Raw genomic sequence first — 60,948 nt, forward strand, 5'->3', positions numbered from 1 at the left:
GAACACGAAGGTAGAAAAAGTTCTCTTTCCAATGTTTGTTGGAAGAGGGCAACTTATCAAAAAATACTAAGCCGGGTCGAGCTTGGAACAGATAAGTGTCCGGCTCGGACTGCTTGGGATAATAAAAATAATAGAAAATCTCCAGGCGGAGGGGAATGTTGTGTATCTTAAATAAGACCACAACTCCGCACAGGAGGCGAAAAGTGTTGGGAACCAATTGGGCGAGCGGAATGTCAAAAAAGTTACAAACTTCAACAATGAAGGGGTGGAGAGGAAACCGCAGACCGGCTACGAATTGGTCTCAGAAAAGACAAAAGACGTCGCTCGGTGGTTTGTGCGGCCGAGTGGAAGGTGAAGGTAAAATCAGTTCAAAATCGGAAGGGATATCAAAAGCGTTAAACAGGCTCTCGACATCGCGCCGATCGAACCGCGACTCCATAGTGGTATACCATGGGCCAAGAGTCGGGTCCGCAGGCTGAGAGGAACTTGCCATCGCCAGAGCAACGGAGGAAGCAGATATCGAAAGGGAAAGCAAATGCGCAAGCGAGAAGAGGAGCAAAGCAGTAACCAAAAAATACAACGCGGCCAAGAGCGCAAAGAAAACACAGGAATCAAAGGAAGAAAGGCGGAAGAACCTTACAAAGAAGCTGAGGATCGAAGGAATGAGGCGGGGAATCGTCGGAGAACGGAAAATCGGAGTCGCCGGAACGCTGAAGCACCGAAGAAGGCTGCGGGACACGCGAAGGCAAGGGTGCGGCGGAGGAAGAAGGTGAAGGCTTTATAAGGTCGGGCCCGATCAGCCTCGACCGTCGGATGCAGGTCACAGAAATCGAGGCCCACATCGGGCCGTTCATTTCAAACCGCCGATGTCCCCTCGAACACATCACCGAGCCGTACGATGACGCCAGCGGAGGCGCCACGTGGCACCATGCCATAGGGGCGCATTTAATGAGCGTCATTACGGCGCGCAGCGCGCGTGCTCGGTCTTAATGAAGAGGATTTACACGAATTCCGAGGAGATCCGAAGGGCGTCAGCGTTGACCGTCGACACGGTAGCAAAGCCAGCAGCAGTAAGAAGCCGAGCGGCCGTGCGGAGGAACATTCCAGAAAGCGGCAGTGCGGTGTCACTCCGGCCGACCGGCAGTCCAGTTAGTCGGACTTAGCGCCTCCTTCGACTAGACTTGGGGGGGAGGCATGTGATTCGGTGGTAAGGACAAGGGACCCTCGTGGGCGGAAGGTCAACGACACGTGGAGGTCAAAGGTCAAGAGATTCAACGCTGAGACCCGACCGATCGGACTCGGAGGGCCGACCGGCCGTGAATCCCCCGAGCCGAATGAAAGACAACCCGACTAGAGGTCGGGTTTCCGATGCTCAAGGTAAAAAGATTTCAGGGTCGAGCGGGCTGTTCGTTCGGCCGGGGCACAAGGCAACAAAGGCAGGCAGGAGCGATCTCATCCGAGCATACGACCGGGAGTCCTCCCAGTCGAACCGATACCTACAACCGGGGCAGAAGTGATATGCCTGTCGAGCGGCCGAACCGCTCGGCCCTGGAACAGACAGGAGGCGCAAGAGGACAAAAGGAGACAGGGGATAACATCATCCTCGAGACGTCTGCCGCCGACAGGCAGGCCGAGCTGTACACAAGATCATACGGTGGAAGCTTCCACCGTCACATCCGGGATATGCTCGGACGATTGCGGAATTGCGTCAGGGGTACTTTTCTGACATGGGCTCGTTAAGGTATGTTTGGGAAAGCGTGCACGCATCGAGAAGCGTGCTCGCGCCTCCCCGGGGTCCTATATAAGGACCCCCAGACGTCGACGAAGGTATGCGCAATTCTCACTGTAGCCACAGTTACGCTGCCTCTCTCATTTCTCGTTGCCTGACTTGAGCGTCGGAGGGTCGTCGCCCGGAAACTCCTCCCGGCTCGGCTTCTTTGCAGGTTCGCCGGAGGTCCACCTCGACACCAAAGGACAGCGGAGAGCGCCACATCCCCAGCCTCCGTCGACTCAGCGCTCGGACAGGATCAGTTCTGATACTAGATTTGTTGGAATTTTGGTGGAACTAGGATGAAGAAACAAGAATGTAGGAGAGATTTTGTAACAAAGTATGAGGATGAGAGAAGAACTCTATACAGAGAAATGTTTACTACTTTCTATTCTTCATCATACAAGGTCATATTTATACACTTGGATTGATGCTTCCACATCCTTCTACAATTAATACATTATATCATTAAACATAAGACAATTAGTTTTTATTCTTTTCTATATTAATGACTCTTGTCATAAAGAGTTTTATTGAACTTAGTAGGCTAATTGAACTTTGCTTAGTTGATGAAGAGTCACATGAAGTCAAACTGATTTTGACAATTTTCTTGCTGGGTTAATATAGTTAAGTTGTTCTTTGCATTGTTCTTGCATAGTTGAAGAAGTCAATTTGTCTTTGGAATAAGTTTACATGCCAACAACCTCATCTCCTCCCAAACAGTGCGTTACACCAGTGTTTTTTCCCTGGCCCAGTGCTCCCTCAAAAGTCTTGTGGCATGTGTGTGAACTTTGCTCTGCATCAATTGTGCTATGAGCAGGTGGAAGAATACCATCCTGATCCGAAGAACTTCCATTTGCATCATGTTAATAAACATTTAGTATTGCTCAGGTAAAAATTTTCACAATATGCATTTTTAAACTACAAAATTATTACAAAAATTGGCATGATAGAATTAATAACTTTGTATTGTTTATTTACAGTCAAATTTGAAGAATGTGAATCGTGGAGATATCTGTGCTAATCTAAATGCAAGTTACTTCATTGGTGTGTTGATGGATTATTTGTTGCAGAAGGTCGAATTGCGCCCATAAATCCAAACACAAAAGTGCATCATGTTGTTCTTGGTGGATCTTGTTGGAAAGTTTGGGTTGACAAGATTTTGGTGGAGAAGGTAGATCTAATTCAACCAAATGAGGAAATGCAGTTTCTCGATGATGCAATAGGAAGCACAGTCTCATGGTTATATAAATTTATAATCTTGTGTGATTGATATAGATTCTACTGATTTGTGGATTGAAAGTTTAATCGTTGTTATGTTTAGTTAGTTCGTGAGAGATTACGCATCTTGTTTTTGTATTGAATCTTTCTATTTGGATGATAAAAACTAGTGACTTTTATTCTGTTTTATGTTTAGCCATTTATTTCTATTTAGTTTTGTTTTTTAATTTCACATTTTGGGTTTGGGTTTATTTTGTTGAAGTATTTGTTAAATTGGAATTCAAGATTGTTTGAGAATTGTGGAGCTGTAATTGAATGTTTCAACAGCGTGCAACGCATGCTGTTGATGATTGTTTCACGGCGTGCATTGCACACTGTGGATAATTGTTTCAACAGCGTGCATTGCATGCTGTGGATAGTTGTTTTTGATAGTTTTCGCAGCGTGCATTGCATGCTGTGGATAGTTGTTTTTGATAATTTTCGTGGCGTGCATTGCACGTCGTCGATAGGTGTTTCCGCAGCGTGCATTGCTCGCTGCCAATGATATTTCTACGGTGTGCAATGCACGCTGTCAATACTAATGACTTTCAACCGCTTTAAACTATGCAGTGTGCAATGCGCGCCGTGGAAGGTGATTTTGCACCCTGCGAAAAGTCATTTTTGTTGTAGTGAATCTTCATGGATACAAACAAGTTTAAAACTGTATCAGCCAAATTCAATGGCAGAAATTTTGCATTATTGGAATTCCATTTTCGAGTTTTTGTTGGAGGCAAGGAATTATCTACAATTTTTGATGGATCGGAGAAAGGAGGTGTTGAAAAGGATTGGAAAATAAAGAATGCACAGGTCATTACTTGGATACTCAACTCAGTTGAATATGATATTGCCCTAATCTACAAAATTTTAGCACTGTTGCTGATATATGGAATCATCTTAGGAAAATTTATTCTCAAGTGAACCAATTAAGGTAAATCGAACTTGAATATGAAAAAGCCAACATCAACCAAGAGGTTTGAGATATTCGTAGTTTTTATACAAAAATGTTGAAGTTGTGAACTGAATAAGATATTATTTCTTCTTCCATGATTATTTCTCTTATCACATATTTTAAAGCTAAGAAAGAAAGAGATCACAGACAAGTGATGCAATTTCTCATGAAGCTTCGACATGAATTTGAGACAGCAAGGGAAACATTAATTAATTGTTGTGATTTGAATATGGAATTTGTATTAGGAGAACTTATTCATGATGAAACACGCTTGAAGATACAAGCACAGCTAGACACAAAAATTACTTCAGTAGATCCAGTATTTCTTGCTTCAATTCACATGGAAAATAACAGTCAAGGAAAAAGATCCAGTATTTCTTGCTTCACATGGAAAATAACAGTCAAGGAAAAAGACATGGGAATTGCATATATTCCTGCTTGTTTAGTAGCTCGAAACTACAAGCAAGAATATGAGATTCATTATGATGAAACCTTTGCCCATGTTGCCAAGATGACCTCAGTTCAAACTCATCTTGCTATTGCATTGTGTGAACAATGGTCATTGTATCAATTAGATGTCAAGAATACTTTCTTTCATGGACATTTGTAGGAAACAATTTATATGGAGTGTCCTCCTGATTATTCTCTTGATGATTCTAATGTGGTCTGCAAACTTAATAGATCTCTTATGTTCTTAAACAAGCACTGTGAGCATGATTTGAAAATTTTCACTCAACTATTTGTTCAGTCGGTTTCCAACAAAGTTCAAATGATTTACTCTCTATTTACCTGTCCACCTCTTACGATATTATAATTCTACTTCTTTACGTAGATGATATGGTCATCACAAGTAGTGATCCACAAGGAATTCTTGAGTTTAAATGGTTTCTTCTTGATTCTTTTCATATGAAAAATCTTGACACTCTTACTTATTTTCTAGGTTTGGAAGTGTCTTATTCCTCTAGTCTTTTTCTTGCACAACACAAGTATAGTATATTGAGGATTTGATAAAGTGCACAAGTATACTGAGGATTTGATCAAACTAGCCAATTTAACTGATAATAAAATTTGTTCAACTCCTATGGAACTCAATTTGAAATTAAAACATGATAATGATGCACCTATTTCTTATCCTACTTTGTATTGACAATTAGTGGGAGATCTTGTTATTTGATAATCACACATCTTGATATTTTGACTGATATAGTGATATATCTTTTGTTGTTTAGGTTGTCAATCTCAATTTGTTTCTCAGCCGCGACATCATCACCTTTCAACATTTCATGGATCATTCGCGATCTCAAAGAAATTCAAGATCATGGACTCTTTTTTCCTTCCAACACACCTCTCACTCTACAAGCATTTTTTGATGTTGACTATGCAAGATGCGTTGATACTCGTCGCTCTACGATAGATTGGTGTGTTTTTCTAGTGACTCACCCATTTCATGGAAATATAAAAAACAAGAAAGGGTATCTAAATCTTCCATTGAGACTGAGTATCGATCTTTGTCTTCTGTTAGTTCTGAAATTGTATGGCTTCAACGACTTCTTCTTGATCTTGATGTCACTTGTGTTGATTCTATTCCTCTTTTTCGGAGATAATACAAGTGTCATTAGCATTTCCAGTAATCCTGTCCATCACGAGCAAACCAAACATATAGGTTGATTATCATTACATTCAAGAATTAGTTCATGATAAAGTTCTTCATCTGGTTCATGTTTTGGATCACTATCAAGTTGCTGACATGTTCACTAAGCCCATGTCCTTTCACGCCATGAATACCTTGTATGCAAATTGATATTAGTTGACAACCACCATCAATTTGAGGGGGATGTCTAACATAGAAAGTCTTCTCAACAATCACGGAAGACGATGTCAAATGGAGAAGATCTTGTCAACATTGAAGGAAAACGGTGTCAAACGGAGAAGATCTTGCTAGCAATTAACGAAGACAATGTCACGTAATATTTTGGAATTCTAATTGTATATTATGCTGTATATTTCCTTTTGTTTATTAATCCTTGATTTGTTGGGTTTACCATGTATAGTGATCCTGTCCGAACTATGAGTTGATGGAAGCTGGGGACGTGGCGCTCTATGCTGGCTTCGTGTAGACGTCGGGATGAGGTGGACCTCCGGCGAACTTGCAACAAAGTCGGGCCGGGAAGGGGTTCCCGACGACGACCCTCCAACGCTCAAGTCAGGCAAGAAGAAAGCTGGAGTAAGATAATGAGAACTGTAGCTACAGTGTGGATGATTGCATACCTCCGTCGAAGTCTGGGGGTCCGTATATAGGCCCCCAGGGAGGCGCATGCACGCTCCTCGACGCGTGAGCGCTTCCCCAAATATATCTCAAAATAGATGTTTCAGAAAAGCACGTCTGACGCCATACCGCAACTGCCCGAGCATATCTCTGACATGACAGTGGAAACTTCCACCGTACGATTTTCTGTCTGGTCCAGCCGCCGACCATGCTGTTTGTCGGCGGCACATATCTCGAAAAGGATATCTCTGGCTGTCCCCTTTGTACTCTTTTGCACCTTCTGTCTTTTATCGGGCTGAGCGGGAGAGACGCTCGGCCATACTGGTCGGGCCGAGCGAGACCGCGCCTCGGCCATACTGGTCGTCCGGGGGGGGGGACGTCGGAGGGGCCGAGCGAGTGGGCCGCTCGGTCATATGCTCGGATGAATAGCGCCTATGTTGCCCTACGACCCAGCTGAGTGGCCGCTCGGCCCAATCAACTGTCGTATGTGAATTCCTGAGCGTCGGAAATTCGAACCTTTGCCGAGTTATCTCCTTGCCGACCTGGCCTTCTGCCGCGATCGATCGGCAAGGTGACCTCCCGCTCGGCTCACCTTTTACGTCGATCGTCTCGACCTTGACCTCCACGTGTCCTTAACCTCTGTCCGTACGGAACCCCTCCTTTGCTACCGGATCACGTGCCTCCCCCTCAAGTCTAGTCGAAGGAGGTTGCAAGTCCGACTGACTGGACTATCGGCCTGGCGACATGACGGCCGTTCTGTATCTGATGAGAATGTCGCTCGGCATGGAACCCACTGACACTTGGAGAGTTCGACATGCCGGTGGATGTCTTGCCGACCCAACGTCGGTCAACGTTGATGTCCTCCGAATTTTCTCGGAATTCGTGCAAATCCCCGCCATTAAGGCCGAGCACGCGCCCTCGCCTGCGTAATGGCGATCATTAAATGCGCCCAATGGGGTGATGCCACGTGGCCAGGCGGCCGTCATCGCCTGCTAGAGCTGACAGGCTCGATGTGACCCCTGGCGCTTTGAATTCAACGGGCGGATGCACTCCTTGGATCTCGTGCCCTAGATCGGGTGGTCCCTGCAGCTCGAGCCCAACCTTTATAAAGCCACTTCCGTTTATCGCATCCGTGCTTTTGAAGGTTCCTGCTTCGTTCTCCGGCGAGCCCATTCTCGACATTCCGGCCATTCGCTCTCTTCTCCAACCATCCTCTTTTCTGTAAGAACTCTTTGCTCATTCCTTTTTTGTTTTCTTCACACTTTTTCTTCGCATTCCGGTGGCGTCTGCGCATCGCAAGCACTATTCCGTTCATCTCCTCCGTTGCCTTTGCTGTTTTCCCTTTGCTTCGCATCCCGGCGGCAATGGCTAGTTCTTCTGCCCCCTCTCCCGGTCTTTGGTATCAAACCATGGAGAGTAGGTTTGATTCGGGAGATGCCTTCAAATTACTTAATACCTACGAAATCCCTGATGACCATAAATTGATTCTGGACGAGTCATCCGACCGGCCCCATGACCCGCCGACTGGCACTGTTACCTTCTTCCGTGACCAGTTCGTAGGCGGCCTTAGGTTTCCGATCCACCCATTTATCTTAGAAGTTTGCAACTATTTTCGTATTCCGCTTGGCCAGCTCGTTCAAAATTCTTTTAGGCTGCTGTGCGGCGTAATTGTGCTCTTCCAGGTGCACAATATTCCCCTTAGGCCCCAATTCTTCCATTATTTTTATTACCCCAAGCAGTCCGAGCTGGGCACCTTCTTGTTTCAAGCTCGGATCGGTCTAGTTTTCTTTGACAAAATGTCTACCTCCAATAAGCATTGGAAAGAGCATTTTTTCTTCCTGCGTTTTCCCGAGCCACCATCCTTCCGGACTAAATGGCAAGCGTCGTTGTCGACTCCTCCCGAACTGAAAAGGTATCGGACTGAGCCCGTTTTTCTGCATGCGACGAACTTGCTGGCCGGTCTGAAGCTAGACATACACAAGCTGTTGCCCGAAGGGATGATGTACCTATTCGGATTAAGCCCGATCCGAACGCGGCTTTTGAACGGCCCGGGTAAGGAATAACCTTCTCTCCTTTTCTTGGCGTCTAACTGATTTCTTTTCTTTTTCTTACAGCCGAGACTATGATGAAATCGGTGGTGTTCGGCATGCTGAAGCGCAAGACCGACGAGATAGAGGCGGCTGCCGCGCAAGAGGCGGAGACACTGGGCCTCGCTCCGATCGGCTTTCACGAGGGTGAGAGTGAAGAAGTACGGACGGGGGGCGAGGCGTCTACCGCGCGAACGGTCACCATCGATGCGGCTGGGGAGAATGCTCCACCGAGTGCGCCACCGGCCACTCGGCCCGAGGAAGCCGACTCTGATGATGATGAAGTTCCGTTGGTTGGGCGTAAACGCCGCCGAACGGGCACCCCCACCCGCTCTGCAACCTCTGCCATTCACGTGTCCGAACAGACGGACGATCCCCCAGCTCCTGCATCTGTGGAAGCGCTGTCTGTTAGGATCCTTTGTACTCGTACGGCTAGAGAGGGGGGGTGTGAATAGCCGACCCCAAATCTTTGCTCGTTTCTTTCTACAAATTAGGTTAGCAGCGGAAATAATAAAAGGAAACGAAAACAAAACAAACCAAACCTCAACTCGTCGATGTAACGAGGTTCGGAGATGAAACTCCTACTCCTCGGCGTGTCCGTAAGGTGGACGAAGCCTATCAATCCGTCGGTGGATGAGTCCCCGGAAAACCGGCTAATACAATATACTCCTTGTGGGTGGAGAAACCTCGCCACAATATTCTTGCAACAGCAAGAAAGGAATACAACAAGAAATACAAGAAGACAAGAACAATAAATGTAAAAACACAGGTTTTCTTGCCTCCTCGCCGACTGGATTCGTTGAAGCAGCAGCTCCTCAAAACACCTACAACAGCAGGATATCCCAGTCGAGAAGCTCACGCGAAGCTTGTGAAGAAGAGCTCAACAAAGCTCAAGCACCAGAACAGCAGCTCTGTAGAAGAAGAGAAAGGAAAAGACCTGCTTTGCTGATCTACATATGCGAAGAAGGGGAAACTGAACCTCGCAACTGAGCTACAGACCTCCGATCGGTCCGCAGATCGATCGAAGCTATGGGGCATTCGTTGTCACCTGGATCGGTCCCGGACCGATCAGGTGTCGCGATCGAAGCCCCGATCGGTCCGTGGACCGATCAGGAACCTCTGATCGGTCCATAGACCGATCAGCTCGCCCTCACGCCATCGATCTATGCCCGATCGGTCCGCGATCGATCAATGGGTGGATCGGCCAGACCGATTCACGGCTTTCTTCGCAGTTGCGTTGCCTCTGATCGGCCCGCACCGATCGATTATATCCGATGAGCCATCGATTCGATTCCGATCGGTCACCGCACCGATCAGGCAACGACATCACCGGATCGGTCACCGTCCGATCCAACTCCTAGGTTTAGAGTGCCCTCTAACCTAGTTCGGAGAACGAGCCACCGAGCCCTCTCCGACTCCATATGCCAAGCTTCACTCACTTGGACTTCTCAACACCGATGTCCGATCACCCTTGATCCATCTGGATTTTCCCTTGCCCGGCTTTACTCACCGGACTTTCCACCGGCTTCACTCACCAGATTTCCACCGCCTAACATCCCGCTTAGGACTTTCCCACCGCCTCGGCTTCACTCACGGGACTTTCCAACCGCCTAACATCCCATTAGGACTTTCCCACCGCCTGCTTCACTCACCGGACTTTCCCGTGCCAAGTCTCCATACTTGGACTTTTCCACAAGTCTCCATACTTGGACTTTTCCAGGCCAAGTCTCCATACTTGGACTTTTCGCGTGCCATGCTTGGACTTTTCCGTGCAAGTCTCCATACTTGGACTTTTCCAGTGCCAAGCTCCCTACTTGGACTTTTCCGTGCCAAGTCTCCATACTTGGACTTTTCCCGAATCAGGTCAACCAGGTCAACCCTGACCTACTTGGACTTTTCCAGTGCCAAGCTCCCTACTTGGACTTTTCCGTGCCAAGTCTCCATACTTGGACTTTTCCCGAATCAGGTCAACCAGGTCAACCCTGACCTACGGTTGCACCAATAATCTCCCAAACATCTATTCTTGTCCCACATCAAGAATAGAACTCTCTCACGAGTGTCAAACATCAACATGCAACACAACTAGGTCAACCTTGACCTAAGGTTGCACCGACAATCTTCCCAAGTCAAACATCAAAATACAACTCGAGTCACGTCAACTCGAGTCGGGTCAACCAGGTCAACCTTGACCTAAGGTTGCACCAACAATCTCCCCCTTTTTGATGTTTGACAAAACCATAATCAAGTTAGGTTAAACCGATAACCTTAACTCAGGAAGAACATTCTTTCCAAACTCCAATATTCTCCCTTGAACGTTTCTCCCCCAAACTTAGGTTAACCCGATAACCTAACTTGGGTTCCCCAATAATTCTCCCCTTTTTTGACACACATCAAAAAGAATTCCAATATTCTTCCTTGAACATTCCTTGACATTCTTCCCCTAGCTTAGGTTAACCCGATAACCTAACTTGGGTTCCCCAATAATTCTCCAATGACTACTCTCCCCTTTTTGACACACATCAAAAAGAAAAAGGAGGGTATCAAGGTCAAGAGTTTCTTCCTAATGAAAGTCCCATACCTTTCATTTGAAACTCTTAATTTCCCCCTTGATACTAAACTCAACAATCAACTTAGTGATAATCTCATATCACTAATCCTTAAAAGTCTTTTGGAGTAAAAACTCCCCCTAAAAGTCAACTCCCCCTTGACAATTAGGTAAAACTTCCCCTAAAGGTCAACTCCCCCTTGACCATTGCACCAACAATGTCTTGGCGAGTTTCAAACCTTTAGAAATCCACAAAACCCAACTTCCGGCGGAAATTTAACACCAACAACTGAAAATCGAAACGGCGCGATCAGTATCGGTCCCGCGTCCAGACTACCTGATCGGTCCCCGACCGATCCACCCTTCACCGATCGCATCGATCGTCACCGATCGGTCACCGCACCGATCGAACTTCCTGGATCGGTCCGTGACCGATCCATACTCGAATCGAGATTTGATTTCCCTTCCGAAATTCAGAAACTCCTAATAAATTCCAGAAAATTCCAAAAATCGTAAAATTTTGAGGATACATTCCTCATATCATATATTATCATGGAAAATAGTTTTCTATGAAAATAACTTCCATTTTCAATCTTGATACAAAGTTCAAAAACTTTGAAATATTTCAAGTTTAACTCAACTTTGTATCACAATGTTCAATGATGAATGCTATCACTAAGATGGCTTCATCAAGGTTTTACAAATCAATTTCAAAATAATTTTAAACCTTTTAATTTAGGACCATAATCTTAGGGCTAAATGTACATGACTTGTACACAAGCTTTCCTATGATCCTCCATTTCTTGAATTAGGCTCATCTAGGTACAAGAACTATGCACCTTGATCCTAACTCATGATCCTAATATCTCACACACATCTAAAGTGTATCAAACACATCCATGTCAATTTTGATGTGAGATATGGGTTTAGGTATCTTAGACTAAGGTCTCATGCATTTTCTAAACACAAATTTGATCTCAATATCAAAATGTGTTTTTCATCCTTAAATCAATTCAATTGATTATTAATGCAAGAGATGATGACATGACATAAAATGATATCATAAATGGAAAACATGTGTCAATGTCATGATGTCATGGCATAAAGTATGAAACTTAACTAGAGCATGACATATAATAACCTAAGCATTATCATGACATTTCAAATGATCATAAATTAAATATGATATCATGACATGGCATATGGCAAACAACCATGGTAAGTTAACACAAATAAAATACCTAGATTACCTATCTAAGTATCCTTAATCACTTAGCTAACTTAAATTCTAATCCTAGATTGCCAAAAGTGCTCCAAGAAAATATCAAAACCCAAATTGGCATTTCTTGATCTCTTGTTTGATTTATACCATTTAAAATTCTACAAGAGTAGCATTTCTAAATTAAGGCCCGGATTGCCTTGATTACCTAAGAGAATATCAAAATCCCAATTTGATATTTCTCTAGGTTTTTCCAAATTGTGTCAATTTAAAGTAAGATTAATATATTCTCACTTTGGCACACTTTACTCTTCCAAGGAGTGAATGATAAAGATTATTCCATTTTATTTTCAAAGGTTCCCAAAAACCTTGAAAATGCTCCTTGAGTGTCAATTTCCTCAAAGTTGGGTTAACTACCCTTCTTATTGGAGTTGACACTCTCTAACCCATCTATGGGGTAGAGAAGATGCTCCTAGGAACCCAATACCTACTTGAGCTCATTGGGTTCACTAAATATTCACTAGGGATGACTTCCCTAGCAACCCTCCTAATGACCCTCTTAGGCTTTGAAGCCTTGGTCATTTGGGTCTCATCAAGGTCAACTATAGGGGTGACTCCCCTTGTAACCTTGGTAATGGTCTTCCTAGCCCTAGGTTTTATTCCATAATCGAATGGAACATTGTGGTAAGTGGGCTTGACCACTTGGGACTTAGGTTTGTGACCCAAACCTTTCTTGTCCTTGGGCTTTGGTTTTTGACCCTTAAACCCTAGAGATGACTTCTCCAAGTTCTTAAGAGCTTTTTCCAAAGTATCAAGTCTTGACCTCAAGACTTGATTCTCCTTCTCTAATACCTCAATTTTTGATTTGTCATTTTTCTTTGAGGTATTCCTAGGCATGTGTCTAGTTGTTTTGGGGTTTCTACCTAGGTTCTCCTTAGCCTTAGATGAGTTAATTCTAGGGTTAGCATTTCTAGAATTGTTCTTATCTAGGCTAACATGCTTGGCTCCTAAGCACAACGATTGATTCCTAAGGTTATCATGCTTGTTATTATCGACAAGTGCAATAAAATTCCTAGCATGCATTTTATTAGAGTTGCAAAAATGAACCTTAGAGGTTACCTTAGGGTTTGCCTTAGCTCCCCCTATCGATGTGCTCGGTCTCTTGCCCTTGTGAGGTTGCCTCCCCCTCGGACAATGACTCCGATAATGTCCCCTTCGCTTGCATTGGAAGCACACCACGTGCTCCTTGCCCTTGCGTGTCGGGACTCCGGCTACCTTGACCTTTGGCGCCGGTGGAGTCTTCCTAACTCTCTTTGGACATTTGCTCTTGTAATGTCCATACTCCCTACACTCAAAGCATAAAATATGTAATTTATTTGAAACTAAAATGCTTGAGTTACCTAGGGATGAGGGTGGATGCGAGCTCTCTTCTTCATCCCTTCCGGAGGTAGAAGCTTCTTCTTCTTGCTCCGAACTTGAAGAAGAACTCTCCTCCTCTTCTTCCTTAGATGTTGAGTAACCCTCAACTCCTAATTCTCTATCTCCATGAAGTGAGCTACTTGATGACTCACTTGTCTCCTCTTCATGACTTGAAGTGGAGTTCTTCTCATGAAGTTTGGCCAAGTTGTTCCACAACTCCTTGGCACTATTGTATCCTTCTACCCTACACAAAACATCATTAGGTAAAGAAAATTCAATGATTTTCGTTACCTCGTCATTGATTTCGGATTGTCGGATTTGCTCTTTCGTCCACTCTTTCTTCTTGATAGGTTTTCTTTCCTCATCCATCGGAGGGGAAAACCCTTCTTGTACACAAAACCAATTTAACATATTAGTCCTAAGAAAATACATCATCCTTACCTTCCAATATGTGAAGTTGTCGTGAGACTCGTAGAAGGGTTGAATCGTGACATCTTCTCCATAGAGATCCATCTCTAGCTTTGCTCCCACGGGTGTTGATCCGATGAAGAGCGGCCTCGCTCTGATACCACTTGTTAGGATCCTTTGTACTCGTACGGCTAGAGAGGGGGGGTGTGAATAGCCGACCCCAAATCTTTGCTCGTTTCTTTCTACAAATTAGGTTAGCAGCGGAAATAATAAAAGGAAACGAAAACAAAACAAACCAAACCTCAACTCGTCGATGTAACGAGGTTCGGAGATGAAACTCCTACTCCTCGGCGTGTCCGTAAGGTGGACGAAGCCTATCAATCCGTCGGTGGATGAGTCCCCGGAAAACCGGCTAATACAATATACTCCTTGTGGGTGGAGAAACCTCGCCACAATATTCTTGCAACAGCAAGAAAGGAATACAACAAGAAATACAAGAAGACAAGAACAATAAATGTAAAAACACAGGTTTTCTTGCCTCCTCGCCGACTGGATTCGTTGAAGCAGCAGCTCCTCAGAACACCTACAACAGCAGGATATCCCAGTCGAGAAGCTCACGCGTGGCTAGACTAACAATGCCACAAGCACCGGTTTGGAGAGGAAGACCGTTGCCTTTTTTTGTCATGGCTGTGCTCATTCCAGGGATCAACAACACCCGAGCCCTAGCTCCCTTCTTCCTGGATCGATTTCTGCTGTAAGTATGAGTTGGGTGTCACCGATCGCCTCGGATCACCGGAATATCTGACTCCAGCCATTCCCTGGCTTGACGAGGAATTTCTGGACACAAGAAGGTATGGTTGTCTCCTTACTTTCCCTTGCTATGTTCTCGATCAGTTGTTGATCGATGAGTGGAGGATTTCTGCTAAGGTTCGATTATCGATGGGGACACCAATTTTGGTAGAGGTCATCGGTTCCGATTCTCATGCCGCATCGAGAGAGGAAACGGATATCACCGGATCGGTCACCGACCGATCCAACTCCTAGGTTTAGAGTGCCCTCTCTAACCTAGTTCGGAGAACGAGCCACCGAGCCTTCTCCGACTCCATATGCCAAGCTTCACTCACTTGGACTTCTCAACACCAGATGTCCGATCACCCTTGATCCATCTGGATTTTCCCTTGCCCGGCTTTACTCACCAGGACTTTCCACCTGGCTTCACTCACCAGGATTTCCACACTGCCTAACATCCCAGTTAGGACTTTCCCACTGCCTGGCTTCACTCACCAGGACTTTCCAACTGCCTAACATCCCAGTTAGGACTTTCCCACTGCCTGGCTTCACTCACCAGGACTTTCCCCGTGCCAAGTCTCCATACTTGGACTTTTCCAGTGCCAAGTCTCCATACTTGGACTTTTCCAGTGCCAAGTCTCCATACTTGGACTTTTCGCGTGCCAAGCTCCCTGCTTGGACTTTTCCGTGCCAAGTCTCCATACTTGGACTTTTCCAGTGCCAAGCTCCCTACTTGGACTTTTCCGTGCCAAGTCTCCATACTTGGACTTTTCCCGAATCAGGTCAACCAGGTCAACCCTGACCTACTTGGACTTTTCCAGTGCCAAGCTCCCTACTTGGACTTTTCCGTGCCAAGTCTCCATACTTGGACTTTTCCCGAATCAGGTCAACCAGGTCAACCCTGACCTACGGTTGCACCAATAATCTCCCAAACATCTATTCTTGTCCCACATCAAGAATAGAACTCTCTCACGAGTGTCAAACATCAACATGCAACACAACTAGGTCAACCTTGACCTAAGGTTGCACCGACAATCTTCCCAAGTCAAACATCAAAATACAACTCGAGTCACGTCAACTCGAGTCGGGTCAACCAGGTCAACCTTGACCTAAGGTTGCACCAACACTGTCGTCCGACCGGACCCTATCTCAAGGAGACTGGCCTTCCGACCCAGTGGCGGCTCAGCCCCTTACCTCGCTTCCCCTAGCCCGTCGTATAATCAAGCGGTCTCTTATTCGCTCTGAGCCGACCGGACAATCTTCTACCCCTTCCGCGTCAACTCAGTCTACTCTGGGTCGGCACAGGACGATCAAGGCTTTGCTCCACCTACCAACAGAAGAATACTTGCAGAAGGCTGACCAGCCGTCGAGACCCGAACACTTGATAACAATCTGGGGGCCTCTCGCGAAGGTATGGGAAGACGCCCGAGCGCGCGTGGGCGTGATGCCACCTGGGTTGCTCGGCAACAGCCATATGCAACAAGCTACTGGGGTAACTTTTACAAGCTTTTTCTTCTTATCCTCCATTCAGTATTTTACGTTTTTAACTGAATCGCAACATTGGGTCGAGACTATAGCGGTGTGCCACCGCTTAGCTTTCCTCGAGGAGGACTTCAAAAAGCTCAAGGTCTTTGGGGGGACACCTCTTCAAGGTCCTTCCTACGCCGAGTTGATGGCCAATCTGGAGAAGGCCAACAAACTGCTAGAGGCCGAACGGCCTAAATCTTCGGGCTTGCAAACCATGGTAGACCGGCTCGAGACCCAAGTCAAGACCTACGATAAGCAGATTACTTTGGCCACTAACAGGAAGAATCAGGCCGTCACTGACCTAGAGGCGAAGAATGTTGAAGCCCGGACTCTTGAGGTCAAAGTCAACGAGTTGACCGACTTGCTGGCTGCCGAGAAAAATGGTCATTCGACGGAGGTGGCCGCCCTTCAGACTGACCTGAAGACACTCCAAGAGGTGCTGGATGCCTCTCGCGCTGTCTTCACAGAATATCAGGATGCCGAGCTGAGTTGAGTCGCTGTCATGCAGCAGAATTACATCCGCTCGGAGAAATTTGTAGAGAAGGCCTGCGCTCGGCTCGTCCACTCTTTCGAGCTAGCTAGCATCGCAACGGCTGATTATCTGAAGAAAAAGGGTCAGCTGCCTGAAGACTTTACTATTCCCGTCCGCGACCATGCCAACCTTCTGACCACGATTCCGGACGAGATTTTTAATTATTTGGAGTGAAGTCCTGAATACATGTTGGTCATCCGACCTATATCACCCTTTTGTAATCGCCGTTCAGCTATTTTTGTTGAATGAATCTTTCTATGCCCCTGTTTGCTTGTCTGATCATTGTACGCATTTGGACCGCGTGGCTCGTGAGCCCTAAGTTTTGTTGAGCTTTTGTGATGCTAAGGCTGGACCCTCTAGATGCCGTTCGGCAATCTATGAGTCGGGTTTTCAATTACCGATCCACGAACTCCGGGCCGGGGGGTTTATAGTCGCCGGTCCGACTCGGGAGTTTAACGTCACCGTTCGACAGTCTTCCGAGCGGGATATTTATGGTCGCCGCTTCGACCCTAGAGTTTAACGTCGCCGCTCGACGGTCTTCCGAGCGGGATATTTATGGTCGCCGCTTCGACCCTAGAGTTTAACGTCACCGCTCGACGGTCTTCCGAGTGGGATATTTATGGTCGCCGCTTCGACTCTAGAGTTTAACGTCGCCGCTCGACGGTCTTCAGGCTGGGGGGTTTATAGTCGCCGGTCTGACACTAGAGTTTAACGTCGCCGCTCGACGGTCTTCAGGTCGGGGGGTTTATAGTCGCCGGTCCGACTCTAGAGTTTAACGTCGCCGCTCGACGGTCTTCAGGCCGGGGGATTTATAGTCGCCGATCCGACTCGGGAGTTTAACGTCGTCGCTCGATGGTCTTCCGAGCGGGATATTTATGGTCACCGCTTCGACCCTAGAGTTTAACGTCGCCGCTCGACGGTCTTCCGAGCGGGATATTTATGGTCGCCGCTTCGACCCTAGAGTTTAACGTCGCCGCTCGACGGTCTTCAGGCCGGGGGGTTTATAGTCGCCGGTCTGACTCTAGAGTTTAACGTCGCCGCTCGACGGTCTTCAGGCCGGGGGGTTTATAGTCGCCGGTTCGACTCTAGAGTTTAACGTCGCCGCTCGACGGTCTTCAGGCCGGGGGGTTTATAGTCGTCGGTCCGCTTCAGGTCGGGGGGTTTATAGTCGCCGGTCCAACTCTAGAGTTTAACGTCGCCACTCGACGGTCTTCAGGCCGGGGGATTTATAGTCGCCGGTCCGACTCTAGAGTTTAACGTCGCCGCTTGACGGTCTTCAGGCCGGGGGGTTTATAATCGCCGGTCCGACTATAGAGTTTAACGTTGCCGCTCAACAGTTTTCAGGCCGGGGGGTTTATAGTCGCCGGTTTGACTTTAGAGTTTAACGTCGCCGCTCGACGGTCTTCAAGCCGGGGGATTTATAGTCGTCGGTTCGACTCTAGAGTTTAACGTCGTCGCTCGACGGTCTTCAATAAGCTCGACCGTTCAGCATGCACTAGTTATTTCTTTTCATGATCTTACTCCTGCATTCAAAGGATAGCGTAGGACGGAAATACACTCAATTAATTACACAGGCGCACCTTTTACCCAGCTCGATACGGCTGGAGGTGACTAGCGCTCCATGGTCGTTCCAGCCGTCGTCCGTCTTGATCTTCAAGGTAGTATACACCCGATCGGAGCTTCTTGACGACCTTGAAGGGTCCCGCCCAGGGAGCCTCCAGCTTGCTCACATCACCGACTGACTTCACCTTCTTCCATACTAGATCGCCGACCTGGAATGCTCTAGGGATTACTCGCCTATTGTAATTTTACTTCATTCTCTGCCGGTACACCATTAGCCGAACAGCTGCTTTAGCTCGCGCTTCATCTACCAAATCTAGCTCCAGCTGCCTCCGCTCAGTGTTGTGCACGTTGTATTGTTGCACCCGATCGGATTCGATTCCGACCTCTACTAGCACGACTGCCTCTCCTCCGTACACTAAGTGGAACGGTGTGACCCCCGTTCCTTCCTTAGGAGTCGTACGGAGTGCCCATAAGACGCCGGGGAGTTCGTCCACCCAGCTGCCTCTGAGGTGGTCGAGCCGAACCCTCAGAATTCGAAGAATTTCCCAGTTAGCGACTTCGGCTTGTCCGTTACTCTGCGGGTATGCCATAGAGGTGAAATGTTGCTCGATGCCGTACCCTTCGCACCATTCTTGGAGCTCATGTCCGGCGAACTGTCGCCCATTGTCGGACACAAGCCGCCTTGGAATGCCGAAACGACATACGAGATGCTACCAGATGAACTTTTTGACCATCTGCTCGGTGATCTTGGCCAGTGGCTCTGCCTCAACCGATTTGGAGAAGTAGTCCACCGCTACCAGTAGGAACTTCTTCTGCCCGGTTGCCATAGGTAAGGGTCCCACGATGTCCATGCCCCACTGGTCGAACGGACAGGATACCGTCGATGCCTTCATCTCTTCCGTCGGTCGATGGGAGAAGCAGTGGTATTTCTGGCAGGAAAGGCAAGTGGCTACGGTCCGAGCAGCGTCTTCATGGAGAGTTGGCCAGAAGTACCCGGCCAACAAGATCTTCCTAGCTAATGATCGGTTGTTTGGGTGTCCCCCACAAGATCCTTGATGTACTTCCTTCAATATATAATCTGCGTCCTCCGAACTCACGCACTTTAAAAGCGGCCGGGAAAAAGCTTTCTTGTAAAGCTGGTCCCCGATGAGGGTGAACCGACCGGCTCTCTTTCTCAGAAGCTGGGCTTTATCCCGGTCGGACGGAGTGGCTCCTGACCGCAAAAACTCTACTATAGCCGTCCTCCAGTCGTTGGGGAACGTGAGGCCCTCCATCCTGTCAATATGCGCTACTAAGGATATGTGCTCGATTGCCTGTTGAGCGTCGATCGGGGTTATTGAACTAGCTAGCTTTGCCAACTCATCTGCTGCCTGGTTGTCTGCTCGGGGAATTTTTTGCACGACCACCTCGCCAAAGCTGGTCTTGAGTCTTTCGAAGGTCTCCACGTAGAGTTTGAGCCTTGCATTGTTGACCTCAAAAACTCCTGAGAGTTGTTGAGCGACGAGCTGAGAGTCAGAGAAGATAATCACTCGGCTGGCTCCCACATGTCGGGTGGCCTGTAGTCCCGCTATGAGGGCTTCATATTCCACCTCATTATTAGTAGCTCGATAATCCAACCGAATGGACAGATGCATCCGCTCCTCCTGTGGTGAGATTAACAGAATGTCGACTCCGCTCCCGAGTCGAGTTGATGACCCATCCACATAGACCTTCCATGAAGCCTCAGGCTCGGGGCTCTGTACTTCCGTGACGAAGTCCGCTAGGGATTGCGCTTTAATTGCTGTGCGGGGCTAGTATTGAATATCAAATTCACTGAGCTCCGTGGTCTATTTAATCAGTCGTCTGGACGCCTCTGGGTTGAGGAGGACTCTCCCTAGAGGGCTGTTCATCAGGACAATGATTGTGTGCGCCAGAAAATAGGGTCGGAGTCTCCGGGCGGCGAGGACTAAAGCGAATGCAAGCTTTTCGAAACCAGTGTAGCGGGACTCAGCATCCTTTAGGATATGACTTAAGAAATACAAAGGCTGCTCCTCGCCATTTTGCCTTACTAGCGCCGAGCCGACGGCCTGCTCGGTCGATGATAGGTAGATACGGAGCGGTTCGCCGACGGCTGGCTTAGCTAGTACAGGTAATGAATTTAGATACACCTTTAATTCTTCGAAAGCCTGGTCGCACTCTGTGTCCCATTGGAATTTGGCTGCTCGTCGCAAAATCTTAAAGAATGGCAAACTCCAGTCGGCTGTCTTAGAGATGAATCGTGACAAGGCTGTTATCCGTCCAGTGAGGCGTTGCACTTCCTTCATGCTTCGAGGCGGTGGCATGTCCTGCAGCGCCTTCACTTTGCTAGGGTTCGCCTCGATGCCCCGTTCGGTAACAATGTAGCCTAGGAATCGCCCACCTTTCGCCCCGAACAGACACTTCTGGGGGTTCAGCTTAACTCCGTACATTCTCAGCGTCTGGAAGGTTTCTTCTATATCTGCACACAGGTCGACCGCTCGGAGTGATTTCATAAGTATGTCATCTACATATACCTCCAAGTTTCGGCCGATCTGCTTTCGGAACACTCTGTTCATGAGCCGTTGATACGTAGCGCCCGCGTTCTTCAGCCCGAACGACATTACCTTGTAGCAGTAGGTGTCGTCCGCCGTGATGAAACTCACTTTCTCCTGGTCTTCTCGGGCGAGCGGCACCTAGTGATAACTCTGATATGTATCCAGCATGCATATCAGCTCGCATCCGGCGGTCGAGTCCACCATTTGGTCAATCCGGGGCAGAGGGTAGAAGTCCTTCGGGCATGCCCTATTGAGGTCCCGGAAATCGATGCAGACTCTCCACTTGTTACCCGGCTTGGAGACTAGCACAACATTCGCCAACCAGCTCGGGAATTGCACTTCCCGTATATGGCCGGCTTCCAGCAACTTTTCGACCTCTGCTCGGATGATGACGTTCTGCTCTGCGCTGAAGTCCCGCTTTCTCTGCTTCACTGGCCGAGCGTCCGGTCGGACATGGAGCTCATGCTACGCTACGCTCGGCGAAATGCCCGGCAACTCGTGGGTTGACCATGCGAAGACATCATGGTTGCGTTGTAGGCACTCGACTAGCTCCTTCCTCTGGTCTTTCTCCAGGTCAGACACTATGAATGTAGTGGCTTTTGGCTGGTTGGGCTGGATCTGTACTTCCTCCTTTTCCTCGTAAACTAAAGTTGGAGGCTTTTCAGTCACGATATTTACCTCGAGGCGCGGTGTTTTCTGCGCGGACCTGGACTCGGCTAGGATCATTTCCACATAGCATCGCCGGGCGGCTAGCTGGTCTCCTCAGACTTCGCCCACTTGGTCCTCTACGGGGAACTTGATCTTCTGGTAGAATGTGGAGACAACCGCTCGGAATTCGTTGAGTGCGGGTCGCCCCAATATGACATTATAAGCAGAGGGGGCATCAACCACTATGAAGTTAGTGGTTCTCGTTCTTCGCAGCGGCTCCTCACCCAGCGATATAGCCAGCCTGGTATGGCCGACCGGCAAGACCTCGTTGCCAGTGAATCCATATAAGGGTGTTGTCATCGGGAGCAGTTCGGCACGATCAATTTGTAGTTGGTCGAACACCTTTTTGAAGATAATATTGACCAAGCTGCCTGTATCAATAAAAATGCGGTGAATAGTATAATTTGCTATTAACGCTCGGATGATGAGTGTGTCGTCGTGCGGCACTTCAACTCCCTCCAGGTCCCTAGGCACGAAGCTGATCTTGGGACCCCGTGCTCGCTCTTGGCTGCAGCCTACTGCATGAATCCTTAGCTGTCGTGCGTGTGACTTTCTGGCCCTGTTGGAATCTCCTCCCGTAGGGCCCCCAGCGATGATGTTGATTTCGCCCCGAGCTATATTGCTTCGATTATCCTCCTCCTGAGCGGAGGGCCTCGCTCACTCCTGTGAGGCTCGGGGATTGGCCCTCAGCGGATGATGGTGCTACCGCTCGACCGACTCCCTGGCCCCACGTCATCCGGTGTCCTGGTGTCGGGGGCGCCGATCAGGCGAAGGGGATTGGCGGCGATAGCTCCTAGGCGCGTGGTGAGCAATCGGCGGAAGACTCCGACAATCCCGGGTGTTGTGGGTGGCTGACTGATGAAGCGAACAGAACATGGGAGTCCATACCTTTCCCTTCTGCTTAGGTCGATCAGCCGCCACATGTTGGACAGCTTGCGGTCTCGATTCGTGGTATGGACGTATTCCTTCTGCTCGAGGTCCCCTTGGCGGTTGATGGCTGGTTGGTTGCCTCCGCTCGGAGGGCGTCAGCGGCTCAGCCGGTGCTTCTTTTTTTCTCGCCGCCTGGGCTTCCTCCACATTGATATATTCATTGGCTTTGTGCAGCATATGGTCATAGCTGCGAGGCGGCTTTCTGATGATCGAGCGGAAGAAATCACCGTCCACAAGCCCTTGCGTGAACGCATTCATCATGGTCTTCGAAGTGACTGTCGGGATGTCCATGGCCACCTGGTTGAAGTGCTGGATGTAAGCTCGGAGCGTCTCCCTCGGGCCTTGTTTTATGGCGAACAGGATGACGCTTGTCTTCTGGTAGCGCTTGCTGCTCGTGAAATGATGAAGGAAAGTCGTGCGGAACTCTTTGAAGCTTGTGATTGATCCGTCCAGCAGTCTCCAAAACCACCGTTGTGCCGATCCCAAAAGGGTGGTGAGAAATACCCTGCACTTTACACCATCTGTATATTGATGTAAAGTGGTCGTGTTGTCGAACTTACCCAGATGGTCATTCGGGTCGGTGGTCCCATTATATTCTCCGATCGTCGGGGACGTGTAGTGCCTTGGCAGTGGATCCTGAAGAATGACCTCGGAAAACTGTCGATTGATCCACTCGGGGGATGCTTCAGCCCAAGGCACCTTCCCCTTCATAGCATCCCGTACGGGAGCTTCATCTGATGACCCTTGATTGGCTTGTGCCAACTCGGACGGAATCTGGAATAATGCCCGATGAAATGGAATAGGGACGGGCGGCGCATTCCCTGGAGTGCCGGTCTGACCTTTATTCTACGCCCATGTGGAGTATTGCTCCGGTCGGTCTTCCTCCGCCGCTCGACCACCTGACGCCGAAGTTGCCTGTTGTTCTAACCACTCGGCTAGCGCCTTCTGTTGCTGCTGCTCCACGATTTTTTTCGTTCTTACCTCAATAAGGGCGTCGAGCTCCTCCTGAGAGAGTGTCACGGTGTGTGGTCGTCCAACTCCTTCCATCTTCTCTCCTCGGATTCAGGTACGTTCCCACAGACGGAGCCAATTTGATCCTGTCTGAACTATGAGTTGATGGAAGTTGGGGGCGTAGCGCTCTATGCTGGCTTTGTGTAGACGTCGGGATGAGGTGGACCTCCGGCGAACCTGCAACAAAGTTGGGCCAGGAAGGGGTTCCCGGCGACGACCCTCCGACGCTCAAGTCAGGCGAGAAGAAAGCTGGAGTAAGATAATGAGAACTGTAGCTACAGTGTGGATGATTGCATACCTCCGTCGAAGTCTGAGGGTCCTTATATAGGCCCCCAGGGAGGCGCATGCACCCTCCTCGACGCGTGAGTGCTTCCCCAAACATACCTCAAAATGGATGTGTCAGAAAAGCACGTGTGACGCCATACCGCAACTATCCGAGCATATCTCTAACATGATAGTGGAAACTTCTACCGTATGATTTTCTGTCTAGTCCAGCCGTCGACCATGCTGTTTGTCGGCGACACATATCTCAAAAAGGATATCTCTGACAATCCCCTTTGTACTCTTCTGCACCTTCTGTCTTTTATCGGGCTGAGCGGGAGAGACGCTCGGCCATACTGGTCGGGCCGAGTGAGACCGCGCCTAGGCCATACTGGTCGTCCGGGGGGGACGCCGGAGGGGCCGAGCGAGTGGGTCGCTCGGTCATATGCTCGGATGAATAGCGCCTATGTTGGCCTACGACCCAGCTGAGCGGCCGCTCGGCCCAATCAACTGTCGTATGTGAATTCCTGAGCGTCGGAAACTCGAACCTTAGCCGAGTTATCTCCTTGCCGACCTGACCTTTTGCCACGGCCGATCGGCAAGGTGGCCTCCTGCTCGGCTCACCTTTTACGTCGATCGTCTCGACCTTAACCTCCACGTGTCCTTAACCTCTGTCCGTACGGAACCCCTCCTTTGCTACTGGATCATATATGTATGGGTTTGTATATAAATAGTTGAGTACCCTTTGTAATTAGTTATATGAAAGGGTTTGCTATTTCAAATGTTATCAGAACTCATGCTAATTGAAATTAGCTCATCATGGGCAGCCATAGAGGAGTGCCAAAGGATGGGTCTCACCAAATTCATAGGGACCGGCAACCTCTATGTCAAAAAGATTGCGACATTGATCTCTACTGCAACAATCCCACCTGTAGCCAACTAGGTTTTATATACATTTAATTTAACCATAAAGTGATATGTTATAATATACCTTAGATTGCCTCGATGTTATATTAGCATATGTTTGTAGATTTTATAATCCATCTACTAAATGCATTCAACTTTATGAATACTCTCCATGGGAGCCAGAAGAACACTCTGGGTCAAGATCCAAATAGCCAAATCTAAAGCTAAAGGAGTGTTGCTCAAATGAGTAAAACCAAGACCACTGCTGAAACATTTCATTACAAAGAAGCCCATCACAAAAAAGTTGATTGACACATCCATAATCCATATGTTTATGTTCATGGCATCCCCAATTATAGGTAACTGACATATTTATGAGCATTGCAATAAATCCAATATTTAAAGATTGAAATTGTTTATCTTAAAACTTGTGATATAATGCTATTATTTATGTTAGAAACAATGCGGTGTTTGCATGATACATATGTTTGAGGTAGGTTTGTGAGCACGGAAACTAGATTGTGTGATTGTGAAAAGCTTCTATGAGAAAAGATTGATGGAGAATTTGGACAAGACAGTTGAATGAAAAAGAGAGGGAGAGCATTAGCAGGATTCCTCAGCATAGAGGAAATCAAGCTCTGTACTTTATTTCAGAAGCTTTTGGACGATGCAAAAAGTTGAAAACATGGCTTTTCTTTGTAGATGGTAGTGGAATTCTCGTTACAAACTATAACTATCATAGGTTTCTTCAGTGTTTGATCTTGTTATTTTCGAATCATGCTGGAATTCTTTGGTTCCAGGTCACTCTTGGTCCTTCTCTACCAGGAGCATTTGGTCAAGGAAGGAGAGGCACACGGTGGGAGGAGGTGGTAGAGGAAGCTCTTCGGAGAGGGACGAGGAGGGGTAGGGTTTAGGCGTTTGCAGACGAGGATATGAAAATAGAAGTGCACCTGAGGGATGGAGGTGCTAAAAATAAGCTAAAATGAGGGTGGAGGTCGAGGTGGGGGCAATAGCAATGGTGGAGGTGGCGGCGGAGATGGTAGGAGAAGAGCCATGATGTAGAGATTTGGGACTTTGAAAAAGACGGGTAGGGATCTTCTAGTCCAGACCATCCCTTGGTCCCCTGTTCATTTATTGATTGAATGAACTGGATCTCACCTATTTAATAAGTAAGGTTTAGTTCATCCAACTAATGAATGGACAAGATCTGTTCTGATTCAGAATTTTTTTGGACTAAAGGATCTAGCCTTGAAAAAGACGGAAGGAAGGAAATGATTAATAAATTTTACAAATATCCCCTTATTATTTGTAGTGTAGACTTGCAGGCGTATGATTTAACCATGTAACTCCGACTAATTGATAGAATTCACAATCCAAATTATAAAGTCACGCGTTAGGAATAAACTTGAACAAACAGTCATCGACTGACTGATCACACTAAACGTTATTCAAACAATTATTTTATTCATCAACTCCACAAAACACAAATCTATTCCAGTTAAATCTCTTTAGTAGAGGAAGCTTCGTTGTCCCTCAGTTGGATCGCAAGCTGGCCGCCACTCGCTCCATTCACCACCCGACAATTGCCCCTAACCTCCCCGTTACTCCCCGTTAGCACCGCGATGTTCCCCATCTTGATCATCCCCTCTATGAAGCTTTCAAAGAAGACGTTCTGGTCGGCTGCGAAGCGGTTGACGTCGGGGGCAGTGGAGGCATTGGTGTCGGCGGCGCTGAGCAGGTCTTGGTCGGTCGTGAGTAGTCCGTTCAGGTTCTGCAGGTTGGTGTAGTACTTGTTGTCGAACACGTCCGGGGTGTCGGGGTCGAGGTTGTTGAGCACGCTGCCATTGCCGCCCTGTGGGCAGCGTTGCTGCAGCTCAGCAAGGTAGGTTGTGTTCAGCGATGGGTCCGGGTTGCCATCGCTGAAGTTGTAGAGCCGGCGAATGAAGGTGAAGCATTGCGCCCGCCCAAAGGTGTGAGCTCCTGCACAGTACGTAATATAAGGTTCAAAATCAGTCCTTTTTTCAAACTTAATTTCAGTGAGCCCGATACCTGACAAGGCGACAAGATCAGTATCATTGAGGCCAACTTCGGCGAACTTTTGCTGGAGGACGGTGACATTGTCGAATGGGGAGGGGAGGTTACTAGCGGCTGTGAAGTTGGTTGTCCTTCCATCCTTTCTTCCAAGTAGCACAGTCCAAGAAGGACCTTCCGACTATGAACATTTTAAAATTTTAGTATATATATTTTTTAAAATTTGATAGACTAATTTATTATTTGTATACGCATATATGAAATTTTCTGATGGAACATCCGTTATTTAACTAGAGGTGTTAATCTGACCAAATGGATTAACTTAGTATGCTGACCAAATGGAATAAAAATAGCAGAAATTTAAAATGAATTTTTTAAAAAATATTTTAAATACAAAAATAAAGGCATATGTGCTACGGTCTAGGTCCATGCTGTTTAGCTTGCCGATTAGTCTATTTTGGCGCCTCTAGATTTAACTCAACGCTACTAGTTATCCGTATATATTCTAACAATATATTTGCAATTTGTTAGCTCTGAAATTTTAAAGATTATTTTATACTAGGTATATTTAAATATTTAATCAACTAAAATAAATTTATGGTGAAATAATAAAATTCTTTCAACACTAATTCCTACCAAGTAGACGGATGCTTCGGCGGCAATCGCTAAGATGTCAGCACAAGACACGACTCCGGGGCAGCTGCTCTCCACGGCGGTTTTGATAGCGTCGATGACCTCGAAACCCCTCGCCGAGTTGTTGTTTGGACGAGCAAACTTTTCGCTCTTAATTTCAGTAGTATTATCTAGCAAAAGTGAGGCTTCGCATCCCTGAAATAAAAATTAACATATAAATAATTATTAATATTCACCTTTCTATAACAGCTTAAGCTTCTCAAACGAATGACAAAGAACTAACTACTACTCATGGTTACATCAGTGAAGCAGTCATGGAAGAAGAGACGGATGAGACTGGCGAAGATCCGTGGGTCGGAGCTCTGTGCAAGCACCAACTGCTCACGCACGATGGCTGACACGTTGGGGCAAGTGCTGTCGTAGAACGTCGGGCTCAGCTGAGCCTCGCACTTGTTGAAATGCAAGATGGCTATGAAGCCCAACACTACCAACAACACCGATAATGTATTAAACCGACAAGCGAAGAAAGAAGAAGAAGCAGCAGCAGAAGCCATGGCTATATGCTGTTGTTATCTTCAATTGCTATACCATACCCCTCGAATGGTTGCTATATATAATAGCTGTGAAGGACATGAAAGGGACAGACAGCCAATAGATCAAGCTTTTGAAAGTTCTCACTTGACTTTTTAAAATAGAGTTTAAGCAATGGAAAGCCAATGGCAGTGAAGATTCGATCTCTTAAACCTCCTTTACACTAGTGTTTTTTTCCGTTGTCATTTGTCAATAGTTTTAGGTGCCGCTCAGTTAGAAGACTATTTTATTCTGAAAGTAGAAATGGAAAATTAATTATGGTATGCAGCACCGACCCTTAATTTGAACTCTGAAAACTCATTAACATATAAATATAAACTCTGCTCTGCATCCATTGTGCTCTAAGTGGGTGGAAGAATAATATTATTCTGATCCGAAATACTTCCAGTCGCATCATGAACGCAGAAATGTCGAAAGAATCAACATCAGCGATGTGATTGCATGGAAATAGCAAGCCACACGTTGTCTTTGGGTCATTATCTTCTTTTATTAAATATTATTCATGACGATGAGTTTGAGATCGATGCATAGTTTTCCAAGCTTTCTTTGTGCATGTTGAGACTATTGAAACACAGGAAAGACAATTAATTTTTATTCTGATGTAATTTAATTGCTGAAAGGAGAGTTGTTTATGACAATTGTTTCACAGATTAAGGAAAAGGAAATATCTCCACATTAATGTTTTTTTAGCAAAGCTAGGAAGACAACCGTCATCATAAGCATAATTTTGTTTATCCGTTTCTAAACAAGTAGATAGAAAATTATTTGAAAATTTATCGTGTTTCATGTACATGCTTAAAAACTTCAAACTTGATACATAAAAACTGCACACTTAATGCTTTCACCAATTGTTTAAGCTGAATAATCTTCCATAAAATTACGGTGATTCTACAATTATGATAGTTTCACACGATCACGTACACACAAAAAAAATGATGTGGAACTTCTTTTTTACGAGAGAATATGCTCATTAATTAGCATCAGTATAATTCTAAAGATTATAGACAAACACACAGAGAAGAGAGTACCAGCAATTCCAAAACAGTATGTCAAATCAATGCTTCATTATCTATTTTGCATTAGGCAGATCTAAGGAAAGGCAGTCACTGAGATTTTTTGGGATGGGAAAGACAGCAACACATAGGTTTCTGATAATGTGTTGCACCAAATTTTGATTAGGACCCCTAAATTTCATTTGTCCTGAAAATATATATATATATATATATATATATATATATATATATATATATATATATATATATATATATATATATATATATATATATAGTAATTTATATATATATTTGATGTCCTGCACACTCGTGGGCGACATGAGTGTAAATCCGGGTGCCTGAAAATTTATTCGGACGCCTCAATCCTCAAAAGTGAATCGAAGCATCTAGATTTGCACTCAATCCATGAGTATGCCAGGGTAAGGTGTGCAAAATAAAATTCCTATTATATATCTACAGATATGTTATGTTGCACCTCTTACGCCGCACTCCGTAAACACCTAATATAATTTTTTTTAGATTTAATATTATACTCTAGCCCCTAAATTCTAAAGTCAAAAGTTTAAGGGGCCGTTTGGTTCATTCCTAGGAATAGGAATCGGAATGGGAATCACTATATTGTGGAATGGGAATGGGTATGAGCATGAATATCACTCTTAAAAGCAATGTTTGGTTAGTTGCATATTTTCTATCGGAATAAATCAAAATTTCCATTTTTACCCTTAAAGGAAAATAAGAGAAAAAATTATATATGAGAGAAAGATGAATGTGAGAGAAAAATATGATGAGAGAGAATGATGAGAGAGAAAGTGTGATGCCAATGAATGAAGAGAGAGAAAGTGTGATGAAAAAAAATGAGAAAAGAGAATGTGATAGGAGAGAGCATGATGAGAGAAGATGAGAGAGAAAATATGATGTGAGAGAAAGTATGATGGGTGAGGATGAAGAAAGAGAAAATGTAATGAGAAAAAAATAAGAAGAGAGAGATTGAGGAGAGAGAAAGTACGGTGAGAGAAAGTAAAATGAGAGAGAAAGTGTGATGAGAAAAAATAGAGCAGTGAGTGTGATGGGAGAGATTGAGGAGAGAGAAAATATGATGAGAGAGAAAGTGTGTTGAGAGAAAAAAAAAAGGAGGGAGTGTGACAAGAGAGATTGAGGAGAGAGAAAATGTGATGAGAGTGAAAGTGTGATAAGAAAAAAAGAGAAAAGAGAGTGTGATGGGAGAGATTGAGGAGTGAGAAAGTATGATGAGAGAGAAAGTATGATGAGAAAAAAAAGAAGGAAGAGAGTGCGATGGAAGAGATTGAGGAGAGAGAAAGTATGATGAGAGAGAAAGTGTAATGAGAAAAAAAGAGTGTGATAGGAGAGATTAAGGAGAGAGAAAGTGTGTGATAAAATGACGAGAGAGAAAATACGATGAGAGAGAACAAGAAGAGAGAAGTGATACGAAAGAAAAAATAAATAAATATATTTTGATATTTGATATTAAGGGAGAAAATTTTAATTTTAGATCAAGGGTATTTTTGGAATAAGGAAATATTTTGATTGATGAAAATGGGGTAATGGCTCATTGAAGGGGAGGTACATGGGAATGAACTATTACCCAATTTTAAGGATTCATTCCCTTATTTGTATTCCTATTCCCATAATCCAAACATTAACAATGACAATCAATGATTCTCATTCTCATTCCCTACTCCTATTCCCCTAAATCAAACGCTCCCTAAATGACAAAATCAGAAACAAAAAAATATAATATAATATATAATGTAAAAGATCATGCTCCTCCGAGCACTCACACGATTGATCTTATAACTATTTGTAAAGAAGTAATAAGAAAATTAAGCCGAACGATCTTTTTTAGGCCGATTGTTTTACACTTTATAGTTCATAATAAAGTTGTGTTTGATTCAAATAAGACCCATTGCGATCACAAGCCAATCGGAATTCAATTTGAATTTAACCAACTTATCTATGAGAATGCAAGTGGGCAGTACCTATATGAGCAGGACCACAGTTCGCATACATTAAATTTCATTTAGGAAATTACTAAAGTAAGTCATCAAGTGGTCCTACTAGTAGAGTTATAAAATTAAATATTCTTGAGTAATTTGACTCGGTAAGAGTTATAATGTCAATTAAATAAATAAATTTCAGTACTTTATTAAATAAATGAATAAATTTGAACATATATAATAAACAAAGATTGTAAATTATTTATAAACAATATGTACCAACAAAATTTATAAATGTTCATTATCTTTTATCAAACTTATAAATGGTAAAAAAAAAAAAAACCTCTTATAATGAAATAAATAATCTTAGAATATCAAAGTTACTAACTCACCGAATGAGTTTAGAAATGTAAAAATTTTAATTATGTGCAAGATCAAGTTTGCTAACTTGTAAATGAACCAATGGATTAAATTAACAAAGCTCAATCTCATATAAAAAAATCAAGTTAAACTTAAACAACTGTTTCAATTAAACTTAAACGATTGTTTCAATTGTTTGATTGACACAGCCATAATCTATATGTTCATGTTCATGGCATCCCCAATTGAAGGTGACTCAAATATTTATGAGCATTGCAATAACAAATCCAATATTTAAAGACTGAAATCATTTATCTTAAAACGTTGTGACATAATTAATGCTATTTTTTTTTATATATTCGGAACGACTCGTGTTTGTATGATAGATAAGGAGACTGTGATTGTGAAAAGTTTCAATGAGAAAAGACTGATAGAGAATTTGGACATGCTGGACTGGCAGTAGAATGAAGAAGAGAGGGAGATCAACAAGAGGAAATAAAGCTCTTCTTTATTTCAGTAGTTTTTGGATGATGAAATATGATGATGATATAACGAAATAAATTGTAGTTTGTTTTATGTTCTGGGCAACTTTTCTTCCTATGTTGGATCTGTCTGTATCATTTAAAATGGTGTGTTATCAAAAAAATAAAATTAAGTAAATTTTATAGAGCAAATTATCATAGAGACTAATATTTTATATATATATTACCTTTTCAATGCAACCTCTTCTATGTAGAAGATGAAGATGACCTTGTCTTTGATGGTGTAAGAAAGTGAAGGGGGCTTATGATATAATTGGGGAAGGATGAAATGGGGCTCACAAATAATGGCAAGAGGACAAGGATCAAAGGAGGGCTTGTGGTTGACGGAGATAGGCCTCACAATCGAGGGTAAAAGAAAGTCATAATTGATGACAAAGGAGAAAGAGACGTTTGTACTCAATGATGGATGGTGAAAGGAAGCTCATAGTCAATTACAAAGAGTTAAAGAAATAATGGGGAGAGTTCATCCATGGATAAGTGATGTGGAGTTCATCCATGGACGAACAACCTTTTTTTTAGCAGAATGAGAGAGAGGACGAAAGGGAGCTCAAGATCAAAATCTATGATTGATTGCAAATTTTTCATTGCATGGAACACGTTAAGAACCTTATATTTAAAATAAATATCATTTTCTAATAAATAAATAAACCTATAGTTGTGTTGCACATATGTGGAGCACAAGTATACTCAAATAGACATATAGTTGTATTGAACTTAGAAAAAAATATATTTATATAAAAACTATTTTTCACAAAATGATAAGATTCAATATTTTTACTATACATATAAACAGTTTCTCATAACAAAATACAACTTTAAATTCACAATAATTGGCAAGGTAAATTAACCTGTACTCAGCGAGTAATAATCAAGCATATTGACCAATAACAGAAAACTATCAGAGGCGAGGAGCATTGATGTTGTGAATGTCGAATCTAAACAACTATCTACATACATGAATGTTCCCCACCAACAGCCACAAAGATTAACGAATACTTCAAAGTTAGTTCCTATATCCACATTCTAACCAGTAAATTTTACAACCAACCGACCTTGAATCTCAACTAATCTTAATAAAGCAAACCTACTGTAAGAAAATACAAATGAAGTCATTAGCTCTAATCCAAACGCTGTGACAAAGCAAAGCCAAGCAGCTTTCTTCCTGCAAAACAAAGAGAGGATCAGATGTTAAGTACCAACAGGTAGATGATTAGCCAACAAATGTAGAATTAGTAATGCATGAGCCAATGTTTGTAAATCCACAAACCTTGGGCTAGTTGCAAGGTGGGGACCCGGTAACTGAACCCATGGCTGATGCAAATGAAGATACTGCATCATCTTTAGAGATGGCAACGAAATTCAATGGAGCTGTGGATAGCCGTCGCGTCTCCTTGAAGTAGCTATTGTAACGCCCTGAGTGTGAGCGGGGTGTGAGCAGCTCAGGAGTTGCGCTGCCAACAGAAATCCGCCGGGGTGAAGGAGTCATGAAGCCATTGCCATTTACATTCTTTCTCAAACTATTACTGCGTTTTGGAGTTGGTTTGGATCCGTAAACTGCCTCCTTTTCAGTGAGAAGCAGATTTTGCAACTTTTTGTGCTCCTGTTGTGTAAATGACAGTTACTTGCCAGCACCAAGCAGAACTAATTGAGAAAATGTTAGGCTTAGATTATACCCTGTATCGTCGTTTTTCCTCTTCCTTTTGCTGTCTTTTAAGTTTATATTCTTCAAGAATGGACACTAGGCGAACCTAGAAAGATTAAACAATACTTAAAAGTTATAAAAAAGGGAAACCCGCTCCCTTCCAAATCTTATAAGAGTGAAAATTCATCCTACCCCATCATATAGGAATGTTGTATGTCGCTCATCCTCCCAAGCAAAAACTTTGTTCATTAGATTGTCCATGATAGCTAGAAGTAAGGTGTCATAAAATCAACATTAGTTACTTCATAGCATCATATATGGTTTTGGAAAGTGATGATTCAGCCAACAAGTACCTGGAATTTTGCTGATGGTGACTCTTGCCTTCTCTGCCCGTTTTAGATTCAAATGAGCACCTCTTCCAGCACTGTACTTGTTGGCGTCCTGCACACACAAGAGGAACCTTTCAATTGTGAGTTTATTCAGAAGTGGCCATCTATTATATGGTAGGCAAGCGAAATGCCAACTTTGTTGTATTCTTCAAGCCAGTCTTCTTCTTCACAAGTCAACAGCCATTTGTTTACTCTGTCAATGATTTCTTTCCTGATCATAAATTCTTCTTTAGCTTTTGTAATTTGTGTCTCAATGTTCACCAGGAGTTCTGAAGGATCAACAAGACCTAGATGTAGAGAATTGCCATCCATGCTGGGAGTTAGACAAAATATATGCTGGTAAGTGTCCTGATAAGGCTAAAAGAGATAAGAAACGGTTCCATACAAGAATCTAGCAGTGCGCAGATTTTCTCAGGTGCCGTGCTCACATCTGGTTCAATGTGTGTGTTTATGCATATCTCTTCTAGTTCTGACCTCTTCTTTAAGACGAGTTCTTTCATTCTACCAACTTTTAGTTGTTTAAGCCTTTCAACCTCGGTTTCTATCTGTCAAAAGAAAATAACAAAGTTTAACAGCTTAACAAGGTAACATCAGAATGCATAACATCAGAATACAACTCTCTGACCTGCTTGATTGTTTCAATTGAGAGCACACCCGAGCACGTAGCATCTACTTCAGAAGATCCGTGCATGTTCGTTATTACTTTGAAAGGCCTTCGCTCTTCTTCAGATGAATCCATAAGGTTCCACAATTCTATAAGTGTTTTAGCAGCATCTTGCAACTGCACCCCATAATAGATTAAAGATATATGGCTAGTGATTATCTAAATATGAAATTGCAGGACTCTATATACCTTTTGAGTGCGAATCTTTTTTTCGTTTTTAAGTTTAAGAATGGCTTCTGATAGACCCTTTATTGTTCTATCACTAATATTAGTGGGCTGCTCTATGCAAATCTCATGTAGACTTGGGTGCACTTGTTCCACTATCACCTTGAAGTCCTCCCCAAGCACACCGCACAAAGAATGCACCTCATTTACATGTTCCATCACTTTGTGAAGCCTATCAGACTGGCAGCAGCAAATACTTGGTCAAGAATGTCAGATCTAATTAGATTAAGTGATACACCAACCATAGTAGTGGATCATTTTCTATTTTCAGAAAATCATCAATGATTTACTCCATCCAATGATACACTATTAGCAGAACTTGTAAAGGCCTAACTTGTCACCTTGAAAACAAAATAATGCCTAGAAAGAACTCTAGTTATAAGATAAGATATTCATGAATCAAATTATATCTGAAAGATAACTATTTATCCACATTGTTTCTTTTTCTTTGTTATTTCATCTCCTTTCCACATATATAGGACCAAAACAACTAAATATTATATCTGGCAAGCATTAACTATGTTTCTGTATTTGGAACTTTGGTTTGAGATAAACCACAGAAATATGAAGCTAAAGTAAGAGCATTGTAACAAGAAGACCATTGGAAAGAGGAGTTATCGGGGCAGATAGAAGGTCATCGTAATTAAGCTATACCTTCTCTTTCTGGAGATTCCGTAGCTTTGCTTGATACTCGGTTAGTTTCCTTGTCGACAAATCATGTTCTTCAATCTTGACAGCGTTATCCGAAGCATTATCATGGTGACTAAATCCTGCAATCTCTGCGTTGAGCTTCTCAATCTGAGATGATAAATCTGAAAGCTGTTTGATCCTATCCTCTTTCTTTTCTCTGAGATCTTTCAGAAGTGGGGTAAGTAGACCAAGTTTTTCCTTCAGCGATGTAGGATTTCCTATCTGCATACAGAATATCATAGAAAAATCAGCAAATGCTAAACATGCAAGTAATAAATATAATCCCAGACATTTGTAGTTAGTTTGAGTTGACATCGTCATCAAGTTGTTTACGCTGTTACCCCAACTATTTGGGGCTGGCTAGATGGACATTATCCCTCCATTACACTTCATGCAGAATATCATTAATAAAATGAATCACTTTCTTTCAAGGTCGACTACAATTTTCTTTAAAATTCATCACCATGTTTACTTCATCAATGCAGCATAGAGGAAAGGGTAACATCATGAATTTACCCTTTTGTCAACCTTGCTGCTTGACAGCCCAACGTTGATGAACATTTTGTGGCGCTACCCAACTTGACCTTGACGTCGTCTCATATGCCGTCCATGATGCATTGGAACGGAAGAGGAAATCAGACTTTTCCCCTTCCTTTGCATGATCACAATGCCGCACCACATAGTTTTGGACAGAAGTAATTTTGCACCAAAAACCAACCACAGAGAGGGCTGACAGCTTCCTGCCGGAAAAACAAGCTGGTGAATGAAGAAGAGCTCCTTGAAACTAGTGATCTCATCTTCTCTACTCTCCTCCCAGATCCTACTTGAGTTAACTTGTCTATCTATAGAAAGGCTATAAATATCTAAAAGGTAGGTTATGAGGGGAAAAAATGATGTCAAACATAATAAAGTTTAAGCTTTGAATATGGTCCTGATAGTCATAGATCACTAGCTAAAACCAAGTCTCGTTGGAGACATAATCCAGGCCCCACTACTGTTTTGCTATTCAAATAGCACTTTATTGTTCCTTAGACACCATTGCACAGAAATCCTAATCTCAGTGAGGTTTGTAGTTTGACTTACAGGAGCAGTGCATACAGATAGAATGGAGTGCCTTCATCAGAGATAGGGTTAGACAACTCTTGCAGGAGTCAAGTATCAAACTGCTTACTAGAAGACCATTCCACTTACAAGTCCACTCAAAACCCTCTACAGCAGAAGACTGACATACTTGACTGGAGACAAGTGGTAAACTGTCATATGCTAATGCCAATTCCAGCTCTTAAGAATCTTATAGTCAATTCAAGTAGCAACTCATCCTATAATTTGACTAAACTATCCATCTGGTGTGCTATGAATCTGTCTTTACCAAGATGGAAGATAATTGTTTCAGTTGCTGACAAGTAAGTCGAGGAAGAGAGTAGTACCTTTAGATGCAGACTTTGTTCTCCAAGTGATACCATGAGGGATGCAAGCTCCGCTTCTTTGGCAACCAAAGATTGATGGAGGCGCGCACGTTCAATCCGGGCTTCATCCACCTTCGTCTGGTACACTTTCATGCACTCTTTTTCCAACTCCAACAGCATCAGATCCTTCTCCTCTTCACTCTCCCCAATCTCAGTCCATATTTTCTGTTATTGCAAGCAGACTAAAGCACTTAGCATGCACTGAGCTGAACCAATCAGTAAAGGTATTCCAACAAACAAAAGAAAGCGTTATTGTTTTCATTCACAAACCCTAACAGCCAACACTTCTGCATTAGGGTTTCGTCTTAACAACCAGGCGAACTGTTGTTGCCCAGAACACTGGCATTAAAACCCTAGCAGAGTCAAAAATCCGTTTCCCATGGCTTCGGGAACAAATAAAGTGAGCAAAAATGGTTACCACGGTGAGGCATAGAAAGAGATTCGCACCTCAAGTTCCTGGAGCAAAGTGCCGCACGTGGTCTCCAAGCTGATACTAGCCCGCACGCCGCCAAGAACACCAAGTCCTGCCATTACCGCTGCTTCCCGCGCCTTAATTTTCCACAGCAAAGAAGCGACAAAGCCGATGCCTTTCCGCCCCCTTCTTGGCCAAGCACCAGTAAGAACACAAGAAAAGATCACAGCTCTTGTAAACAAGCAACGCCGAGCGGCGTGGCGACGGAGAGACTCGAGAGGAGGAGAGAAGCGGCTCAAGCTCGCAACTTTGGGGAGGAATGCAAGAGCTTTTAAGGAGTTTGAGCCTCCAACGCGAAGGCGAGTCAAAAGCAGAAGCAACTCCACTCCCTACTCGCTTCTACACTTCTACCGAGCAAGCAAAGGGAGAGTTAAAAAAATAACGGGGATTATTTATTTATTTATTTTTGGTGCTTTTATTGCCATTTTCTTCCTCGAAAAACTACCCTGAGGCCTGAGAAGATTATTTATTTATTCATGGCTGAGTTTTTATTTTATTTTCAAAAACTATTTTTGAAGATATAAAACAATCTTTTGTTTAGAAAAAAAAAGCTCGTTTTTACTGAATTGCAGAGGAGAATATTTCTTGAGCGGGTCATTCAATTCAGAATGTGCTGTATTTACTTGTCTTTCTGTGATCATGCAGCTTCACACGTCACGGGAACTGAGAGTGGGGGAAAATAATAATAATAAATAAATAAAACAAAATATCTATTTTTTTCAATAAAAAGTGATATTATTCCTCTAAACTGATAGTATCGTCGATTCTATACTCTATAAAAATATATAACAAATAAATCGTGAGGGATATTATAAAACATTTTGCATATGTCGAAAATTAATTTTAAGATTGATTAGAACAAACACTATACGGATATCAATTGCTCCAACTCATGGGGCACGTCTTTTTTTAATGAATCATCAAATAATCATTCTATATTGATTTATTATCAAAATAGCGCTTCACACATATATAAAATGACACAATTAACTTGTATAATAAAGTAACAATTTATTCTCATTATTATCTTTCTTATTTTTTTCATCTAACTCGACATGTTGTAGCAGCTATGGTATAATAGATGTTACAACTAAGCTACTATACAATTATAACAACTACAGTTCCATAGCTGATATAATATGAAAAAAAGTTAAAACTAAAATTATTCAAAGCTTCCAAAAGATTTAAATGATATTTTTTAGCTTAAAAACTGGTCATTACAAGTTTATTCCTATAATAAATTATAGATATTGAACAAGTTTCGATTTAATATATTGTATATTCAGTAATTCAACCTAGTAGTTATGACATTTCAAAGTTTAAGATTTAACATTTAAGTTGCTAGAACATGAAGTTAAATTGTAAATTTTGACATGTTATAGCTTTTGACTCAGATTGAATCACGAGACACACAATATATCAAATCAAAACTCATTCAAATATCTTCAATTTAATATATTGTATGTCATGTGGTTTAATCCGAATTAAAAATTATGATATCTCAAAGTTTATCCAACATACATGTTGTATCAATAATGAAATCGTAGTTGTTACAACTACAAGTTTAACTTTAAAATGTCATAACTTTTGATTTAAGTTGAACTATGAAACACAAAACATATCAAATCGAAACTCGTTCAAAAAATTTCGATTTAATATATTTTGTGTTTCGTGATTCAATCCGAGTCAAAAGTTATATTCTCTCAAAAATTACCTAGCATATACGTTGTAGTAGCTACGAAACCGTAGTTGCTATAACTGTGCGACAACTCAGTTATAGTAGCTATGAAATCGTAGATACTACAACTTTAAGATGCCATAACTTTTAATTCGAGTTGAATCACAAGACACATAATATATCAAATTGAAACTTATTCAGAGATCTTCAATTTATATATTGTACATTCTATGGTTTAACCTGAATTAAAAGTTATAGTCTCTTTAAAAAAAAGATAGAATGGTTACCTTAGCGGCCCCCTAGTGCCAGCCCCATGGATATAGAAGGAGGTAAATACAGGTATAAAGGGCAAGGCGCATGGTAGGCCAATTATAGTCTCTTAAAATTATAACTTGTAGTTGTAGCAGCTAAGGTTTCATAGCTATTACAATATGTATACTCAATAAAATTTAAAAGACCATAACTTTTGACTTGGCTTGAACAATGTGACGCATAATATATCAAATCAAAGATCTAAATGAGTCTTGATTTGATATATTGTATATTTCATAGTTCAATCCAAATAAAAAATTATGATCTCTTAAAGTTAAATTTATAGTTGTAACAACTACAGTCACACAATATATCAAATCAAAAATCTCTGAACAAATTTTGATTTAATATATTGTGCATCTCATGATTAAACCTGAGTCAAAAATTATAATCTCTCAAAATTTACAGTTTAACATGCACGATATAACAATTACAAAATCGTAGTTATTATAAAGTAAATATTAAATCTTAAACTTTAAAAGGTGATAATTTTTTACTCGAATTGAATTATGAAATATATAATATATCAAATCAAACCTTGTTCAGATATCTACATCTTGTTATTAGGTGAAACCTATAAAAGCTTAATTTTAAGCTAAAAAAATATCGTTTAAATCTTTTTTAGAAACTCCGAATAATTTTAATTTTAATTTTTTTTCATATTGTAGCACCTAATCGTAGTTGTTATAATTGTTTGATAACTCAATTGTAGTAGCTACAAGACTATAGTTACTATAATTATATAACATATATGGGTAATTGTTACAATATGTCAATTTAGATGGAGAAAAAAAATATAATGAAAGATAATAATGAGAATAAGTTATTATACTGTGATGTTTGACAATTATAGCATTTTATGAGATGAGGTATTAATTTCATAATATATCAACGTAGACGCCCCCTTAAGGCATGTCCTTTGTTTTTCCCCCAAAAAATAATAATAAAAATAAAAAGAAATTAAAATGTGGTGGTGAAATTTACGTTTATTGTCCATTGAGTTAGTAGCAAGTTAAGTTTCAGACTTTCAGGACGAGAATAAATTCTTTTTTATGCTTAATATATTTAAGTTTATTTATTTTCTTATGAGCTTGTTTTAAATTTATTGTAATACTTTGTGGGGTTGACTATCCACTTGCGTCAATTTGCCACCAACTCGGGTCCTATCGGGAACTAACTTTGGATTTATTTTGTATACATGATTGATTATTATAATAAATTTTTAAAAATACTTATTTAAAAACTTAGATATTGTTCAATTCGGTATTTCTAACGTGTTAATCAGACACATCGTTCTACATGTCAATCTGGCTATATAAATAAATATGATTATTTTACTTTATCAAAATCAATATCAGCAAGGTGAAATTAATTGATGGATTCATATATAAACAATTAGAAGAGTGTCTGAAGCAGGAATCGTTTTTTAATTATTCAACATCAACATAATTAGTAACAAGTAAGATGACAAATTATGGAGAGTAACGAATGACCATATATTTTCTTCATTAAAATTGAATATTCATAAATATCTATGGGTTTAAATACGCATTTGTTAAATATTTAACAATTAAGTACATGATTGAAAGCTATGTATAAACCGCAGACTGAGATGGGTCTATTGTTCAAATTTATTTCTTAGCTGTCTTATTCTTCTTTTTTTGTTCTTTCTATTCCACGACATGTGGATGATTATTAACTTCATAAGCATGATTTTAACAAAGCATTATCTGATCTCCAAGTAAGAGCACCAAAGCATCATCTTATTTTCCTAATTAGGCTTGTGAATCCATTAAAGCTGTTTTTAGGTAAAGATTATGAATGAATGTTCAAATGCATATGATATGAATCCCATTAAGACATTTGATTCATTTTGCATACAAATTGCACACTTGCAATTGGGAAAAAAAAACAGCGAGCAAGGATTTTTTTTTTTTTGTGTGTGTGTTTTTTGTTTTAAAAAAAGAGACTGAAAAATGAAGATGTGACTTGGCACCAGCCCATGGAGCAATCCAGAACAGAATAGAGAAAGAAGCTAAAAAAGAAAGAATTAAAAGAAACAATGATCCATTCACCAACCAACAAATACAAATAAAAATTGTTTCAAGCATCTCCAAATTTAATGACAGTCATGGAGAATCTTATCCTAAAGGTGCATGGATGAGCATGAATGAGTCAGGTATCCCTGCCATCAATATTTTTTTCTCCTATTTTCTACCAACTGATCTAAATTAACAATTCAGGTAATCTAGAATTGAGATGAATCCTAATCCTAGCAGAATCACATTTGTCTTCCTAAGAATCTACGTGTACCACAATCTTTCTAATGATTCAGTTTGGCTGGCAAACAGCTTAAGAAACCACTGTATTAATCTAAGCAGCCATTGATGACAGGGTTCCTTTGTTATTCTTATCAGACGCCCATTAGTTGTTAAATCTAGCAACAGCTACTATGATTTCCATTGTACCAGAACAAGGAGATGATAATCCTTACAAGGCTTCCATCTAGACCTGACCACGGTTCGGAACCGACGGTTCGACGGTTCGGAACCGCCGGTTCGACGGTTCCAGGCAGGTCGACCCTTAACCTTAACCGCCCAAAACGGTTACGGTTCACGGTTCAGAACCGCCGGTTCACGGTTCGGTTCACGGTTCGTCACGGTTCAAGATTAATATGTTAATAAAAATTAAAAATTAAAAATTAAACATTAAACATTAAAAATTAGAAATTAAAATTTATTAAAAAAAGGGCTTGCACTTATTTAAGTTGCCTACGTATCCCTTTAGGGGAATCAAAGCCCACGTAGTTCTTTTACATTTTTATCCTTTTACATTTTCATTCACTTCCATTTCCTGTTCCTGTCGTATTTGTTCCTTCAGTATCAAAATCTTCAACTTCGTCATCTGAAAGTTGCATTCCTTGGATTCTTTTCTCCGCTCTGGTCCAATCGTCCAGTAATGCTTGGGCTTCCAATGAGTCAGGAGACAAAGTTGATCGTCGTTCATCTAATATGTTGCCGCCGGCACTGAACGTCTGCTCCACAGCAAAAATTTCTTTGCCGATCACGGAGAGAACGGAAAGCTTTGAGCCTTCTGTGACCACCACTTTAAGATATCGAAGTTTTCGCTATCTGCTTCATTAAAATCAAAAGAAGTCGTAAAATAATTCTCAAGTTCCTGTGTGGAACTTGAGGATCCCCGTGGACGTTTTGTCCGTTCTTTTAATAAGAGTTGTGCTTTTGTAAGTTTTAAATTACTACTAGTAGTTTGTTGAATTTCAGAAATATTAATTTGTGTTCCATATTTTGCATAATATTGATTATAAATATCATATAAATAAATTCTAACATTATATATAATATTAATTTGGATCAGGGGAAGAAAATCTTTAATTGGAATTAAAGCATCATAATATAAAGTTAACATTTCTTGTAAAACTTCTAATTTAAATCTAGGATCTAAAGCAAATGCAATTAAATAAATTTCAGGAATTAAATAAAAATATTTTTCCCATTTAGTTTTCATAGCTAAGATGCAAGGAGATAAAGATTCATTATTAATATGTTCATTTAAAACTAATACTATATTAGAAAAATTTTCTAAAACTAATTGAGCTGAGATAATAAACACCGGAAAGTTGTTCGGTTGCATCATTAAATACTTTTAAAATTTCACAAATACTACTACAAATATTCCATTGTTGTGAAAATAAATATATATTAGCATTAGTGTTTTGTGCAAAAATGAACATAATAATTCTTTATATTGAAATGAATCTTGTAATAATTGGTATGTTGAATTCCAACGTGTTGGTACATCACGTGGAAATTTTTAGTCTCATTCCATTAATTTTACAAAACCTACCCCATTGTTTCATTATAGATGGATGAGACCATAAATAAGAAATTGCAATTCTAATTGGTTTAATATAACTTTCTAAAATTTTAAACCATCTTGAACACATAAATTTAAAACATGGCATACACAACGAATATGAAAAATAAACCTCCAATAATAGGTTGACAAACAAATTTTAGATCATCTATACAAGCGGTATTAGAACTAGCATTATCTAATGATATTGAAAATATTTTATGAGTTAAACCATATTCTTCTAAAATTAAACATAATAATTGTGCGATATTATGAGCATTATGTGATTCATCAAAACCTCTATAAGCTAATAATCTTTTGGAGATTCCAAGAGTTATCGATCCAATGGCAAGTCACACCCATATACGAATGTGTTTGCCAATGATCACTCCAAATATCGGAACATAAAGAAACTTTATTATCTAATTTACTAAATTCATCAATTAAATTCTTTTTCCTTGTTTTACTAATTTTTAATTGTACGAGTAAGTGTAGTCCTAGGAACACGTTTAGCACATGGATTAAGAGATTCTTTACAAAATCTTCAAATGTGCATTTAGATCCAAAACTAAAAGAAAGATGTTCTACGAAACAAATTTAGCTAATGATTCTCTTAATTTATTATCCGAATATAAAATAAACCGGAATCGGTACTACCGCTAGTTGAAGAAAATCTTGATAATTGTGTTTGAGAACGGTCGAGTCCATATTCCGTCGGGTGCTTCGTTTCTACATGTCGTTTCAACGACCCATGCATTTCTCCCGACGGAAGAGTGACCTTCTCAAAATGTTTAGTAAAAATAGAAGACTTTAGAGGAGGAAGTTCCCGAACCTTAGAAGTAATTGCATCGGTACTTCCTTGTGTTTCGGGTGTCGGATTCGGAAGATGCTCGATCTCATCATCGGTGGATTGAATGTTGGGGTCCTCCTCCCGCGGATTCATTATTTGTTTTCCCTTCCGAGCTCGAGATGATGCACCTCCGCGGCCTCCTTCCATTGTAATTGAAAATGAAAGCGCGTAGAGATTAGAGAATACGAAAATGAGATTAAGAGTAGAGAAGATGTGTGTGAAAAATGATGAAATGAGCTCTCTATTTATAGAGTTTTGATAGTAACGGACACTAAATCATAACCATTGATCAAAAAACGGCCAAATGATCCTAACCGTTGAAAAAAAATAACCAAAAAACCCTCCCAACGGCTATGAACCGCCGGTTAACCGGCGGTTCAAGCCGTTTAAAAACAAAAAAATTTGTTTGCGGTTGAACTGCCGGTTCCGGTTCGACCCGGCGAACCGGGTCAACGGGCAACCGGCCCGTTGACCCGGTTACGGGCCCGGGCCGGGTCCGGGCCAGACCCGGCCCGGGGTCGGGTCTACTTCCATCCCTATCTTTGACAAGAACACTGATGGACAAGTGTTAACCAATTATTAGTTGAGGCCTCATTCTAATGCTTGTCAAACGTAACCTCAATAGGTCAAGATTATGGCTATGAATATGACCTAAAGTTCCAAAGAGATCAGCTTTGTGACACTAGTGAAGGATTGGGACTTTGTTGCTTGAACAGATACCTATGGAGATAACACAAGGAGCAGAAGTATAACCGTGGCCATTAATTCTTTGATAATATTTGATTGACCGTCACTGAAGAGAAAAAACCAAATCGACATTATTTTGGACAAAGCTAAAGAGGAAGCTCGAACAAGAAAAAGAATGAGTAAATGATAATCCAGATAGCAGAACTAAGTACCATGTCTGTAAGGATGAAGTTTGTTGCTCTCCTTGTACTGCAACTTGAACCTTCTGCTGCTGACATGATTAATGAAATGAACAAGTGAACTCGTATAGAAACATGATAGCCACAATGCTGGGGTTCTCATCTTGCTTTGTAATGAAAAGAACTTATCATACAAAGTATAGGATAATAGCAACAAGTACATTACATTACACTGAGAAATCCACTTATAAGCTTTGTCAAAGAATTATTTACACAAGCCACTAGAACTTGCTGCCACCAATAGCATGGCTCTTGCCATGCCTCAGAGTATATCCATTTTGCTGATAACTAGTATTTGTTGTTTGCACTGAACTTGAATTTATGACACTATTCACAAAGCTGCGATATCACCTTGCAAAACCTCACTGGGGCAAGACTTTTCTTGGTCTACTTTTCCTTCTCAGGTTTTAGCACATGGACAAGAATTGCTGCCACAGTCTTTGCGATCTCTTCTTCTGAATAGTTGGTAACAAATTTCACTGCAACAAGGTGACAGATATTCTCAAATGGCAATAAAATATTAACCAAAGTGCAAATCATATTAACAATAACTGTAGCCGAACATGGTTCATATACAAAATGGACCGTGCATATTTGCATATATACTGTACAATGAAAGATAATGCACTGAACATGCATCAGGCAAAACTTAATGGAGTATATACAATACATCATCAGATGCCATTTCAATAACTCGTCACTTTGCCATGAAACCGAGGCCTAGCTTTCCAGTGAAAATAAGTACAGACGTTTTTACATGAAAATAAATTAACCAACGTTTGTGATTTGTTCATTTCTTATTTGAATTTACAGTTATTCAGCTTTATCTAGAGTGAGTTACAGATTTCGAGGTAGTGTGAAGGGGCAATGAGTACACTTACATCATTGCCCATTCTTGAGTTGAAAAAACAAGGTTGAAATCAGGTTTTTTCTTTTCCATATTCATACATGCTTATTGTAGAACTAGTGAAATTTTAATTGAAATCTTGTAGATACCATAAAACATCTCCAAGTTTATATAGACTTTTCTATGCCCTTGATTGTCTGTCCTTTTATGATCTAGCAAGGGATGGAATAAATTCTGATACAGAAAGATTGGTTGTATGTTACATGAGGTTTTACATAATGAATCATACCTACAGGTAAAAAACAAAATCTGTGGTTCTTATGCTCAAATGACATGTCTTTAGAATGGAACAATGCTGATCCTAAAGTAACCGAAATCTTAGAGAATGTCCTCAAAGAAATCTGACACAATTACTTCACAATAAGCTTTGAGTTGGAGCACAAGTAACAACACCATTGCACCAGTTCCCATGGAGTAAACAATATGAATGCCAAATTGACTGTAAATCAAAATCTGAAATGTTTAACCAAACCAATCATGAATTTCGTATTAACTATGATGAATGGAGCTACAGATAAAAACATAAGAATTTAAGAATGAAGCAATTCTATTTAAGGGAAAAAGCTGTTTATTGCAGACATATCAACACTAATAAACAGTTAATTTACCTCACCAAAAAAAAGGTAAACACTGTAGATAAAGGACTTTGCATTATATAAGGCTTGGAAAGTTGACTGCAACGAGAAACTATAAATTGAAAAGAGTAAACTTATGGCACTTACCCCAAGGAATAAGTGGAAACTCCCAACATTGCTTAGGAACACAGATGACATATGCAGCAATCTGTGAGATAGCTTAGAATGATTTTGATGGTTGGAAATACCAAGATAAGAAAACTATCTTCCATTGATAAGATAATGAACTCACAAGGACAGCGGATGCAAGCAAACAAGGAGACGTGAAAAGCATGGAAGTTTCTTCTGTTTCATACAGAAGATCTAGGATATCTATGCATGCATCAAGGCTTACATGCTCACCTAGCTTCGAAAGTGTGCTGCAGCATAAGATGATACCATCTGAAGTGAAGTTATAAATTTAAAAATTTATCAGAGTTCACAGCTTTAGCAGATTGAAAACATGGACCTAAAACTTAATCTAACAAATAAGAAAGAAAATTAACCTAATACCTACTACCTACCTTAGAAGAGTTGTAATCAAATTTGTTCCTCTTTTAAGGAGTTAGTAGACCCTAGGAAGTGGCTGTTTGTATGAGAAAATTCATGAACTCTGCATCATACAATCTGAAGGTTGTTGCCAATATGCTTTTTAAAGTCCGGAACTTAATAGAATAGTATATGTAAGCTAAAAGGCTATATTGAATTTGTTTAAAGATCAAATCTGACACACTCACTAGCTTTCACTTCACCTTGTTGTGACTTATCATGACTTAATTCCGATAAAAGATATTGTGAAAACTATCATTGGCCAACATAGTACCTGAACTGGATGAGCAGATCCTCTAAAAAATTGAAAGCAATATTTGAAGCTCCAATATCATATCCTGACACCTATAAAGCAGTTTCCAAATCTGAACCCTTTGACATGGAAGGACCTATAACCCTTAGAAAAACCATACCTCCATGAAGACCAACTCCTGCAAACATGAAGTCAACTAAAACTAATCACAATGAACGTGATTAAATAAACCTTATCTGATCAGCTAAATCGGGATTCAGGACTGACAGCTTCGACGAAATCCTTAGTGGTAAAATGCTGGTCAATAATAAGCTTATCACCCAAAGCCTTCAGACTCTTCACTGAAAGAGGGCTTCTATCATGAATCTGCAACCCGCAAAAGGAGAAACATAATCAACATGATGCTGAAAAAGGTAAAAGATCAACTTTCCCCCACAAACAGAAAGTGAAGTCTTTGGTTTTTTAGAAACCGAGAGAAGGAATTCTATCTTACTTTGTTGGAAATCCAAATCGAGGCCAAGGAAAAGAGCTGCAAATTGCTCTCCCTGACAGGTCGAAGAAGCCAGCTCCCACCATCCTTCTCCTCCAACGATGGGGCTTTCCTACGTGGAAAATAGAGACCGAACAGGACCAATGAGAGATACTCACAGACGGAAGGGCCAACTGTTTAACCAGTAATATACCTGCAAAGCGATGGTAGGAATCGATCGACAAAGAAAGTTAAAGCGGTGTACTTGATAATCGGACGACACTGGAGTTGCTTTTAGGTTTAGAGTAAGAAAAATAGGATTAGGTTTAGGAATCGATCGAGGTTAGAGGGCCGATGAGTCGGGCGAAGAGAAGATACCGACGTCGCGTGGAGGACGAACTCGACCAGGCGGTGGCGGAGGGATGGAGAAATAGAGTAGGACGAAAAATACGCCGACGCCGACGCCGGTGAACACCATCTTCCAATCTCCATTTCCCTATTTCTGAGCGCCACCCTGTGAGTTTGAAAATAACCAAATGCTCCCTCTGCTTTTTTTTTGGAACCATAGCAAGGCGTCGGCCCACCCAACATGAAGCCGACATAAATGAAGCCCAACAAACAAGGAGCCCTAATTATCATAATTGTCCAAAAAAAATGCCTCTATTTTTTTTTTTAAAAAAATAAAAGTTAAATTTATATCTTATTATATATTTTATATAAAAAAATTCCCATATTGCGAAATGATTTTGTTGCAGAAGCTGAAGCTTTAGTTGTTGCTCACATAGTCACATGTTGTTTGCAGTGGGAGGTTGAGCTTCACAACTGATGCACATTGTCTCCTTCTCACCAAATCATTCAATTTGTCCAAGGCATATAACCATCCACCAACCTCTTCATCTCTTTTTAGCCTATAAATAGCTCCAAGACCCCCCTTTCCTTGCTCTCCATCACAGCTAGCACCATTCAATCACTTGCCGATCATGGCTAACTCCACGGCTCTCTTGCTCCTCTCCCTCGCTCTTTGCTTTCTCCCTTCTCTCGCCCAATTCAGCTTCGGCCAGCAGGGTTCCGGCCAGCCGTTGTTGAGCCAACGTCGTCTCGGCTACCGGAGCCAATGCCAGCTCGAGCGCCTCGCCGCCCTCGAACCTACTCGCCGCGTGCCGTCGGAGGCTGGCTTCACCGAGTACTTTGACCAATTTCATGAGCAGTTGCAGTGTGCCGGCGTAGTCGCCTACCGGCGCACCATTCAACCAAGAGGCCTCGTCTTGCCTTACTACTCCAATGCCCCTAAACTGGTCTACATAATCCAAGGTTTGTCTTCTTTTTACAAGTATTTATGTACCATGACATTGAATTGTCGTCTTCATTGATAGTATATATATACGTGCAAATGTGCAGGCAGAGGTATCTCAGGAACCGTGATTCCTGGCTGCCCAGAGTCATTCCAATCTCTGCGACAAAGTTTCGAGCAACAATGGGAAGAGGAAGTCGAAAGCCAGAGCCAACGTTTCAGGGACGAACACCAAAAGGTTCAATTCTTCCGAGAGGGCGATGTTCTCGCATACACTGCCGGCCTCGCTAATTGGGTCTACAATAACGGTGAAGTTCCTATCATCGCAATCGCTGTCGCCGACACGAGCAGCAACGCCAACCAACTCGATCGCCAACACAGAGTCAGTTCAAATTAAATTAGCAATTTACTATAATTTACCATAATATGATTTTAATTAATAATTAATATGTGCGTTTAGCAATTTCTATTGGCGGGTAGAGAGAGACGATCCCAAGAGCAAAGCGCGCAGGCAGAGGAGAGAATCCAGCAACAGAAGGGGAATAACCTCCTGAGCGGCTTCGAACTCGAGCTACTGGCTGAGGCTCTGGGAGTCGACAAGGAAGTCGTGAGGAAGATTCAAAATCTAAACGACGACAACAGAGGCGACATTGTTCGCGTGGAGAAAGGGCTACAAACGTTGGAACCGCAGAGGCGTGCCGAGCAGGAAGCTCGAGAGCAAGAGAGAGAGGAAAGAGAAGAGACGCGAGAGATACCATGCGCCCACCGTCTGTGCTACGCCCTGGGGGCAACCTACTGCACCCTCAAGAACAGACAAAACATTGCCAATCCCTCTCTCGCCGACTACTACAATCCACGCGCTGGAAGACTCACGAGCCTCAACATCCAAAAGCTTCCCATCCTTCGGTTCATCCAACTCAGCGCTGAAAGAGGAGTTCTTCGACGGGTATATATATCGATCATTCACATCGTTACTATAAAGTATAAGCATTTAAACACTGACATCTAGCTAATTTTCTGATCTCTTGTCTCTCTTAATTGTACTACTATGCAGAATGCAATTCAACCACCTCACTGGAATATCAATGCTCACAGTATCATGTATGTGGTAAGGGGAAGTGGTCGCTTGCAGGTGGTGGGCCACCGAGGTCGAACCGTGTTCGACGGCGAGCTCCGGCAAGGACAGCTGTTGGTGGTCCCACAGCAACACGTAGTAGTCAAGAAGGCACAGAGCGAGCAGTTTGAGTGGATTTCATTCAAGACCAACGAGAATGCGTTGGCGAGCCATATTGTGGGTAAAGCATCGCTTCTTCGAGGAATCCCGGTGGAGGTGCTGATGAACTCCTACCGCATCTCAAGGGAGGAGGCTCGGAGAGTCAAGTTCAATAGAGGAAATGAGATAGCGATATTTAGCCCGCGACAGGAGAACGAAGAGTTGCGTAACGTACTCGAGAGTGTCGCATAATAAACAATCAAGGTTGTAATGGAATAATAATAAGGCTATGCGGAATAAAATAAAGTTTGATTTGGACTACTACATTGAGTTCAGTGAGTCAAGTAATTTATTTGATATATATCTTTTTTGAGATTTTTTACCGATATCTTATTTTTCTAAATGTTAATAATAATTCCTTCTTTTTTATTATCCTTTACTTTATTTTTTTTATCAAAAAACTATTTACTCCAAATAAACGTATATTGAGATATTAATTATTATTACCATAATTTGTTAAAAGGGAAAATATGATAAGTAATTAATTATTGAGATTAACGACGGACAATCATATACATTATTAGCCAAGATCGTATCCAATCGATACTGTAGAATGAATGATACAATTCGCTTTCTACGACAGATCCGCCCGCTTTCGGATCGATTTAACGATTTTAAACCGTCAGGTTACGAGACCTCCATGAAGCCCTTGGAGGAAATCTTATCAGCTCGAACCTTTAATCTCTATTAGAATTATTTCGCGACAGAGCGAGCGAGAGAGAGAGAGGATGGTGCACAGCGCCTACGACTCGGTGGAGCTCCTCAAGGGCTCGTCGGCGAGGATCGATGCTGCCGTCGCCTACGGCTCCAAAATCCTCCTCGGATGCTCTGATTCCTCCCTCCGCATTTACGCCCCCTCCTCCGCCACCGGAGACGGTGGTGGCGATGATGGGCCGCCGCCGGACGACCTAGAGATCCAGAGGGAGGCCTACGTTTTGGAGAGGACGGTCTCGGGGTTCTGGAAGCGGGCCCCGCTGGCGATGGAGGTGTGCCAGTCGCGGGACCTCCTCCTCTCCCTCTCGGAGTGGGTCGCCCTCCACCGGCTCCCCAATCTGGAAACGGTGGTGGCGATCGGGAAGACTAAGGGTGCTCATATATTCTGCTGGGATGACCGCAAAGGATTCCTTTGCGTGGGGAGGCAGAAGAGGGTCGCAATTTATCGGCTTGATGGTGCGTACTCGGCCACCTTCTCAAACTTTCTTCCTAGTTGTCAACTTTCATTTGTCAATTGGGTGATCTAAGGTTATGGTTTCATGAATGAGGCAGCCCTTTGTTTTTCGGAAATTGATTGCCCTAACCTTGTCCTTATATTAGTCATAGTTTGGTTAATTGATGCCCGCACTTGTAAGAAACAATTCTTATGCAAAATGAGTGTGCTCTATATGATTTTTGTGAAGCTTAATAATTCATTTAGCTGTGAGCACAATTATTTAACACTTGTAATGCTTATGTTTACACCTTACTTGCTTAATTTTTAAAAGTAGTCATATTTTTGTGTTTTTTTTTTTCCTTTACAAAAATGCTTCAATTGTTGCATAATAATAAAATGCCATAGTAAACTAATGATTTTTTTTTTCTCTTTATTGGCTTCTTTGTCAATCTGAATCAAATAGCTATCAAGAAAGAGGCTTGATTGATTTTCTTGATAAGGATGTTTTCACTACTTTGAATTGATAAAGCATAAGGATTGGAGAAAATGACAATGTTTATTACAACTGGAACCTGAGAGCGAGAGACATAATGTATCAACAGTAGCTTTTGGTAAAGCTTAGCAGAACTATTTTTTGGCAAACTTTTTTACTAATTTTACAGTGGGAATGTAAATCTTTACTCCTTTCTTGCACGCAATTTTGATATCATGCCCTTTTCTATTTCACCCAATTTTTACTTTTGATTCATCTACTTGTGGTTTTATTATGAAGCGTCTACTTTGGAAAACCTTTTTTTTTAAGATTCCCATAGAAGCATGCACAAAGGAGCCTGTTAGTTTTTTCAATGTTTTTTTATAGTAGGCGTCTTGATTTTTTTTGTATCATTCTTTTAATAGGCACGTAATAAAGGACTGATGCCATCTGAACTCTTTTTGAAGGTGGTAGAGAATTTGTGGAGATCAAGGACTTTGGTGTTCCTGATGTAGTGAAATCTATGGCTTGGTGTGGGGAAAACATATGTGTCGGTGTCAGAAGAGAATATATGATAATGAATAGTACCACTGGTGCATTATCAGAGATATTTTCTTCAGGGAGGATTGCTCCTTCATTGGTTGCTCCTCTTTCCCCCGAAGAATTGCTTCTTGGAAAGGTTTTTTTTGTATATTACTTTTTTCCCATTTGCCAGATTTCTTTTACATTGTTTCATTTCTCAAACATGTATGTACTGATTTGCATACGAAAATAGAGTTTTAGCAAAATCATTTTTGATAACAAGAACATACCTTATTATGGATAATTTTAGAATTTTGTATCTTCATTTGGATTTTGGTCTGTAATAATGTACTTCTTTTACCATTGTCATTTTGTTGCTGATTCACCTGAATGCTGCATTGATCTAATGACCTAAGAGTGCCTTTTGCCTAAGAAGTGGAAAATTATGGTTGTAGGAGGATGACAAGTGCCAATTGTCGGTAATATTCTAAAGTTGAGGATGATGTGAAAAATATACACTTAATATCTATCCATTTTACTACTGCCATGTCTTTTTCAGTAATATGCGTGTGTGTTTCCTTTTATACATTTAGTCCCTTTTTTTATATATATATTCTTACTCTTTTTTGAGATTTTTTCCCTTTTTTTGAATCATCTTCCCTTTGTATTTCATTCAACTGCTTTTGTATTTGTACCGCATCCTTTTTTAAGTACTTCCTTTTTCTAAACAGTGTGCTTTGCCTGTTCTTGTTGTTCATAATGTCAATTGTTGTACACATTCTTGTAGATTCCATGCTTATATATGATCTTGCATGTTTCATATGGGTCTCTTTTGCTTGGTTGATCAACCTGAAATTATCTATGTTTGGTTGCTTGTCTTATGTCAGATTTTTGTAAATATGATGGTCCCTAAGAATGAAAGGATTATAATTACTATGGCACATAATTAAAACATTGGAGAATACATCTGTACCCAAATGTGTAACTTTTTTAAGAGTTGCATGGTGGTGTAGCTAGTACCAAGAAAGGGGAAGGGGAGTCAAACCAATAGACCAATTGCTTGTCCACGATTTGCTGCTTACCCACTGGCCACTGCATGAATAAAAATGTCATAATCTAAAATGTCAAAGTGAATATTGGTGGGAAAAGGTAAACTTATTTCTTTAGAGAATTGTTTTTGCAGTTATGCTTATTTGCTTTCTACATCGTGAATTATGATGCATCTTGTTCGCATTTATAACAATGAAATGGAGACACATTTCTTCATATGATTGACTTCATTAATTATTACTAATTCCACTCAAAATTTATTCACACTTATATATGACTGTAGGATAACATTGGAGTTTTTGTCGATCAAAATGGAAAGCTTCTTCAAGATGGCAGGATATGCTGGTCCGAGACACCAGGTTCTGTTATTATTCAAAAACCATATGCAATAGGTCGTCTACCAAGGCATATTGAGGTAAGTGAAAGGTTATTCTGATTTCTCGCTAATTGTTTTATTGATTTTGCAAGATTCTCACATATCATACTTTTTACAGATACGGTCCCTTAGAGCTCCTTATCCATTGATTCAGACAGTTGGTCTTCGTGATGTACGCTTGCTTCTTCAGAGCAACAGTTCCTTGATTGCGGCATTAAACAATGCTGTTTATTGTCTGCTACCTGTACCTCTTGGTGCACAGGTATGCTTCATACACTTGACCAAAAGTTTATATACCTGATTAGTTATTTTAATAGCATGTGACCTGCCTGCAAATAGAATCTCTATTTTCTCCTAGGAAAGGTTTTGAGTGTCTAAAACTGGGTTATGCATGATGATTATGTTTCCAATAAATGAAATAAAATTGCCCATTTAAGTTTTTTTTTTCTCTTGATATACATTAGTAAGTTGCATCCTCTTTAGGTGGATAAGATTGATTGATTTTTTTCTCTGAATGAAAAGTGGCTTGATTGATTTGAATATTGTTCTTGATACAGCTTGCATGAGTTTGGCAGAGGATAAGATTGATGTAGCAAATTCCAAATAGTTGTGATTTACACAGTTACGCCACTTGTGATTTGTTTGTCAGATGACTTACTTATCCAAGTTTTTTTTTTCTTGAATTTATCAATCCAGCACTATCCTTATTTTTTTTTTATTTTGAAAAAAATGATTACTCGTTACAGATTGTACAATTAACAGCTTCTGGAAATTTTGAAGAGGCCTTGTCTTTGTGTAAGCTACTCCCTCCTGAGGATGCATCACTTAGAGCTTCCAAAGAAAGTTCAATACATATCAGGTATTTATTTTCATTAAGAATGCATGTCTTTAATATGTTAATTGACTGGAGAATTATAATTTTGTTTTCACTACCTATCACTTAGAAAAGCATCAAAGTTTAGTCTATTGTTGTATCATATAATGATATAACTGAGTCATATATTGTTACCTATGCTTTTGTTAGATAATTTCAGAGATGTTTACAGTTGATTACAGTGGTACTGCATGTTAGTTGTTTGACATAAGAATTAAGAAGTAAATTATAACTTAAAGATTGAACTGATAATTTGTCAATTAAGGTTTCAAGTCCATATTCTAGCAGAGAAATTGGATGGATGTGGCTCAAGAAATCATTTATGAGATTGGACTATGCAAAAAAAATTCTTTATTATACATCTGTTGCATTTCTAACATGTAATCATAGTTATGTCTTTTACAAAGTCATGTAAAATTTTTTTCCTAAGAAATGACGTGTTATGTGTCATTCTCTAGATATGCTCATCATTTATTTGATAATGGGAGCTATGAGGAGGCGATGGAAGAATTTCTGGCTTCACAAGTGGATATAACATACGTTTTGTCACTGTATCCATCAATTCTACTTCCCAATCTGCATACGATTCCTGTGCTCGAGAAGTTTGTAGACTCTAATGATGAGCTTCTTCTCTCAAGGGCTTCATCGGATGCCTCAGATGAGATAGAATCATCTTTACCATCCCAACAGAATGAATCTGGTAACCCCATGCTTGAGAATAAGAAAATGAACCACAATGCCCTTATGGCTCTCGTAAAGTTCTTGCAGAAGAAAAGATATGGAATATTTGAAAGGGCTACAGCTGAGGTTACAGAGGAGGTTGTGCAGGATAGTATATCATCATATGAACCGTATAGGCCAAAGGCTTCAAGTAAGGTATATGTTCTTCTTTATAGTACTGTTGATTATTACCAGTTAATTCTTAGATTAGTATAATATATTATGAAGTGGTGTATGTCCCTAGAATGTCATGAATAACCTTGGAGTTAAATCTTTAAGCAATATGAATAATTTAATATTTTGAAGGTGCATGGACAATGAACAGATACAATTACTAAGTGCATCACATTATCTTTAACTTTTATTGAAGGAGATGGTTGATTTTATATGTTGTGTTACTGATTTTGAAGATCTGGAATTTCATAAGACATTTGTTAGTTTCCCACGTTGACCATTTATAGACAAACCAATAGACACTGGTCCTTGGACATCTACTCTGATCTAACACTTCATCAGACATGAGTAGCTATTCTTGGCCAATATTGTCTATTTTGCTGGTTATTCATACATTTGCCTTTTCATCAAAAAAAAAAAAAAAAACTATGTGCTTACTATCAAATGCATACACAGATACAGTTGCTAAGTTTCAGTTTAATGTTCAATATTTATGTTCATTAAAGATGCATACACAGATACACCATCCTAATTTTAACTTATAAGAACATTTTTTCCATACCAAGCTGGAAGATACCAAAAAGATTTTTTCCCAGGCATATGCTGAATCACTATAAGCAATTTAATCATGCTCCAGCCACAATACTTGTTGAAGTCCAAGTCCATGTTAACATAGGTTGTTGGTAAATTGTAAAAGTAGCAACTTAACTCCAAGCTAGAGAATTTCTGGTATCTAAGAAAGTTTTTTTTTTCTTTCTCAGAAACGTGGTAATACGCATATCAGCTCTGTTGCTAGAGAAATGGCAACTGTACTCGACACTGCTCTTCTCCAAGCTCTGATTCTTACTGGACAACCGTCTGGTGCATTGGAGCTTCTGAAAGGATCAAACTACTGTGACTTGAAGATTTGTGAAAAATTTCTTATGGAAAAATGTCAGTACACAGTGCTTTTGGAACTTTACAAGTACAATGAAATGCACCGTGATGCCCTCAAACTTCTTAATCAGCTTATTGAGGAATCAAATTCTGGTGGAGAAACAAAGTCTGAGCACACTATGAAGTTCAGGCCAAATATGATTATCGAGTATCTCAAGGTACAAAAAAGAAGCATAAATCATTTTATGCATTGAGATTTGTTTATCTTACTGTTATTCTCATTTGAATTTGGCACAATTTCTTTTTTCACTATCCAACAAGTCTAATAACAAACCTATTTCACTTGAAACCATTTCTTTGTATTAATTTAGCTTCATCTCACTATTGACCAGTTATATCACTTTTCATTCCATTCGTTGATTTAGAGGTGTCCATTCGGTTCAAATTGAACTAATAAGGATACACCTAATTTTTTATCCTTTTTTTTTGAACCATACCAACCTGAATAAGGTTATAAGCTAAACAGAAATCAAATCAAAATTATCATGTTAATTTGGTTTAGTTTTGTTTAAACTGAATTAGCATAGGTTTTTTTTTATCAAAACTATTATGTAGTGTTAACACTATAAAAATCATGTTATCAATTTAATCTTTAAATATATAATTATTAGATATGTTCAACATTGATAATGAAGAATAATTTGTGTATAATTGAAGTTATTCATCATATACAGTAGTGTAAAAATTGAAGAAGTTTTATCATATAGTTTTTAGTTAGAATTTAAAGAATAATGCTATATGTAAATTTTTCATAAATTGAACTATGAAAACATTACAAATAATATTTTAATTTTCCAGTTTACAATGAGTTTCAGAAAAAGAAACTGAAACTGAACCATATTTATCAAACCTAACCAAATTAATAAATCAAACCAAAAATAAATAAATTTCGTTGTGTTTGATTTTACGGGTGGAACCAAATATTGGACACACCTATGTTGATCTATTGCAAGATTCATGGGATGATTGCTTATGCCGCCAGCTCCGACACAAATTTTGTTGAACTTATTTCTTTTGCAGCCTCTTTGTAGGACTGATCCCATGATTGTCTTAGAGTTCTCAATGAATGTTCTTGAAAGCTGCCCAACAGAGACTATTGAGCTCTTCTTGTCTGGAAATGTTCCAGCAGAACTGGTGAATTCTTACCTGAAGCAGAATGCTCCAAACATGCAGTCAACCTATTTAGAGCTTATGCTTTCTATGAGTGAAAATGCAATCAACCCAAAGCTTCAAAATGAGCTGGTATTGAACTTTATCTATGTTTATTATTCAATTATCTAGTCTAGAATATCATTTGTTGAACTTTTCCTATAACATGTAAGGTTCATCTATACCTCTCAGAAGTAGTTGACTGGTTCAAAGATCTCAAGGAACAACAAAAATGGGATGAGAAACTTTATTCCCCGACTCGGAGGAAGTTGCTTTCTGCCCTCGACAACATTTCAGGTTATAATGCAGATGATTTGTTAAAGCGGCTTCCTATTGATGCTCTCTATGAGGAGCGTGCAATTTTACTTGGTCGGTTGAATCAGCACCAGCTAGCATTATCTCTTTATGTTCACAAGGTATTAAGCAAGCTCTGCTGCTGCTTTTTTGAACCTTCAAAATCAAGTTGTTTAAAGTTGTTTTACCTTGTTCATTCCTATCTGGTTGAATAAACAAAAAATTACAACTTGTCATTGTGCAGCTTCAATTGCCAGAACTAGTACTCATTGTGACCATGTTTATGATACGGCACTCCAACAACCATCAAGAGCAAATGCTAATATTTACCTAACCCTTCTGCAAATTTATCTTAATCCAAGGAGGGCGATTAAAGAGCTTGAGCAAAGAACTGCAAGTCCGTTTACAGGAATTTCACAAAGCCCTGGAATTCAAAAATCTGGTTATGCTAAAACAAAAATGAGCCGTCAGTCTAAGAAGATTGTTGAAATTGAAAGAGCTGACGATATGCGTATCAGCCTCAGTGGCACTGATAGCAGTCAAGTGATGGCGATGGCTCTGACTCGTGTTTCTTCCGGTGGTTAGTTCGGTGAAGAGCAACCCTGCTCTGCTACCACTTGTTAGGATCGAAGGAATTTAAATATCTCTACAATAGTATGATATTATCCACTTTGAGCATAAATCCTCATGATTTTTATTTTTGGGCTTTACCCAAAAGGTTTCATACCAATTGTTAGGACAGAAGAAATTTAAATATCTCCACAATGGTATGATATCGTCCACTTTAAATCTAAACCCTCATGGTTTTGTTTTTAGGTTTTACACAAAATACCTCGTACCAATAGAGATATCTTTCCTTTATAAACCTACGATCTTTCCTATGTGTTTTCAATATGGAACTTTGTTTGTAATCTTACAACCCTAACAATCTCCCTTGCCCATCAATCCAATTAACCTACTAGGACTTCCCCCTCAAACAAATGACGCCCCCTCAAGCAGAAAGTCTATCTATTTGACGTCCGATCATCGATCCACCAGGTCTTCCTGCCCTTCAGTTTAATCGACCTACTAGGACTTCCTTGTCTAATGACAACTAGGGCTTCTCTGCCTGGCTGTACACCATGACTTCCTACCTAATGTCTGGTTCTCTTGATCCAGACACGTGAGCTCCCACTTCCTTTGTTTGAGGTCAATATTCTATTCACATGGCTCAATTAGACTATAGCTCTTATACACAATCGGCGGTTAGACCTTATGATAGTGGTTTTGTTTTGGGGTTATACCAAAAAGGCCTTATACCAATGGAGATATCTTCATCCTTTTAAACTCATGATCTTTTCTATGTCTTTCCAATAAGAGACTTTGATTGTATTCCCACAAAGCCAACCGATTACCACACTCAAAAGCTATTATGTTAATTGGGTTTACAAGATTTCCCGTAATAATTTCCTAAACTTCATACTCAGAGATAGGTAACTTGGTGCATGACTATTATTAAGTTATTGCGATAAGCTCGAACTACAATTGGATCCATTCAATCAACTCCATACGACTGAGGAGCATATATATAACACCCCCAACTTCATGAACATACTACAGAGTATTTTTGCAGCAACTACTGATTAAAGTTTAAAATATCGATATAGCTTGAAGAACTTGACTCCTTCAAATTTCACTCTAGCTTGCACCAAGCAAACATAAAGTGAATATCATGCACTATCAAGCTATTTGCTTATATATCAAAATTAGACTGCCTATATCCAATCTATACTCCGATACTTTTAGATCACTAACGCAAATAACAAGCATGCGATATGTAGCTACAGGCACATTCGATCTATAGCTCAAAAAATTGATCTTTTTCACAAATAGAAAAACAAGGTTCAGTAAAACAATTTTAGGGGCAAACGACTCACCGGATCAATCCACCATTATTCTTCCAGTTTAAGTCCTCCTTCGGTCAGCTGCGAATTGCGAGAACGGAACAAGTTCAGACAGCGGCGTCGATATGGGAGTCGACACCGGCGTGGGCAACGGCGACGTCCGACAGACCGGGCACGAGGCGTTGAGCCGGAGCCACACATCGACGCAGATGAGATGGAAGTAGTGGCGGCAGTCGGGCAACATGCGGAGCATCTCCCCCTCCCGGTACTCGCAGAGGCAAATCGAGCAGACGGGATCGCCGCCCTTAGCGGCCGCGAAGGGGAACTTAGGGTAAGAGCTGATGACCGCCTGTTCGAGCCCGGACGCTCGGCCGCCGTCGTTATTGCCTCCGTCGTCGTCGTCGTCCTCTGCGACGAAGATTATGCGGGGAAGGACGAGGGAGTCCGAGGAGGGAGGGAGGGGGCGAGGGTTTGGGATGCTGCGGTGGCGGCTGCGGAGGCAAAGGCAGGAGGCGAGGAGGACGGCGGAGAGGAGCAGTAGGGAGAGGGCGACGACGAGCGGGAGAGTGAGGGAGGAGAAGAGGGAGGAGGAGGAGGCGCCGGCGGAAGTGGACATGGTGCGGCGGCGGAAGGGGTGGCATTGTGGGGAGGAGAAGGGGGAGGATGGAAAGGTGGCCTTTTTGGAGAAGGTAGGTGGGATTGCTCAGTGCAAGCATTTAATGAGTGTGTTGGAAAGATATTAAAGCCCTATTTATATTATATTATTGATTTTTCCTCCCCTTATTAATTAAATTACTTTTTAAAATTAAAAAATAAAAATTATTTTTTTTTTGAAAAAACTCTTTTATCATTATCAAAATAACACCTTGCATATATTTTTTCATCTATATATATATTATCAAAAATCATTATCAAAATAACAACTTAAACTCTTTTCAATAAATAAAACCATATCTATAGATCAACAACATACATTATTC

At 41.2% G+C, this 60,948-nt stretch overlaps 5 protein-coding genes and 1 pseudogene across 7 annotated transcripts; 2 read left to right on the plus strand and 4 right to left on the minus strand.

The window, feature by feature from the left end:
* Window positions 1–26,144: 26,144 nt before the first annotated feature.
* Window positions 26,145–27,947, minus strand: LOC121988786 (peroxidase A2-like). Its single transcript, XM_042542441.1, has 4 exons — window positions 27,664–27,947; window positions 27,368–27,559; window positions 26,750–26,912; window positions 26,145–26,680 (listed from the first exon to the last, which is right to left on the minus strand). Exons 1-4 carry the CDS (start codon window positions 27,916–27,918, stop codon window positions 26,199–26,201), a joined length of 1,092 nt encoding a protein of 363 aa, XP_042398375.1. The 5' UTR covers window positions 27,919–27,947; the 3' UTR covers window positions 26,145–26,198.
* Window positions 27,948–32,710: 4,763 nt separating this feature from the next.
* On the minus strand, window positions 32,711–37,738 carry LOC121988787 (65-kDa microtubule-associated protein 6-like). The gene is made up of 12 exons (XM_042542442.1): window positions 37,349–37,738; window positions 36,863–37,066; window positions 35,400–35,657; window positions 34,710–34,925; window positions 34,482–34,637; window positions 34,242–34,401; window positions 33,992–34,143; window positions 33,821–33,908; window positions 33,660–33,733; window positions 33,499–33,573; window positions 33,093–33,425; window positions 32,711–32,987 (listed from the first exon to the last, which is right to left on the minus strand). Exons 1-11 carry the CDS (start codon window positions 37,430–37,432, stop codon window positions 33,099–33,101), a joined length of 1,794 nt encoding a protein of 597 aa, XP_042398376.1. The 5' UTR covers window positions 37,433–37,738; the 3' UTR covers window positions 32,711–32,987; window positions 33,093–33,098.
* Window positions 37,739–45,127: 7,389 nt separating this feature from the next.
* LOC121988788 (cyclin-J18-like) lies at window positions 45,128–48,342 on the minus strand. Of its 3 annotated transcripts, none has more exons than XM_042542444.1 (9): window positions 48,183–48,341; window positions 48,019–48,095; window positions 47,829–47,937; window positions 47,603–47,701; window positions 47,496–47,513; window positions 47,357–47,427; window positions 46,787–46,913; window positions 46,642–46,702; window positions 45,128–45,491 (listed from the first exon to the last, which is right to left on the minus strand). In XM_042542444.1, the coding sequence occupies exons 1-9, from the start codon at window positions 48,294–48,296 to the stop codon at window positions 45,400–45,402; spliced, it is 768 nt and encodes a 255-aa protein (XP_042398378.1). In that variant the 5' UTR covers window positions 48,297–48,341; the 3' UTR covers window positions 45,128–45,399. The 3 variants fall into 3 exon arrangements, with proteins under 3 accessions (XP_042398378.1, XP_042398379.1, XP_042398377.1); XM_042542445.1 differs by lacking the exon at window positions 45,128–45,491 and adding an exon at window positions 45,510–46,372 and having other exon boundaries at window positions 48,019–48,086; window positions 48,183–48,334; XM_042542443.1 differs by lacking the exon at window positions 45,128–45,491 and adding an exon at window positions 45,513–46,372 and having other exon boundaries at window positions 48,183–48,342.
* A 432-nt stretch (window positions 48,343–48,774) lies between these two features.
* LOC121990513 (cocosin 1-like) lies at window positions 48,775–50,588 on the plus strand. The gene is made up of 4 exons (XM_042544630.1): window positions 48,775–49,115; window positions 49,203–49,477; window positions 49,556–50,041; window positions 50,150–50,588. The coding sequence occupies exons 1-4, from the start codon at window positions 48,785–48,787 to the stop codon at window positions 50,558–50,560; spliced, it is 1,503 nt and encodes a 500-aa protein (XP_042400564.1). The 5' UTR covers window positions 48,775–48,784; the 3' UTR covers window positions 50,561–50,588.
* Window positions 50,589–51,065: 477 nt separating this feature from the next.
* Window positions 51,066–58,670, plus strand: LOC121991345 (annotated as a pseudogene).
* On the minus strand, window positions 58,647–60,687 carry LOC121988791 (RING-H2 finger protein ATL67-like). Its single transcript, XM_042542446.1, has one exon. The coding sequence runs from the start codon at window positions 60,582–60,584 to the stop codon at window positions 60,030–60,032; it is 555 nt and encodes a 184-aa protein (XP_042398380.1). The 5' UTR covers window positions 60,585–60,687; the 3' UTR covers window positions 58,647–60,029.
* Window positions 60,688–60,948: the final 261 nt, after the last annotated feature.

This window comes from Zingiber officinale, chromosome 6B, assembly GCF_018446385.1.
Source record: "Zingiber officinale cultivar Zhangliang chromosome 6B, Zo_v1.1, whole genome shotgun sequence".
In the NCBI taxonomy this organism is placed as follows: Eukaryota; Viridiplantae; Streptophyta; class Magnoliopsida; order Zingiberales; family Zingiberaceae; genus Zingiber; species Zingiber officinale.

What these genes read in the sequence shown, in the direction of transcription:
- LOC121988787 (XM_042542442.1), bottom strand. Translation starts at nt 37,432, where the DNA reads ATGGCAGGACTTGGTGTTCTTGGCGGCGTGCGGGCTAGTATCAGCTTG. An exon ending in GGAATCTCCAGAAAGAGAAG is followed by an intron (nt 34,926 to 35,399) that starts GTATAGCTTAAT and finishes TGCTGCTGCCAG; the next exon opens with TCTGATAGGCTTCACAAAGT. An exon ending in AGGAAAAACGACGATACAGG is followed by an intron (nt 33,426 to 33,498) that starts GTATAATCTAAG and finishes TTTACACAACAG; the next exon opens with GAGCACAAAAAGTTGCAAAA.
- LOC121990513 (XM_042544630.1), top strand. Translation starts at nt 48,785, where the DNA reads ATGGCTAACTCCACGGCTCTCTTGCTCCTCTCCCTCGCTCTTTGCTTT. An exon ending in ACTGGTCTACATAATCCAAG is followed by an intron (nt 49,116 to 49,202) that starts GTTTGTCTTCTT and finishes GCAAATGTGCAG; the next exon opens with GCAGAGGTATCTCAGGAACC. An exon ending in AAAGAGGAGTTCTTCGACGG is followed by an intron (nt 50,042 to 50,149) that starts GTATATATATCG and finishes ACTACTATGCAG; the next exon opens with AATGCAATTCAACCACCTCA.
- LOC121988786 (XM_042542441.1), bottom strand. Translation starts at nt 27,918, where the DNA reads ATGGCTTCTGCTGCTGCTTCTTCTTCTTTCTTCGCTTGTCGGTTTAAT. An exon ending in TCCATGACTGCTTCACTGAT is followed by an intron (nt 27,560 to 27,663) that starts GTAACCATGAGT and finishes TTTTTATTTCAG; the next exon opens with GGATGCGAAGCCTCACTTTT. An exon ending in CCGAAGCATCCGTCTACTTG is followed by an intron (nt 26,913 to 27,367) that starts GTAGGAATTAGT and finishes AAATGTTCATAG; the next exon opens with TCGGAAGGTCCTTCTTGGAC.
- LOC121988788 (XM_042542443.1), bottom strand. Translation starts at nt 48,296, where the DNA reads ATGGAGATTGGAAGATGGTGTTCACCGGCGTCGGCGTCGGCGTATTTT. An exon ending in GATCTGCTCATCCAGTTCAG is followed by an intron (nt 46,914 to 47,356) that starts GTACTATGTTGG and finishes CTTATGCTGCAG; the next exon opens with CACACTTTCGAAGCTAGGTG. An exon ending in TGCTTGCATCCGCTGTCCTT is followed by an intron (nt 46,703 to 46,786) that starts GTGAGTTCATTA and finishes GCTATCTCACAG; the next exon opens with ATTGCTGCATATGTCATCTG.
- LOC121988791 (XM_042542446.1), bottom strand. Translation starts at nt 60,584, where the DNA reads ATGTCCACTTCCGCCGGCGCCTCCTCCTCCTCCCTCTTCTCCTCCCTC.